General features: G+C 41.3%; 9 protein-coding genes and 2 long non-coding RNA genes across 12 annotated transcripts; 5 read left to right on the forward strand and 6 right to left on the reverse strand.

The window, feature by feature from the left end:
- Positions 1-318: 318 nt before the first annotated feature.
- Positions 319-6,515, reverse strand: LOC125005060 (transcriptional repressor CTCF-like). The gene is made up of 13 exons (XM_047580016.1): positions 6,347-6,515; positions 4,932-5,198; positions 4,651-4,833; positions 4,179-4,551; positions 3,902-4,072; positions 3,648-3,781; positions 3,420-3,540; positions 3,185-3,334; positions 2,884-3,044; positions 2,612-2,794; positions 2,369-2,510; positions 1,871-2,017; positions 319-1,755 (listed from the first exon to the last, which is right to left on the reverse strand). The coding sequence occupies exons 2-13, from the start codon at positions 5,175-5,177 to the stop codon at positions 1,505-1,507; spliced, it is 2,262 nt and encodes a 753-aa protein (XP_047435972.1). The 5' UTR covers positions 5,178-5,198; positions 6,347-6,515; the 3' UTR covers positions 319-1,504.
- LOC125005059 (serine-rich adhesin for platelets-like) lies at positions 5,216-13,237 on the forward strand. The gene is made up of 9 exons (XM_047580015.1): positions 5,216-5,830; positions 8,201-8,484; positions 9,401-9,504; positions 9,614-10,088; positions 10,170-10,262; positions 10,341-10,377; positions 10,648-10,719; positions 10,803-12,200; positions 12,300-13,237. Exons 2-9 carry the CDS (start codon positions 8,386-8,388, stop codon positions 12,560-12,562), a joined length of 2,541 nt encoding a protein of 846 aa, XP_047435971.1. The 5' UTR covers positions 5,216-5,830; positions 8,201-8,385; the 3' UTR covers positions 12,563-13,237.
- An 846-nt stretch (positions 13,238-14,083) lies between these two features.
- On the forward strand, positions 14,084-17,272 carry nudt21 (nudix hydrolase 21). The gene is made up of 7 exons (XM_047581741.1): positions 14,084-14,371; positions 15,199-15,399; positions 15,482-15,545; positions 15,632-15,721; positions 16,063-16,138; positions 16,252-16,366; positions 16,852-17,272. Exons 1-7 carry the CDS (start codon positions 14,250-14,252, stop codon positions 16,871-16,873), a joined length of 690 nt encoding a protein of 229 aa, XP_047437697.1. The 5' UTR covers positions 14,084-14,249; the 3' UTR covers positions 16,874-17,272.
- Positions 17,273-18,269: 997 nt separating this feature from the next.
- On the forward strand, positions 18,270-23,944 carry ogfod1 (2-oxoglutarate and iron-dependent oxygenase domain containing 1). Of its 2 annotated transcripts, none has more exons than XM_047581297.1 (14): positions 18,270-18,389; positions 18,870-19,105; positions 19,739-19,884; positions 19,973-20,019; positions 21,693-21,793; positions 21,906-22,022; positions 22,109-22,200; positions 22,291-22,419; positions 22,708-22,821; positions 22,899-22,978; positions 23,076-23,335; positions 23,410-23,538; positions 23,612-23,670; positions 23,769-23,944. In XM_047581297.1, the coding sequence occupies exons 2-14, from the start codon at positions 18,937-18,939 to the stop codon at positions 23,928-23,930; spliced, it is 1,605 nt and encodes a 534-aa protein (XP_047437253.1). In that variant the 5' UTR covers positions 18,270-18,389; positions 18,870-18,936; the 3' UTR covers positions 23,931-23,944. The 2 variants fall into 2 exon arrangements, with proteins under 2 accessions (XP_047437253.1, XP_047437255.1); XM_047581299.1 differs by lacking the exon at positions 18,270-18,389 and adding an exon at positions 18,475-18,479.
- A 1,095-nt stretch (positions 23,945-25,039) lies between these two features.
- Positions 25,040-34,152, forward strand: tradd (tnfrsf1a-associated via death domain). The gene is made up of 5 exons (XM_047581300.1): positions 25,040-25,147; positions 29,901-30,054; positions 30,156-30,436; positions 31,416-31,563; positions 32,752-34,152. Exons 2-5 carry the CDS (start codon positions 29,904-29,906, stop codon positions 33,048-33,050), a joined length of 879 nt encoding a protein of 292 aa, XP_047437256.1. The 5' UTR covers positions 25,040-25,147; positions 29,901-29,903; the 3' UTR covers positions 33,051-34,152.
- LOC125005747 lies at positions 26,233-27,519 on the reverse strand. Its single transcript, XR_007112480.1, has 2 exons — positions 27,093-27,519; positions 26,233-26,878 (listed from the first exon to the last, which is right to left on the reverse strand). It is a non-coding gene; the product is annotated as an uncharacterized LOC125005747 (long non-coding RNA).
- Positions 34,153-35,349: 1,197 nt separating the features above from the next.
- gnao1b (guanine nucleotide binding protein (G protein), alpha activating activity polypeptide O, b) lies at positions 35,350-41,934 on the forward strand. Its single transcript, XM_047580035.1, has 8 exons — positions 35,350-35,912; positions 36,061-36,103; positions 38,422-38,563; positions 38,752-38,912; positions 39,028-39,156; positions 39,247-39,376; positions 39,965-40,118; positions 40,218-41,934. Exons 1-8 carry the CDS (start codon positions 35,795-35,797, stop codon positions 40,403-40,405), a joined length of 1,065 nt encoding a protein of 354 aa, XP_047435991.1. The 5' UTR covers positions 35,350-35,794; the 3' UTR covers positions 40,406-41,934.
- Positions 41,935-42,325: 391 nt separating this feature from the next.
- cog4 (component of oligomeric golgi complex 4) lies at positions 42,326-50,845 on the reverse strand. The gene is made up of 19 exons (XM_047580034.1): positions 50,673-50,845; positions 48,979-49,061; positions 48,756-48,870; positions 48,060-48,234; positions 47,723-47,916; positions 47,072-47,177; positions 46,831-46,988; positions 46,697-46,755; positions 46,485-46,609; positions 46,266-46,384; positions 45,619-45,785; positions 45,350-45,515; positions 44,905-44,967; positions 44,682-44,795; positions 44,216-44,308; positions 44,053-44,136; positions 43,851-43,952; positions 43,425-43,553; positions 42,326-42,926 (listed from the first exon to the last, which is right to left on the reverse strand). The coding sequence occupies exons 1-19, from the start codon at positions 50,805-50,807 to the stop codon at positions 42,792-42,794; spliced, it is 2,322 nt and encodes a 773-aa protein (XP_047435990.1). The 5' UTR covers positions 50,808-50,845; the 3' UTR covers positions 42,326-42,791.
- Positions 50,846-52,691: 1,846 nt separating this feature from the next.
- Positions 52,692-55,684, reverse strand: LOC125005942 (101 kDa malaria antigen). Its single transcript, XM_047581610.1, has 3 exons — positions 55,171-55,684; positions 53,816-54,214; positions 52,692-53,631 (listed from the first exon to the last, which is right to left on the reverse strand). Exons 1-3 carry the CDS (start codon positions 55,415-55,417, stop codon positions 53,297-53,299), a joined length of 981 nt encoding a protein of 326 aa, XP_047437566.1. The 5' UTR covers positions 55,418-55,684; the 3' UTR covers positions 52,692-53,296.
- Positions 55,685-60,777: 5,093 nt separating this feature from the next.
- Positions 60,778-64,870, reverse strand: LOC125005691 (ubiquitin carboxyl-terminal hydrolase 37-like). The gene is made up of 18 exons (XM_047581217.1): positions 64,694-64,870; positions 64,425-64,539; positions 64,269-64,315; positions 64,059-64,115; positions 63,805-63,936; positions 63,577-63,700; positions 63,336-63,487; positions 63,123-63,222; positions 62,897-62,973; positions 62,671-62,779; positions 62,500-62,557; positions 62,273-62,430; positions 61,908-62,170; positions 61,778-61,832; positions 61,622-61,682; positions 61,153-61,277; positions 60,977-61,048; positions 60,778-60,874 (listed from the first exon to the last, which is right to left on the reverse strand). Exons 5-13 carry the CDS (start codon positions 63,846-63,848, stop codon positions 62,165-62,167), a joined length of 828 nt encoding a protein of 275 aa, XP_047437173.1. The 5' UTR covers positions 63,849-63,936; positions 64,059-64,115; positions 64,269-64,315; positions 64,425-64,539; positions 64,694-64,870; the 3' UTR covers positions 60,778-60,874; positions 60,977-61,048; positions 61,153-61,277; positions 61,622-61,682; positions 61,778-61,832; positions 61,908-62,164.
- A 125-nt stretch (positions 64,871-64,995) lies between these two features.
- LOC125004972 lies at positions 64,996-65,777 on the reverse strand. The gene is made up of 4 exons (XR_007112401.1): positions 65,640-65,777; positions 65,395-65,447; positions 65,181-65,262; positions 64,996-65,054 (listed from the first exon to the last, which is right to left on the reverse strand). It is a non-coding gene; the product is annotated as an uncharacterized LOC125004972 (long non-coding RNA).
- Positions 65,778-67,361: the final 1,584 nt, after the last annotated feature.

The raw sequence follows: 67,361 nt of genomic DNA on the forward strand, positions 1-67,361 counted from the left end.
TGCTTTTTAGATTCCCAAAACAAGAACTAACCCTGTGAATATTTCACCTATCGTAACATCAAAGAAATGTGTGTAGTGTCTCGGTTGAATCCCTGGAGTCTGTAGTTTGTGTGGAAGAAGTTCATGTAAGAGACTGAAGTGGAGCCTGGGCTTGAATTTAAATCCCACTGAAAGGTAAATCAGAATAAATGTCTAAAATTAAAAATGCCATATTGTAAAATACTGTGTCTTGCCAGTGTGAAAAACATCAAGACGTTCAATGGTGAACAAGGCCCATGAAACGCTCCTTAGAAACACAAATGAAGATAGAACATGATATAAAGTTCTCCATTTAATAAAATATATTTGCAAGCAAAATACACCGACATGTCTGTATTATCACTCGGATGTTTCTCAGCCAATTTTTTAACAATGATTCAAGCAAACTTTTTTTTTTTTTGTAACTGTACCACAACATGTTAATTGCTCAGCTGAACCAGATTTATTTTAGAAGTTCATCATTATTACAGTTTCAGAAACCTAGTCAACCTCATATGCACTTGTTTTTTTTTTTCTCCCCCAAATTGGTTGTACAGTCATACATCTGTTCCCATCTGCCACACAGTTATTAAAAGGTCATCCAAGCTGCTACGTAGCATTGCCAAAAATGGTACAAAAGGAAAACATCAACCCAAAAATGGAATGGCTACACAAGAAAGCAAAACAACGGTCGTTCTTTGCACTGATCAGTGACAATGTTTAGTACATACACATTCATCTACAGGTGTTACAGGAGCATAAGCAGTCTATCGAGCTTTTAAAAACTAGAATATGCTTAAAAAGGGATTTACTAACCATGGAAGAAAACAAAAATAATATTCAAAATATTTTTCAACTCAAAGTGGCTGCGATTACTGGCAGTATCATCTTCCAAAAGTTGCCTTTTTTTTGCGCTATTGCTGCACTCGAGTAAAATCCCAAAATGCCAATTTCAAACTGAAAGGTACTCAGAGCTCTTCAGTGGAAAAACACAAGTGGAATTTATTGTACTAAAAGTCCTGTAATAAAGTACACACACACTACTTGTGGCCTACAATCATCGGACCTACAACTTTAACCCATTGCTATATAACAAATAAAACAGAATAGAAAAAAAAATATATTTTTTTTTGCAGAAATGTAGGCCGAACAGATTTTATAATGTAGATGAACAAGCACAATTGTTTTCCGCCAAATTACCAAGCTACCAACACCGAAGGCAACACATGAAAAAAACATTACTGCTGTTAATTACAGCCACCCCAAACTCAAATGTATGGAAATCTGTATTTGGTAGGTAAATCCTTATTAAAATTTTTCCCACTCATCCAAGTCTTTTATCAATACATGATTTAAAAGCAAATCTTAAATTACAACAGTGATGTTTGTTCCTGTGCAGGATGCAAGTGTTTATCCTAAATGCAAAGAATTAAAATAAAGATTTAATCAAGGTTCTGGATGTTCGCAGGTTCAACCCTCACATCCATCACCGGTCCATCATGCTGAGGATCATCTCAGGGGTCAGGTCTCCATTAGCAGAGGCCTCAGGTGGTGCGGCTGCTGCACCTTCCTGGGACAGCTCCCCCATCTGACCGGACGACTTCCCTCCTCCAACCACCACCTGCTCTGCGATGTCCTCGTTACCGTCATCGTCTTGTTCAGCTCCGACCACCTTCTTAACAATGATGTCATCCACCTCTCCAGTGGCCTCGTCCTCCACACGGATGATAGCAGCCGCTGTCAATGAGAGCTTCAGGTTAGACTCTAGTGGTAGATACGTAGGCCTATAGGAGAAGTTGGCATCTCTCTTCAACTCTGACTAAACCATCTCTTAGTAAGTAATCTCGCTTACTGTCAACTTTGTTCTTTGGGGGCCGACCGCGTTTCCTCTTGACTGGTGGCTCCACTGGGGCTGGGATAGGGACCACCGGTGCAGCCTGCTCCACCTCAATCTCAGTTAGCAGTTCATCCTCCTCCTCTGCCTCATCCAGGTCGGCCTCTACACAACACGAGGGGAAATAAGAGTATAAGAATTACGTCATCATGTAAACAGGCTGTTTCACATTAGAATGTTGCTATAAATGGCAACATGAACATGAATCATCCTGAAAGACGATTAGATTCAACTTGTCATCGTGGAGACATTTCTGTTGCTGATGATGACTCCTGTTGGCTAAAAACATCCTATAGAACATTTAGAGCAGCACACTCTGGTGGTAGATCTAGATGATAAACTTGAAACAGACGACTTCAAAGCACCATGAAGACGTTTCATTTTTTAAAAGATAAATCCCCATCTGACATTTGTGGAACAAATGCCGTGGCATACATTGTGATACACTCAAATTACCCGTGTCATCATCATCGTCATCGTCCCTCCTGGACTGCATCTTCCTCTTCCTGCCACGACGGCTCTTCCTGGGTGTGGGAGTTCCATTTTCCTCTACAACAACTTCACCCGTGCAGTTGTCAGAATGGCGCAGCATGGTATTCTGTGAACGCACACGCACACACAAACATTAGTCACAGGCCTGTGGCACACTGTTCAAATAAAAACAAAAATGGGCGCGCTAAAATCTGAGCACAGCCGTACCCTGCGAGTGAATGTCTTGCTACATTTGTCGCAGACAAAGGCAGTGGGGACGAAGTTTGGATCATGGTAGCGTTTGAAGTGCATGTCCAAAAGTTGTTTCTGCCTGAACGTTTTGTCACATTGGCTGCAGGAAAATGGCTTCTCTCCTGTGTGTGTACGCTTGTGCATGATCATGTGGCGCTCCTGTAGGGAAACATATCAGAGTTATTCAACAGTAAGTAAGGGCTTAAATTAATAAACAGCAATATGTACATGGTTTACGTAACACAAACCTGTCTGCAGCAGTAGTCACACTGGTCGCACTTGAAACGTTTCTCATTTTTGTGGGTCTTCTGGTGTTGGATGAGAGCGTAACGCTCATGAAACACAGCATCGCAGTAACGACATTTCTTCCCCGTCTCGATAAACGAGTGCTGCTTTCGCAAGTGAACACCTAGGACAGATACAGACATCGGTTAGATAAACGCTATGAACCAACTTAAGCTTTCAAAATCATAAGTTACGTGGAAATATTCCATAACCATAAACTCTAAAAGTACACATGAAATGTCTCCATAATGACTCTGCACGTACCAAGGTCACTCTTGCGTGCAATGACGGTGTCACAGTGTGGGCAATGGTACTTAGCCACATTCTCTGTATGTTTCTGGAGAATGTGCATCTTCATGGTGCCGCTCTGTGTGAAACGAGCGTGGCAGATGTAGCACTCATATGGCTTCTCACCTGCAACAGAAGAAGATACTGTGATCAAGGTGCTCTTTTTAAACGGATACAAACCATTTTGATCACAACAAAACAAGAATCTTACCAGAGTGAGTTCTCATGTGTCTCTTCAGTTTGTATGTGTCTCTGCTTGCATAGCTGCAAAGACTGCACTGGAAGGGCCGCTCCCCTGTATGAGAGCGGATGTGCCTTTTCAATTTGCTCACCTGGGAAAAGATACAACAACCACAGAATAAGAACTTGCCCTTCACCATAAAAGGGAGAATGACAGATTCAACTGGCACTTGACCAAAGTCGACATCGTATTACTTGCCTCCACACTGGAATAGTCACACATGGAGCACTTGAAAGGCTTCTCGTGTGTGTGTTTGTAGCGACGATGACGCACCAACTCGCCACTGGTCACAAATGCCATGTCACAATCAGTACATTTATGCGGCCGGGTGCCTAAAAAAAAATTAAGAAAACAGTCATAAATCATGCATTATCTCCCCTCTATGGAATTACTCTGAGGAGGACGGGGGGACAATCTCCATTTTCAGTCTTTGTATTCTTACACTTAGGTACCTGTGTGTGTATTGAGGTGGTTTCTCAGCAATGTGACGGTCCTGAAAGCTCTTCCACACAAGTGACATTTATGTGGTCTCTCATCGGTGTGGCTCTTCATGTGTCGGTCCAGGTTAGAGCGCCTAGGACAGGTGTAGCTACACAGCTCACACTGGAAAGTCTTCTTTACACCTGGACACCACACAGGTAGATATTATAAGCATGGCAGATGTACATAGTATAAGATCCTCTACAATTTTCCATCTTTTTTTCCCTTGCACACCAAATGAAAACAAACCTTTTTTCTTGATCTTGGTGGGCTTTGGGGGCTTCATGTTACCCACAACTTTCTCTGCATTCACCTCCGACAGCAGTCCCTCCTGCTGCTCTTCCTCAAAGTCGTACACAGAAACATCCATGTCACGGTTTCCATCCGCATAGCGCAGGCGACTCTTCTTTCCTTTCTTCCCTTTACGGATGGAGGTGATGGGCTGGTAGTCTGGGTCCTTGGTCCACTCTGGATCCTCCTGCTGAGGTACAGCTGTTTCCACTTCTGCTGCCTCTTCATCCTCCTCGTCCTCCCCCCTTGTCCCTTGGAGCTCCTCATGGGCAGCCTGTAGCTCCTCCTGTTCTACAGTCTCCACTTCACCATTGGCGCCCACTTTAACCACCTAAAAAAACAAACAACAAAAAAAAAAAAACAATTCAGCATTACCTGACAAGACTCAACATACTTAGTTGGTTTGTAGCTGATTAGAGGCGTTTCTCACCTGGAAGCCCTCAGGCAAGGGAAGGGTGTGACAGATAACTGGCTCTGCGTCCTTGTTAGCCGTTGATGCCTCAACATAAGTGGCCTGGAGCCCCTCCACAGTTGCTGTTGTAACCGGTACTTGCACTAACTGGAGCTGGCCAAGACCTAATGCAGCACCTGCCTGCTCCTCCATGTTCACCACCTACAATGAACATCGCATCATTAACTTGATAAACCACCACAAGCATTTCCATGCAGGCCAATTACTGGCTGCTTCGGTGTAACTTGAGTCGTACAAACCTGGAGAGTGATGATCTGACCCTCGTCTCCACCGGTGACGGTCACTGTGCCACCTCCATCCAACACCTCTGTCTTCATTTGCAGCAGGGTTGGATCGAGAGCATCCATCACCATCATTTCCATGTTGCCGGCCACCTCACCCTGTGCCCCTTGAATCATGGCCTCGCCTCCCTCTGGCAGGACCTTTCCTTCAGAAGCCAGGGCAGCAGCCTGAGCCGCCTCCATGGAAACAACCTCGCCCTCCATGGCAATGGGCCACGCAATGCGCTAAACAGAGCAGACAGGAGTAATTAATAATTAGTGTTGGCGTAGTTATTTCAAACACCCAGGGAATATTATAACATTAAAATATCAGTCGAGCACGGATGAGTATTTCAACTGTTAACAGTCAAACACATGTAACCGTATCCAACATAACGACATTTAATGGTGCTAAATGGAAGAAACTCCAACATTACTATTATTAGTCCGACATTATAATCTTATGAAATAAAAATAATTGAGGACGCCCATTTTTTCCCCACTTAACTGCCCTGCACAGGATTTAAACCAATCCCAACATTACGTATACACATCTCAACTTACACACGTTTACACGGTTGGTCCCGGTAAGTTGCGGCGGTTGCTAGTTTGTACCTGCGGTAACCACGGTAGTACACACGTTTTAAATTCACCGGGCTCAGCCATGTTGAATGTAACGACGCCTGGCGTAATGCTACGACAAAGCCAGTGTTTGCTGAGTGTGAGGCAGGTAAAGTAACACCTGAACTCAATATGCAACTTAACGACGTGGTGAAGTCCCCCATGCTTTGTCCCGCACCGGGGACCGAGAGGCCGACTTTTGAAATGTCCGTAAAACGTCTTCCTGTGCGGCTCATCGCTGATGAGACACTGATGAGGTTTGTCTGTTTGCCAACTAGAGAAGTCGATCACGCAACGCTTCTCACTCACTTGTTCCCCAATTTATACACATATCCTTTTAATCGTTTTGTTGTTTTCGGCTCCTGATGCGCGAGTATAAAAAAATAACACACGATTTAGTCGATATAAACTACTTAAACACTGTCTCATATTAGTTGGTTAACTCGGGAGGCGCGAGTACGTCTGAAAACAGGAAACAAAGGGCACGATAAGATGGACGTCAGGCCTAAACAAACTTAAAACAGAAATAGCGGTAGAAACAACCATCCCTGTACAAATACACCAAAATATCGACCAAAAGCACCAAATTGTTCAACTGAAACATGGAGTTACAGTTTATAGACGGATTTAGTGCAGTTTGGATAACGATAGAGGGAGACAAACACCCCCCGCCAGCCGCCTGGCCGGTAAGCCCTACCGTGACACCTAGAGGCCGACGACGGCTCCTACAAAAACGTTTCCGTGTTTGGGGGCAAAGAAGCAGCTTAACTTACTCCTTGTAGCTTCTTTTCCCGTTATATTCACTTTGAAGTTCAGCGTCTGTGGTTGCACCGTTCAGTCCCGCTCCAGACGGCCGTGTGAGCTCTGCGCCGAGCTAATAAATTTCTCCCGCTTTAGAAGAGTGGGCCCAACACAAAATGGCGGCCCATGAGCACTGACGCGCCTGCGCACACCCAACACCCGGGGGAGAAAAGGGGAGGGGTCGAGCTGAGGCGGTGGGTGATGGGCGCCAGATTTGAATTCAGACGTGGGCGTGGCGACCGGAAAGATGACGGTGATCAGAAACATTATTCACTATTTTTTGATAGTACTATCAGTGTAGATCAGTTCTGTCCTCGATAGGTACTTAAACATTTATTCACTTCAGTCACTGCAGAGTTGACACTACGGCGAACATTTTGAGGGTTAAAGCAGTTCATAAAATCAGCCACAGGAGGGCAGTATGAATGTTGTAGAGATGAGCCTCAAATCTAACACACACGCACACAAAGACAAAGTCGTGATTGATCAATGCAGCTCAAACGAGATGTAAACTCGATTGATTTGAACGGATTAAACTGGCGACAGGGGCAAATTCGCTGTTAGGCCTATATTAACATGCTGGCGGGGTATTAAATGTTTTTGTCTTTCCCATACTACTGTTGTATCCTCATGTGCTTTGTGATGATTCATTTATACAGATTAAAGTAGCAATATGCATATGTTAACCTCTTAATTTACAAAAAAAAAAAAAAGATTTGAAAGAATTATTTGACTCTGTTCATGGCTCAGATTGATTCAAGTCTGGCCATCCTTTCAGCAGTGAAAGAAGTATTCAGATCCTACGCCATCCGTAAATATGCTTCAGTTAAGTAAAAGTACAGAAAGATTAGTGGGAAAACATACTTGTAAAAGTGCAAATAGATTGCCTGTGTGAGGATATATATTAGACTATATTTAATGAGTCCTATTATACCATGAAAACAGTTGCAATCTTTAGTGACTGCAAAAATATGCAACATCTAGTTAACATCAACATATAATCGAATTTCAAAAACTTGTCACTTGTGGTCCAATTCTCTTGATTCCAATAACCTGCTGTAGATAGACTATAGCAGGTAGTCTACGTCTGCACCTGGGCACCCAAAGAGCTGATGTCATATCACTCCATGTGTGGAAAGTCTGACATGGATTGGTAAGTGGAAAACAAGTTATTTCTGGATTGTTGTGATAGGTCGAGTGTCAACTGTGCAGAGAGAAAACAGTCCCTGTGACTGTGAAATATGTAAATACCCTATAAACAGAGAGAAAACTAGTTTCCGCACAGAAACTGTCCAGTTACATATCTCGCCTGGTTTGAATATCAAATATTCAAACCACAATTCCCAGAAAAGGGACATGGGTCCTCGGGGAATTATCAGTGTAATTAGGATACATAGAATGGGTGCTTGTGGGTGTGGACATTATTTATGGAACCTGAACAAGTCTTACAGCTCATTATCACAGCCTCTAACAATCCTCTCAGGACTGCTTAGGACAGTTTCCTCATGTATAAATTGTGAGACAAGTCTAGGTTTTTAACTCTAGTGTGTATTTTTGTAAATATTACAATGAGTAAAGAAACTACTAGGTCAGCCTGTCATTTACAGCCTTTTTTTTTCCGCATTTAAAATAAATTATTAATTTGTTACATAACCAACAGAACATTTTGTCCATTCAGTGTTTTCAGATGCACTGCACTGGTATGGACTCTATACCTATCACGTCCTAAGATGCAAGGATGAAACAAATGTCCACGGTGACTGTGTCCCTGTCTTCGTGCCTCTTCTTGTTTTATCACCATCTTTTTTCTCATGGTTTTCCTCTAGGAGAAGGGAGGGGGCAGAGAAAGGCGAGGTTCTGTTGTCAGATCTGTCAGTCCAGGCGCCCAGGCCCCTCCCACCTCAGTATAGAGGCATTACATACTGCTGGTGCTGGTGCTCTTAGCAACGGTGCCTCAGCAACAGAGCCACGGCAACAGAGCTCCACGGCAACAGCGTGCCGTGTCTCCCCAATGGAGCTGCCATTGGGCGGACCAGCGCTCAGGCACTACACCCAGAGCAGACCGAGACCTCACCGACAAAAACTGAACTATCGTCCCAGCAGACCGCAGGTACTATGAGGGAGGATCAGAGAGGTTCTGTGAAAATGGAGAGTGGCGGAAAGGTGGTGTGTGTGAGGAGAGAAAATGGACGGGAGGGAGAGAGAAGAGATGTGAGAGGGTAGAGAGGGGAGAGGCAGGGGGAAGGGAAGGATGCAGAGGGAGTGCTGTAAAAGATGCCTGGTCCCTGCTCAAATAAGGCAGTCCTGTTTTACCGGTCACCGGCTGCTTGAAGACTCTATTTTCTGTCTGTGAGAGCGTGTAGACCGCATACGAGAGCGGATGGTAGTTTGCTCTGAATGTCTTTTAATGCTCTCTCTGGAAAAGGCTAACGGTGCTAATTTTTTTTTTTTTTTACAGGATTGCATGAAAATGTGTGTGATCATCCATTTTCCACTGAGCTGATCATGTTGTCACAGAGCTTTTAGGCTGGAGACATATAGTCACTCCCTTGGAGACAAACGGCCTAGGAGACAAAATTCAAGCTATTCCCCTGACAGGGTATCATGTAACGGTGACTTCTGCTAAAATTGTGTTCTGCAGTCAACCCCCTTGACTTTCATTGTTACTTGTGGCCACAGATGTTAATATGATCAACATGATGCAACTCTGTATAGCTATCGTATTACCTACATTGGCAAAATGAGTTATCACGCTCTCATTCCGCATGTAAAATCCTGTGACGCCCCCCCATTGTACGTTACTGAGCAACTGACTCCCAGGAGGCCTGGTCCGTAGCATAAATGGATGAGAGATTCAAACCAAAATACACCTATAGAGGCAGGGGGAGCACTAGTGCAAGAGTGTGTGGGTTTTTAGTGGTGATGGTTATGTAATTTAAAGTTACATATGATGCAAGTTGCTTTTCATCATCAGTTTGTTTGATGTTTGGTGCAAAATGTTGTCTTTGTCTGTGTGCGGTAACCAGGAAACGATAATTGAGAGTGAAAATGAAGTCCTTGAGCTCATGGGGCGAGTGGATGAAGGAGTTGAGGAGTTCTTCACTAAAAGAGTACTTCCTACTGAGACACTGTGAGTATGAGAGGTGACAGATGAGCCCAGTGCCAAGTTCACTGTTTAATGAGACTCATACAGTACAGATGAATAGCTGTAGATCTGATACATATGATTCTTTGTATAGGAAACAACAAGATGACGAAGCTATCACAGTACACGAAGTGGCTCCTGCCAGCTCAGTCCCTTGTCCACCCCCGACCAAAACGCTCAGGAGGAAGCTTGGAGATTTCTTCACACTCAAAAAGAGGCGAGGTTTGAAATCAGAGACAAGCCATGAGGGCCGGACCAAAAAGGCCTCCATCGCTGATCTCATTCGCCCTCTCAGGGAGGTCGCCAGATCAGAGAAAGAGAAAGAGAAAGATAGGGAGCGGGTGAAGGAGCAGGACAAGGAAAATGAGAAGGATAAAGTAAAGGAACATCCCAGTGCTGTGTCTGGAGAGGCAGCTGTTCAGGAGACACCTGTCTCTGGTGGCGCTCCACCGCTCAGAGGCGAAGCAGTGCCTCCCCGCCGAGCTCTCAGAGAGGGGAAATCCCAGTCACTCATTTTACTGTCTGGATCAGCAGCGGCAGGGACCACCAATGCCCGAAACACTGCAAAGGTGAGCAGTACTTTACTTTCATTTCATTAATACAGTTTTTTCTTTTTTTTTTTTGAACACTCATTCACCTCCTGATTTCAGAAACAATTGGAAGGCCAACACAGCTTTGAACAGAAGCTCCATCTCATGCTTCAACGTATTGGGGTTTCCAAACAACAGCCAGGAGAGACGCAGGTGTGTGAATGTGTGTCTCTGAATTTATATGTATACATTAGGAGTCACAGTGTTAAAATATCCCTTTTGTTCTTGTAGAATCAAGAAGGAGAGATGAAAAAGGCAGAGTCTGAAGGTATGTCCTTTTGTCTGTGTGATGTTTAATACGATTAGAGGCTTCTCTGCTCCAGATTAGTGTTAATTAAACAAAATGAATCTTTCAAGTTGAGTGTCAAATGGAGAGGCTTCTTGACATGGATCGGTTTTCCATTAAAAAGATTAAATATCTCCGACGCAGTGCTGATGAGATAAGCAGGATTATTCGGCTCTTTCCTTCTACTGTAGAAATGTAATAGAGAATTAATTCCTCTGGTAAAATATGGTGTAAATTATCTTTGTGCTTCAGGAACCATCATTGACAGTAAACCTGAGCCCCCTCCCACTTTCTCCAAACCTCGAACAATGTCTGCGTCATCAGGTGAGACGTAAACACTGATTTTCTGTTCTTTCACAAGTACACACTTGAAATAAGCTAAGTCATTTCCATATGTTTTTCCTCAGACACAAGGCATCAAATTCGGGCCAGTGTTTCAGCACACGAGGCAGCTGGGAAACCTGCCTTGCTGCCAAAGCCGGTTATCAAACCAGGTCCACCCCTAACAACATCTGGCCGCAACACACCTGAGAATGAGCTAGCCCAAATACAGGAAGCGGAGACAAACACGCCCACTAAACCCGGCCCGGCTCCGGCTCCAGCTCCATCGACTCCTACCGCTCCTGCCCTCACTGCTACTACCGCTCCCACTGAACCGACAATCTCTGACTCAACTAATTTTACAGTTTCCCCTTCAAGTACTGTAACTCCCTCTGACACAGATATATGCACTGACTCTGTTAACCCTACTACAGCAGCTACAACACCCACTAGTGGTACAGTGCTTGACAGTAAAGCCTCGATTCCCGACACTAGTGCTTCTACCACTGAAATACCCACCTCTACTTTCCAGACAACACTTACAAGCACCACTGCACCCACAGAGGCCCCCACCTCTGTCTCAGATACCCCCACCTCCTCAGAGTCCATTACTCCAAGCCTCTCTGTCACTTCCAGCTCAGCAACAATAACCAGTCCTTCCATTACCACTTCAGAAACAGTTTCTGCTCCTAGCATCGAAGGCTCAGTTTCCAAAACAACAACAGATCTGTCAGCTAAATCGACTTTGCCAGAGCAGAATAGTAGTCTCTCAGTTGATGCTGCTCCTGCTGCTGGTAGTGATGCAGCTATTTCTGTCACCACCGCAGCTTTTTCCCCCTCCACCAGCACAACAGATGTGCCACCAGGCATATCTGCCACCATAGGTTCAGTTTCTACTGGTGACTCAACATCCAGTAGCTCTGTAACATTAGTTTCATCTGTCACTGACACTACATGTCCTCCTCGTAACTCGCATGACATAATCACAACTGCAGCTTCTCATGATGCCCCCATTACCACTTCCTCCACCATGATCTCTACCGCCCTTCCTCCCCCCACCACCGCTGCTGAAACCATCGATCCGGCATCCAGCGCCGACTCTGTCTCTACACCTGCCATTATACACCCCGCCTCCGCTAACGCGGACGACATGTCTGTTCCCTCCACTTCTTCCAGTAAAACAAACCCCACAGGCACCTTTTCCACTGCCACTAGTTTAAACCGTGCAGATACCACTTCTACCACTAGCTCAGCAGCTGCTATCAGCTCCCCACACGCAACTGACCCAGACCCACCTCCTTCTAGCAATGTCAGCATTACCGTCACACCACCCGTCTCTGACCTGCCTGCCACCGATAACTCAGGTGCTGCTTCTCATCATGTGACCAGTTCAGCACCGTCTAAGGATACTCCAGGCTCTGGCAACGACTTGCATACATCTTCCGAACAGCAATCTGGTAAAGAACCCGCGAAAAAAGACACTGGTAAGATTTAAGCTCTATGAATATGTGATGCATGCTTATATGTATTCTTTGGATCCATGTGTATGTTGAATGGTGTCTTTTGTGATTTCCCCCCAACAGGAGATGAGGAGATGGAGATGGTTCAAAAGAGCAAGATAACCGAGATGGATGAGAAGGAGGGGGCTGATGACAGTAAGAAGAGCAACAGCGAGAAACCAACGCTGGTCAACAAACAGCTGACAGGAAAAGAAGGGCAGGAAGTGACAGCTGAGGTTGTCACACTGGCTGAGCCTGCATCAGGAAAAGAGGGTGAGCGGAGCACAACTGAGCGAGAGGTAGAGCGTCAGAAGCAAGAAGAAACTAAAGCAGTGAGTGATAAGTAAAAATGAAGAAATGGCTAAATACGGGACCAACTACTGTGACGGCGGAAAGAGAGGCCACAGTAAAGGATAAACGGGACGGGACGATCTATGGCACTTCCTACAGGGACCACCACATCACAGCAGCACACCACAAAGGGTGGACCACTGGACCAAAGAACTCAGATCCCCTTGGTGTGACGTAAACAACAAATCCAGCAGTGTCTTTGTCCTTTTTTAACTTCTGTTTGAAATTTTGAATTGCACGTATGATTATATGTACCATAAGACAACTACTGTGGTAAAAGACACCATGTTTACAATAGATGGATAAAAGACATAGTTATGACTATTAAATGGAATATTCAGTTGACCGAGTCATTTCCTGGGCTTGAATACATTATTGCATAATTTGTTTTTTGTTTGTGGCCGGAAGATCTAAACACGCACGTGTTCGCTTTTACTGGAGATTTCAGCTTTTACATAGAGGAAGACAGAGATGTTATTGAAAGCTCTGGAAAAAGACAGTAAGGAAGTTATGAGTTAAGAAATCTAACAACTATATCTGAGGTCAGGTTTTAGGCTGATGTTTGTATGTTTGTGGGGTAACAATGTGAATGTACATATTTATTCTTTTATATATTATTTATTCATTTGTAAGAGGCCATGAACAATATTAAACATAAATGTTAACATTTATATTCCTCATTAAGTCATGTCTCAAAAGAGAGTCAAAACACAAGACGAAACGCCTTTCATAACTGACATCACAACAACTAGGACAGCATGGAAATAACATTTCTACATTTCATTTCTATTGATCTAATGGCATGAAAGTGTCCAGAGTTTTATTTTTATTATCAAGAAAACATAATAGAAACTTAATTTCTTGGCCCATGCTGATAAATACAGCGATTTAACAGCATACAGGGCTTCATCCACTATACACAGCAGAGTGCACCTCCTTTACACAATTCTCAGTTTGTCACAACTTGGTTTTTGAGAAAAAAAAATGTTTATCGGAAACTAGAGTGATATTCCTAATGGACTACACGTTGATCTTGCACATATTCCTTATAACTTATGAATGAATGGGTAGCGATTTATTGTACATTAGACAGTCAGGTCAGATGACACTCTCTTAATGCAATAAAAGGTCTACCACAGTGGAGGAGTGGAAACAAACAGTTGAAGCACAGAGAGCTTTGGTTTGTTTTTGTTTACTACACAAAGCCACTAACCAGACTATTGTACTGGTGTCAGTCATAAGATAAGGGATATGATATATAACACAGAAATCAAATGGACACATTTCATCCTTATATAGTTATATGTACACTTAAACAGGGTCTCTATTTTTTCTTATCTCTGGCAAAACAGACAACCATGACATGTTTTTAGTTAGTGAAACATTTACCGCTATGCATTGATCCTGTTTTTTCCTGTGTAGGCCTATAGTTTAAACTGGTTTCCATTACACTGTAGCAGTCTGCTTATAGTTCGTCATCCGGACCGACAGGCGTCGCTGGCGAACATGTCGCCCACAGAAATCGTATTTTACCCGGAAGAAGAGGACCGCGGTTGAACGACGGTAGCGAAGTAGTTGTAGAAGGTTTTTCACGGTTTCTTTTGCCATTCAGATAAACCCAATAAACCAGAAAGCAGCTACCCTCAGAGGTGCACTCGCACGTCTTTGAGCAACACGGTAGAGATGTCGGTCGTGCCTCCCAGTCGCTCGTCCACCGGCTGGCCGCGCGGAGGGGCCGCTCAGTTTGGGAACAAATACATGAGCGGGCCCGCTAAGCCTCTCACTCTGGAGAGGACCATCAACCTGTGAGTCCGTCAGCATCTGGGCGAAACCATGTAGTGGCTTTTACTGCACACATTTTGATAGATATACCCTAATTAGCTACAACAAGATTAAACCATCTAAGTCGCTGGATTTGTTGATTGTTTTTGATTGGTGCAGCTTGGTGCAGGGCTAGCAGTTACTCTTTACAAGGCATGTTTGACACAATACTTGTTTTAATGTTTGTTTTAATGTTGCTAATCTAAATATGAATAGAGCTTGGAAGATATTTCGTACACATTTTGAATAAATACGTCTGCAGTTAATTATTATTTATGTTCATTCAGTTGATTTAACTATTTTTTGTAGCCAGTCATTGTTTAAATTAATTTAAAAAAATATATATTTACATCAGTTAATGATCAGCAATTAATCTGAAATGTTTGTTTCTTAATAAATGTCCCAGTTGAGTTGTTCCATGAAATGTCTGAACACACTGGGAAACTCAAAATCATTGTGCTTGATATTTCTCACTTGGTTGTTTTTTTACTTTTGTAAACCTCAAAATTCAACCACACAAAAAATGGAAAACCAGGGCATTTTCAGGTGTTAGAAACTTTGTTTACTGGAAATTGTATAGCTATATTTAATCTATGATATTTGGTTAATGTACAGAAATAATTGTATAGTAAAGACCCATCAAAAGTAATTTTAAAAATACATTTTGTCTGTTGTAGCCTTAGATCATTTTGCATTTTATTACTATCACTCTGTTGTGTATCACATCTTCACATTTTATAACATAATGCATTAACAACACTGGTCCTCTCTGGTTGTGCTTCATGGGTTTATGTGTATGTTTTTGTTTCAGATACCCTCTGACCAACTACACATTCGGCACCAAGGAGCCTCTGTATGAGAAAGACAGCTCAGTGGCCGCCAGGTTTCAGCGGATGCGGGAAGAGTTTGATAAGATGGGCATGAGGAGGACTGTGGAGGGCGTTCTCATTGTCCACGAACACCGACTACCTCACGTGTTACTTCTGCAGCTGGGCACTACTTTCTTTAAACTGTGAGTCACTTTGTTCTTTGTACTTTGTAAGAACCATTAGAGGTGGTTTTTAGTTTCTGTACTGACTGCTTCTCTGTTGTAGGCCGGGTGGAGAGTTGAGTCCTGGAGAAGATGAGGTGGAGGGTCTGAAACGTCTGATGACTGAGGTAGCTACATCACAACATAGTTGGAGCTTCTCTTAATAAATGCTGATTGTGGTCTTTATATTGTATTATTTTTAATTGGTTGCCAGATCCTCGGACGACAGGATGGGGTGAAGCAAGACTGGGTTATTGACGACTGTATTGGCAACTGGTGGCGCCCCAACTTTGAGCCACCACAGGTTAGTACACATAAAAGACTGGAGCGATGAATAAACCTTTTAAGACAGATTTATTTGGTGTGGATGGCGCTCACATCCACACCTAGAATCACCAGTCAACTCTAACAAACATATCTTTGTACTGAGGGATGAGGGTGGGACACCTGTAGAAAAAAACGTACCAAAAGAAAACTGCACTGTACAAATCGGTTGCAGAACACAGCATTTTGCTAATTGTTGACATATTCTTCACAAATCCCTCCAGTTGGAGACTTGTTAGTTCTTACCTTCTTACAGTCCAGGCATAAGATCTGTGTTTCTGCGTGTTTGTGTGATTTAATATGAATTCTTTTCTCTTGCAGTACCCATATATTCCTGCCCACATCACCAAACCTAAGGAGCATAAGAAGCTGTTTCTGGTTCAGCTGCAGGAAAAAGGTTGGTGTTTAACGTGTTTAGTATAATATTACTTTATTTTGAAGTTTATCATGTCAAAAAACAGTAGGCGGACTTCTTGTTTTGAAATCTGTGATGGATCCTTGTTTCTACAGCGCTGTTTGCCGTTCCCAAGAACTATAAACTGGTGGCCGCACCACTGTTTGAATTATATGACAATGCTCCCGGATATGGACCGATCATCTCCAGTCTACCACAGCTATTGAGCAGGTAAAGTTGAAGTATTTTGCATGTGTTTGGTTATTGTGTAGAACTGAATTATAAACTTTTTTGCTGTTTATTGTCGTCCCCATGAAACGGCTTGTGGAGTACAGTTTGCTTGAGCATGTTAATGTTTTTGTAAAATGAAGAGTTGGGTAGATCTGTAAATTCCTATGCTGCTGGTTAAGGACAGACGTAGGGAGAGCGAGTGAGATGCAAATTTGTTGAGGCATTAGCCACTGGATGCAAAATTATTAAGGAAATTACATACTAAAATAACATTTTATCCAAATAACATCAGTTGGTACAAAACGCAATAAAGAAAATGACGTGGCAGCGGTGGAATGAACCTTTAAAGCAGGAAATGGCACTAGAAAGATTCCTGCAGGAACACTCAAGTACATGGAAATTTAAAAAGTTGAAAATGTCTGCTTTCAAAATGGTTGTTTTATTACACAAACGTGTTTATTAAAAGTAGTGCCTTCTTTTTACAGGTTCAACTTTATCTACAACTAACTTGTGTGAACGAAGTACATCTGGCTGTCTCTGTGAGTGCAGCCCTGTCGGATGTGGGGGGAAAAAAGACTTCCAACCTCTGGCTCAACTTTCACAAACAAAATGCTTGTCATGTCAGGTATATTGACAGAACAGAGGGGTGTTTATACTGTTGTTAGAAGAAAAAGAAAATGTGATGTCTTTTTTTTTTTTTTTTTTTTATCTTGAGAAACTTGCTTGACTTTGTAGTATGCAAGTCTGTATCCCAGTGTGTTGAGTATGATTTTATGTCATTTCAGTGGAGCCGATGTTTGATTAAACAAACTACAACATTGAGTTTCATGTTGTTTTAACCTGTAACAATGACGTATTTTTCTTTTTAATAAACTGTCTTTTCGGTATGTTTTTATAAAATTTAAAGAGCAGGTGAGTGTTATTGATTGAGTGTCAAATTCATACAAATATATTACTCTTTTGCATGGAGGCTGCACTATGAGAGGTACACACTGCCACACACTTTGCAATTCAGCACATTCAAAGTCGTGTAAAAGTGTAAAATAAATACTGGCTACTTCATGATGTCATTTAAAAGCTTTAGTTCAAGTAGGAATAAAGTAAAAGTAAGATCTAAATTTGAGACACATGTCATAGTGCCCAAAGTAAAACAATTGCAATTCATGCTTTAAGGCTTTGTGGAAAATCCTTTGAAATCACTGGCTGCCTGACAACTTCAAGGACAGCTCTGCCTTTAGTGTGTGTTCAGCGCATAGGATACTGAGATCAGATTGGCTCAACTAATCGAGGATGTTACACTTCTTCACCTTTTGACAGCTGTTTGGTTTTGGATTTTTGTTTTGAACTGTTCCAGTAAATGATCAGATGTCGCAAAATGTGCCTGTATTTTTCCAGTATCTATATTTATCTATATTATTTAATTTAATTCTCCAACATTGGTGCAAACATGTCAGTTGAAGAAAGAAATTACATGTTCAGATGCACCACTGCAAAACTGCTTACAGATTATTAATAGAATACCATTCATTGTAAGTAATATGAAAATATACCTTAATGTGTTTTATGTGGTTCATTGAGTACACTAGTGAAAATGAACACACTGTAGTATAACAGTCCTGCACAAAATCTTGGCTTTAAGTGACAGAGTTGTTGATTCAACTTAATTTTGGAAGCTGTGGTTAGTAATATTACGGAAATGTATTTTGTTTTAAGGCCACTTGGTTATATTATTTTGACAACGCCGTTGCAGGCTGAGTTAAATAAACATTTTGTGTAGTAGTGTAGAAAAATGTTTTGGCAAGCGAGTGTATATTCCTACCTAACAGGCATAAAATCCGAATCAAATATACTCTCACTGTGAATTTAGACTTACATTTAGCATACGCAGTGGGTTTCGTTAGTTTTACCAGCGTGTACTTGGGGCGGAAAGAGTCGTTTCTCAATTACGTCATTTTTCCGCGACGCCCTGGCAGCTGAGCTACACGCGCGTGAACGGTGTGTGTTGTGAGCTCTACGGTCTATGGTAATGAAGTCTTCTAAACTGTCTATGGCTGTCAACTCTTTTCTGTGCGGTATATGGTAGTGAACTCTTCTCCTCTGTATACGGTCTATGGTTGCGAACTCTTCCCTATACTGTGTGACGGCCGCACTTCCACCTCTGTGCTTTATCTTTGCCCTGTAAATAGTACTGTGGAATATGAAATATTAAATTTATATTCGTATGCCTGTACATACTGTTTCTGTTTAATATGCCTGCTGTGCTGTGAGCCCTTGCACCGAAATTTAATTTTGATCACAATCTAAATGACAAAGTCTATGTTAGTGAACTCTACTATGTAAGGTCTATTTTTTTCTGAACTATTCTCGATACAGTCTGTGGTTGTGAACTCTTCTATATACAGTCTATGGTTGTAAACTCTTCTATATACAGTCTATGGTTGTGAACTATTCTATATACAGTCTATGGTTGTGAACTCTTCTTTCTTGGTGTTGTGTCTTTAAGTTGTCAACAGTGTTTGAAGGGTCTCCATGAAGTTTACCCATTGTTGAGACAGCGGCTAGTTTGTGTGATGGCATCCAAACGAGCGCAGACGGAAAGCAGCAACACAGACAAGAAGAAGAAGAAGAAGAAGGAGAAGGGATGCGAAGAAACAGCGGAAATTTGTTCGGCTGTTGAGGAGGAGCAGGTGAAGAGAGCCGTGAAGGAGGCATGGAGCAGCAGGACTCAGTACAGCCTGGGTGAGTGACTGTTTAAGATGTGTGTAGAGATATTAGTAACAACTTTTTACAAGTGCATTCACCCATACATTCACAAGATGCTTCTGCAATTATTTATTATGATAAATTAGTATTTAGATTAGACACCTTATGCTTGTGTAGATTAGGATAGGAATTTATTTAAAACTTACTTTACATTTCTATTTAATGCAGCCAGTATTGCATATTTATATAATTATCTTTAATGGTCCCTCTAGGAAATTCCCTCTTTGCATTAATCCAATTAATTTAATATAACAGTGTGAGATCTTTTGTCAGACCTATCCTCAAATGAACAGAGTGGACACAGCCTGTCATTATGATGCTACAGTTCATTATTGAATACATCCACAGATTTTAAAATTAAAACTGTATCAGTATAGAGAGGTAAAAGTAAATCTCTGACAGCAGATGAACAGTAGTCACATTTATTTTTGATGGAAGATCATTCACTGTTTATTAAGTGAAAATAATATTTAGGCTTTTTCTTAATTATCCATTTTAGGTTTTAAAATTGCAGCTTCTCTGTGGTTTGTTTGTTGAGAGTTTGTTGTCCTTTATATTTAAAAAATGACACTGGATCAACTCCCTTTTCTCTGTATATTTGTTGTGCAGGGGATCTAGAGTTGGACTGCCACCCTTTCCCTCACTGCATCATCAAGAACTTCCTCCGCAGCAAATCCTTTGTTGAAAACCTACAGAGAGAGCTGCTGGGACTCAACTTCCATGAGAAGTCAAACGATCTGTACAAATTTAAACAGGTGTTTATTAACCTGATCTTCATGTTGATTTATTCCACCAGCTATGTGTTAATGATTTTTTGTTGTTGTTGTTGTTGTTCTTGTACAGTCAGATGACTTGAAGAAGAGAACGGAGCCACATATCGCAGGTCTGAGGTAACTAACAGCATGTTTTGTATTATACTGCTGCTCTGGAATACAAGTCATTTGAATTGAACTAGTTTATTCTGTGTGATGGCAAATAAGCTGCAAAAACTGCTAAAATTACTCCATTTCAATTCACATTTATTTTTTGTGTGTTGGGACTTGACCCACATGTATTGACTAATTAATCTCTACTGCTCTACCATCTGATTCACTGTTAATCCTTGATACCAGGCATACCAACCTTTTCATGTTTGAAGCGCAGTTTTACATTAATCAATATTTGCCATCTGACAGATTAACCTACCGTTCATTAAATTATGAGCCGCCGCCAGGGTCCTGGTACCGTGCATCCTGAATCACTGACATTATTTACTGAGACACCATCTGTGGAGACATCGCTGCACATGTGATTTTCATACTTGAAAAAAGTCTGTTTGCAGGCCATTCTGATTTTGTTGCTGTTTACCACCCAATCAACAAATAGAAACAGCTTTTAGACCTACTGCAATACTTTTTGCCCAGATTTTATTTTATAAAATGGTGAACCATCAGGCATCAGGAACTGTCAGACTTTTACATTGGATATATATCCTAATTGCTTCTTATATTGTGTGTATCCATGGTGTTCATCATCACTCATTTGATACACCTATTTTCAGAATTTTGCGTTTATTTATTCCTGCTTTACTTAGCTCTTGGGGCTTTGTGTTCGTATGAAAGCTGTAGATAAATAAATTTCACATTAATAACCACTCACCCTGAGGAAACGGTCACAGTTGACAGTTTTTATTTTATTTCAAATCATAGCTCATTTCAGTGTTTGTAATATTTGTCATCACTGGTTTAAATCTTGTTTTTTTATGTGAGCACTGTAAGCATTAAATAATGGCAGCTACTATTTGGAGTTTATTTATCAAGTCCACCAGGTGGAGACAGAGATTACATCAGTCTCCTAATTAGTATGTTTCCTTCATTTAGTGGTGAGGACTCTATCAGCATTGACATTTAGGATGACTATAGGACTGGAGACTAAACCTGAAAGACAATTCTGCTGCACACAATCACCTGTGAGTTCACAATTGCCCTTGTTAAAGCAGAAAGGCGGCCTCCTCTTCAGTATGATTACAGCTCAAGTCGTCGCAGCCTTGTAAATGTTGGAGCTTTCCGACAAATGAGTTGAAACAAGCTGTTACTGAGAGCTACCAGACCTGCCAAGAGGTCCAGTGTTCGAGCCAAGTCCTGGAAGAATGAACATCTCAGTGTATAAATCAAGCCTCTGAAACATATTTATAGCAAAAGATAGCAAAATTATATACAAACATTTCCTTTATTGGGAGGTAATGTGTAGATATTTTTTTTTACTGCAGTCATGACAAGCTGTGTTTATAGTGGAAGAATGGTAACGTGTAATTTCTCTTAAATACTCATTTGTAAATGTGGTGCCACACCTATTGAAAGAAGGCATACAGCCCTGGGGAATTAATACTGTGATTACATACACAATAACAGCCTCCCCTTGTGATCATCTATTATTTATGTCACAACAAAATGTCACGGTGTGCTTTCGGGGTAGCCGAACAGTCTATCTGTGTGGCGAGGGTTGCCAAATTTCTCATTTCATATGACGTTAAAGGTTACTGTCACTGCTCACAGTAAACATGTTTCTGTGTGACCACTTTTAGGACCGCACTCTTTGGGCCTTTCCGCTCCTGGCTCGGGGACGTGTTGGGGGTTGAGCTGGAGTCCACAGTTGACATTTCTTGTGCCAGATATGAACACACAGGTGAGATTAGTCTGAAAACATAAAGGCAGCTGACAGGCTGATATATTTTAGGCCCTCTTGAATGTTATTTGAATTCTCTCCCTTTATATATCACAGCCTGTCTTCTCTCTAGATGTTCTCTTGTGTCATGACGACGAATTGGAGGGGAGACGTGTTGCTTTCATTTTGTATCTTGTGCCACCGTGGCAGAGCAGTGACGGGGGAACCCTCGATCTTTACACAACAGACGGTCGGTATCCCACTTTGTGTATTTATGTGCCTGTGTATTCTTGCACTGTTATGCATCTGAGGTGTGTTGTTCATCTTTGTCATCAGGTAATTTCCAACCACAGAGTATCGTGAAGTCGCTTGTACCGTCTTGGAACACACTCGTCCTCTTTGAAGTTTCTCCAGTCTCTTTTCACCAAGTAAGGAAAAAAAACTCTGGGTTTTAATAGTGTTAAACCAAAGAAGATGCTGCATTTGAAAATCTAGATAATATATTTTTTCTCTTGTAGGTATCAGAAGTTTTATCACAGGACAAATGTCGTCTGTCTCTGAGCGGCTGGTTTCATGGACCTTCCTTGGAACGTCCTCCCCGCCACATAGAGCCACCCGTCCCAAGGAGTCCACACATACCGAGAGATGTGAGTGTTGTCTTTGGTGAAATAGGTCAAAAATGTTTTTTTTTGTTGGAACTACAGAACAAGACCAATATGCAACATGAGCTGGAACCTGACTTTGTCCAAACCTCTTCAGTATATATCATATTCATAGTGTAAAAATGTGTTTTAGTTTCATTGGTGGTCGTAGGTGGTAAGCTAATTGCCTTCCACACATCTTCCCGTCTATGTGTGTTTCCCAGTGTCAGACTATTCCTCTAATGACAGCCTACATTCCTGCTTACTGACTTGCTGTGTCTGTTTTCACTACAGGAGACAGTGCTGCTTGAGTGGATTAATCCAGTGTACTTGGACATTTCCTACCAAGAGCAGATCCAGGAGGAGTTTGAAGAGAGCTCTGAAATTCAGCTCAAAGGTTTTCTCAAGGTAAATTCTTACACATTTTTTTTGGCTGCCTTCCCCATGTCCACCTTTGCTTGTCAACTGATGGCGTTTGTCTTCAGGAAGAAAAGTTCAGGGAGGTGAGTGAAGCTCTTCGACTCACCCAGATTGAGTGGACAAAGCGAGGGCCACCCAATAAGAGGTGGGTGGATCATTTAACTTTGTGTTTTTTATGGTGGGCTGCATGGTGTATTCAAAATCTTTCAATTCATCTCTTCAATCCGTCTGTGTTCTTTCAGGTACTACGACGTGGCTTCTCAGGACACCCTGCCTCAGTGTGTGAGTACATGTTGGGAGCTGCTTCATTCAGAAGCGTTCTTCCTGCTTCTCTCCAACTTCACTGGGTTGCGACTGCACTACCTGTGTCCTGCCGATGACGACGACGACGATGATGATGAGAATAATGAGAAGGAAAAAAAGGAGAAAGAAGATGCTCAGGATGGAAAAGCCACTGGGTCTTCATCCGGCTCAACGTCAGCAAGTGCAAGTAAAGAGAAAGGTGTGTGTCATTGTGAGCTTTTCTCTTCGGTCAGAGCTGTGTTTGTATATTTTGACATTGTGTAAATTCTTTAGAGCTGAGCACACCTGTATGCAGCGGTGAAGTGCGGAGATGGTCTCACGGCGACTATACACTGTTGCATGATGGCGAGGCAGCGAGGGCAGAGTATGCTCTGGACCTTGTTTTGCCCTTTGGCTGTGGAGGTGAGAGCACACACACACAGACAACGTGTTCATCAGTATTGGATTATTACAAGTCTTTTATTGTCTCTCACAGACTGGCAGTCAGAGTTTGGGGGCTACACATGTTACGTTGCTAATGAAGAGGACGAAGAAGTGAGTACTGGTTAATGTGTACAGTGAAGTGTAACAGTACATATAAAGGCAATACTTCAGGGCTTATTCTTATTGCTTTGTTTCCACATTCTTCACAGCTTCTCACTGTGTATCCAGAGGACAATTCCCTTGCCTTGGTCTACAGAGACAAAGAAACCCTCAAATTTGTCAAACACGTCAACCACAGAAGTCCCTCTGAGTCTGCTGGCAGTTCGACGTCCAGGGGGTTTTATGACCTTTCCTTTGTTTACTATGAATAAATATATAAAATATATGCATTTTTGTGAGTTACTTGGCATATCTTGTTTAAAGACACACAGAATCAGAAATTGAACCAACAGTGATTTACAAATGACTTTCAGTACAATCTGAGCCTCAGAAGCTGTCAAACGTTTTAGCTGTCATCAGAAAATTGCCCCGTTTCATGAAATGGCAGGAAAAAATAATACCTGTGGTCTGGTTTTAATTGAAATTTGCCAGCAATTGATGGTTAATATATTTAATGCTCTTAAAGTCTGCTGCGGCCTTTCAGTTATATTAAATAGCTAACTTTTAGTGTGTGCTGATTTCCTGGAATGGGAACTACAGCTGACACAAACCTTCAAGGTTTGACTTAGATGGATTTCTTCCATCCATTTTAATGTCAAATAAGAAATTGTGATTGTTTTTAAATATCTCCTTAAGAAAGACAAGTAATGCATTAACTAATAAATAAAAATGAACATTTAAATAAACGTGTGTATTTCATTTGAGATATTTTGTAACTTAATCAATCCATGGCACTTTTAAACCTGTATGTGTTATTTCTTTAAGTCTGCCCAGAAACCTCTGAAAACAATGGCTCTGCTCATTTCAAGATTGCAAAACTCAATGTATGTAAACTTGAAACAACCTAACCTAAAACAAGTTCGTTTAAACCAAAACATGGCCTATTTGTAATCTTTGAGTGAAAAGTTACCCTAAAGATTATATATTTTTATTTGTTTATTTATTTTTTCAGGAAACACGTATTTTTTTCTGTTGCTAATTGTTAATATTTGTCTAATTTTTGCAGGTATCAAATAGGAATATTGTTATGTGGGCTTTAGAATCGACAGAGTTAAATAACCACATCACTTGGTCACCTGACCAAGAAGTGAATTTATGATTTTTAATTTCTATTTTAGCTATGTTAAAACATGATCAGTTTTTACCCCTCTATACAGTGATGGTTAGCCCTCCATCGTAAGGAACGGTATCATGGAAATATCATAAAGCCATGTAAAGACGCCTTGTCCGACATATAAATGGTTACTTTGGAGAAAAAACACACTTCCTTCCCGTCATGATTTTTCCCTCAGGCGGCTTGTTGGTTTCCACCAATCAGGAGGCGCTTTGATTTCAGCTCAGCCAATGGGAGGCGAGGAAGTTCTCACTGTGTCAGTGGGGCGATCCCTCAGTAGGAAGCGTCTTCGAACAATATAACAAAGTTTGTAAGGTAAGTTGTACCGACTTTAAAAAGTTTTTACCTCACATCGAATTAAAAGCACACCACGTTAGAAACCCCGTGTGCCTGCCCCCGTGTCCTTAAGCTCCTCAGTAAAACTCTTTTGGTCGCATTGTGGTCGAAGTTTTACGGCAGTTGTATCTACTGTACGTGAGGTTCAACAACATGAGCTCTCCCACTAACCACCGACGTACTTTATGGCTTCATCCTGTCAACAGAAACGTGCAGTAATTTAAAACGCACGGTTTCCGACTCCGTTTGGTTTAGACAAACTAGTGCTGCGGGGAAATTCTCGATAAAAGTTCCACTTTGCGGCCGGTGACTAGCTAACTTCACCTGTTGTAGCCGAAACTCACTTTACCTGTACATCTAAGTTGCGTAGCAACCACGTCTTTAGTTTCTCGTATGGAGGTTGTAGCTGTGTTCATTGGAATAAATAGTTGACACTGACCTTAAAGTTACACAAAATTATACTATACTATATTACCGTAAACATCTAACACTACTAGCTAAGGCAGCAGACTAAATGTCAATAGTTCATCTTCCTATATTTATACACTTACTTTGCCAGTTCATAAGGTAACTTACACCAGTGAAAACAAATGCATACTATTTATAAAATTGCTGCAGTAAATCTTAATTTCATAAACTTATAAAATTCAGGTGTTCAGAATTTGTTGTAAATATCTGAGAGCTGTTGATTCAGTTGCGTTTTCATTTTTGATTCTGATATTCGCAGTACTTGGGTTTTGACAATCACGTTTTAGACAAGTCTAACAGCACCACAAACTGCATCCTCCAAAATAATCACACAGCGGAACGACCACCTTCCAACATCAACCGAACTTTACACCCTTCATGAAGCTAAGATTTAATTCAGGACTGTTATAATGGTGTTAGCCCTGTGATGGACAGGCTCCTGCCCCCCACCTTCCAAGAATAAGTGGTGATAAGTTATGGATGGATGATAGAACGCATTTGTTTTACCCAGTTAGGTATTAATAGTGTTGGTGTGTTATTGTAAGTACTTACCAACATTTATTATTAGCATTATTGTGAACAAGAAATACACATTGTCACCCAAAACATTTTATTTGAATAGGAAAGACAATGAGAGTTGAATACTGACAGTATTCGGTGTGTAACAACATCTGACACATTTTGCTGCTAGTCAAACTCCATGTTTTATACATTTTCTGTCCTGCAGCCCTGTTTGAGAAATTAAGCAGCCAAACAGTTCATTAAATGTGACAAATTTAAGAGCTTAGAGGGGATTTTAATCTTACTACTCAAACATTTCCCGTTAATGTCTGCTACTTGGAAATGATTTATTAACATTGACCAGTATATTAATTACACGTTTATAAAACGTTAATGAATGTACATCTCCATATGAAGACAGATAACAACAAGAGTAATCAAGCAATAACTTGATTTTTTTAAGGGAACATCAATTTAAGATTATATTTATATGTAAGCTTCTATACAAGTTGCAAGCGCTACCGTCCCTGCGTAGGATTGTTTATTCATCACAAAAGAATATTTACATGCCCGTGTGTTAGTTTTGTACTTTACGTACGTACATTGTAATTGTTCTCTTGTTCATTTCTGTAAACAGATCATTTTCCAACATATCAGCAGTGAGAAGCAAAGTACACACCATCTTTTCATTAGCTACTGTTGAGGAAAACTCTTTCGTGTTGCCTTCTTTCATCTGCAGCTCTGCAAAGGAAAGACATCAAACTCAATTTAAAACAAAAAACTTAATTAAGACTAAGACAACTTTCAGATTTTGGACTTTTTGCTTTTCAGTTTTCAGTTTTATGTAGCTCAATTAGTTTATCATTTCAGCCGACTAAAATGACATATACCAGTGACATCCTGTTGTATTTCGTGACAGTTGGCTCCTTGTCTTTGTTTCATTGTTGCTGCTTACCTCGTCACGTTGTGATTTGGATCTGATTGGTCAAATCAGGCTGCAGTGCCTAAAATTGCTTCAGTGAAGGTCTTTATGTGGCCAGTACGGACAGGATGATGCATTGCACTGACCACTAACTCTTTCCTTTCTTTTCCTTTTCTTGTGACAATTGCTTTACGAAAGATTTGGTGCCCCTCCCTTACGCTGCTCCACGCCCATATTCCACCTCTACAGTTTTTTTTTCACCTGTTCTGCTTCGTTAGACGTCTTCTCAGGACTGCAGGCTGCATGCACTGTACTGACTTCGCTCAACTGACATCTCTCTTGTTACAGCCGGGCACAACAAGCTTCCGCTGATGTATTAACACATGGAGTATGGCAATCTCCTGTAGTTCCCACACTATCTCAGTCATCCAGCTTAACCTGACTTCCGTGTCAGTGATGTGTCAGCATATCAGATAACTCCAGACGTCCACAGACACACTACGTTATTTAAGTAATGAATCGTTACCATAAACAGTCTCTTAAGTTAAGACAAGTCTGATAGCTGGGAGCATCGTCATGTTTATTGTGTGTATTTGGTACAAACTAATACAAGAAGTGCACAAATTAGAAAACAACATATCTTGTATGTTTTCTTTCACAACAAGGAGATTTACTGTAAACACAAGAATGGAAATGTTGTGTTAATGTTTTCTCACTTTACTTTCCAGGATAGCTGTGTGTAATCACTTGTCTCTAGGAAATGATAGAAATAGGGATGAATAATTAGTAAACATTCAGGTTGCCTCTGTGTTTTATGTCCGGTTCTCGATGGGTCGATTAAAACGACAGTTGGCTATCTTTTCAGAGATTGATAATGAGTGAAGATAAATGATCTTGCTTTTTCAAATGAGGGCTTCCTCTTTCCTCGTTTTCCTCTGTCTGTTTTCTGACATTATTTATTGTCTCTTGGTTTTGGACTCGTGGTCGGACAGAATTAGCTTTAAGATGTTTGAGAACATCAGCTGAGACACTATACACAAAATGATTCATCACAAAATAACTCATACAAATACTCTGCTGAGTTTACATCTGGAGCTATAAAACATTAGGTCAGTTTGCATAATCTCCATTTAGTTTCTAAAAAAAAGTTTTTGAACCATGTTCTTGTGTAAGTCAAATATTTTGGTACAAAAATGCCAGACAAGCTGTCCAGGGAATACTAGAGGTGGCCTTTTGGCAGCAAAAGATAAATTATATGTTTTAAGCTCCTGATGATCACTTAATCCTCATACAGCCAGAGAACTAATCTCACACTATACTGAGTACCGGTAGATAGGATAGCATATAATTACATACTGGCTAAATTGTGGACATTCCTGTAGACCCAGTAGCCAAGCATACTGTGTATTAGTGAAATATGAAATATGAGTATATAATCCAGCTCAGAGGATGCTCTCTCTCGTCTCGCAGAGCGCTGCCGCTCAGGGCGCACGGAGACGCCACCAAGAGAGAGCGCGTGTGTTTCCGCAGTGTTTCATCCAAAGTACAGGAGTCAGGGGCTGGACTGGGGGAGGGGAGGAACCAGATTAAACATGTTTTTATGTAATGAGGGTTTCAAAAAGGAGGCTGGGGTAAAAAAGGATAAGGTGTACTAAGGCCACAACAACAATCAGCCACTAGGACAACAGTGGACTTTTTTTTTTTTTTTGCTGTCATGGTTCCAGACAGTGATATGATTTACTTTCCTCATCAGGTGGTGGATGATTACAAACGTTATCTTCTGATTAAAAGCGAGGTAGGACTCACAGTCAGAAGTTCAGTGATAAAACTAAGGCAATATCAGTTACTGATATATTGTCAGGTGATGAATCTCTTCATGTTTTTTGATGAATAGATCAGTCTCTCAGTGTGTAATATTTTAAAATACTGACAAAGATGTGATCACAGTTTAATTGTGGCATGTCTGGATCAGTATTTGGATATAAATATCAGGGCTGATCAATGTATTTTTGAATTTAATTGAAAGGATCAAGCATGTGGGACATGATTTTTGTATTTAAAATCAAGTGTTCAACAACATGAATAAACATGTCCCCTGTGTGGTAGAAGATATTTTTGTTGTATAGTGTCATATTGCAGCTCTAAGCTGAAATATAATTCACTTCAAGAGCCAATATACCATAGCCAATATATTTTCTTTACTGTTATTAGTATTTTGGTCCTGGCTCATCTGTCAGTTAAAATCCATTGAGTTTAGGACTAAGATAATACAAGATGAGATGAGACAAACCTTATTAATCACTCGGAGAGGAATTTATTTATTTACAAAACATGCAAAAATAAACATTTGCCAGGGTCAGTAAGCCACCTTCTCGTTGCCACTCATGTAATCTTAATAGTGTCAGTACATTGTTAGTCCCATAGAAATCACTGCCAATAGGTCCCTCAAGACTCCATAAACACTAGCTGAATGGCACAATAAAAGTTTGAATATTTGGCCTCCGGGATTTTTCATAATCATAAACATAAATCAGTGTTTAGGAGAAATGGTCTATATGTATTATCCCCTGTAACCACCACTTTCCTACAGTAGCCCAGAACAGACAAACCAAATACTCGCCCTAGATATAGCAAGATTTTACACTTTAATGCTCTTTTTCTTTGCACTATAACTCCAGATATTCTGTCTTTACCAGCTGTCAGTGTTGCCACGTATGTGTTATAAAGCACTGTCCTAGATGCACAAGTGGAGATGAGAGTTTTACAGTAGTTTTAAGCAAACACCTCACTGGTTTCATGTGCTTTAAAGGAATCTTACTGTGAGTCTCACAATCTGTTCAGACAATGGCTGACAAGGCAGTGGATGGAGGGCCGTGGACGGGATGTGCGGTCATGTTCCTGCAGTCGCTCTGTCCTGGCGTGGACCTGCTTTCTCTCTACAAAAACCAACAAGGAAAATTCATTGTTTTCAAAGTCATCAAACTGACACTTATAGGTGAACACTCTTATCTTTTGTGCATGTCTGTACACTAATTAAAAGAGAAGAAATCTTTTTCTAGGATGTCAAATTCATTAACCAGTGTTTTCCGTGGTCAGATTCTGTAGGAGGTCTGGGGGGTTATGAGATCCTAAAGGTGCACGACGCTGATCCCTTCCTGGGGGTGGAGGTGAAATTTGTGGATGTGGCAGCATGTCAGCAGTTCCTGGAGAGCTACTACTCTGGAGCGGTGCGTCAGTCTCTCTCCCAGCACGCCTCCCGTCTCCTTGCTCTGCCCCAAGAGTTCACCGTAGAAACTAAGCTCAAAGCCGGCACACACAACCTGGATCTCTATCTGGATAAGCTGGAGCTTTGCCTGCAGCACATCCACCTTTCACAGGTATGCTCGCTTTCTTTGTCTTTGGTGGTTTTAAATGGAGGAGCAGAATGTCAAATTTTCAAATACTTGCTCCTTGGCTCGACAATCAGAGCGAATGTTTCACATCGTTCTATTTGCCTGGGGATTTATTTTTGATCTGACCAATCGCTGTCAAATCTGGTCCGAGTCATTTTCAGTTTTCGCATTAATCAGAGAAATAAGTGTTTTTCATTCTGGAAACTGACTGTACGATTTATACAGTGGATCTCATGTACGCTGTGTTTCGTGAGCGTAGCTGGTACCTAGCAATATTGGAATACAATGTCCCCGTTCTTTATCCCTCCTATTAAGTCTTTGATTGATCCGTTGTTTCTCTGTCTGGTGAAAGCAGCCTCACTGAACCCAACACTAACGCCATTTAGCTGTTATGCCGCGCTGCGGTCTAAGCTTTAAGTTCTGAACAAGCTGTGTAAAATATGTTTTCGCTCACTACTGGCACGTGTTGCTGTCTGCGCTTGCAGCACTGAACCATCGATTCAAGTCGAAATGAGCGGTGTGTCTGTTTTTAAGGTAAACGGACACTGTGATGGTTCTGTTTGTTGACCCACTCGACATAACTGAGACGTGAATGGCCGTCCACAAGTCTCGATCCAGACCAGTTTTACTGGTTTGATTATCAGCAGCTGAATTTAAGTTTTGTGTCACAAATGTACAGTTTGTTCTGACTGCTAAACCTGATCGTTTATTAGACAGCCACAGATATAGCTCAGACAAATACCAGTCACAAACTATGTGTACATATATCTTTATGTAAAGGGGTGTTTTTAAAGAGACACAAGGGAATGACTTTGGTGAACTTCTCATTGAGTCAAATCTACCATCCTACAGAGGCATTCTAAATATTCAAAGGCTTTTTACTGAGTTATATTGTCCAGTATCATTTTCTGTTCTTAAAGTACATTTTATTCCATTTAAGTTATCCTTGTCTTTGCGTTGTCAGCCCGAGCGCCTGCGCGATGAGGAGATAGATCACCTGGAGCAGCAGCTGCAGACTCAGGCCCTCGGCCCTGCCCCGCCGTCCTGCACCATCACACAGGAAGAGTCTCCTGTTCCCAGCAACTGCTTTAAGTTTCAGAACAGAGTGTATGGTGAGTCAAGAAAGCCGTGTTTATCTCTCAGTCGCGTGTAGTGTTTTTTCACAAATTTTGTTGCAGACTTTTGACTGAAAGAACTAATAGCCAGTGTATGGGAAGAGATTAGTTTCAGTAGATAATGTATCTTAATGGACTTCATAGTGGGTCAGCCTAACTTAAAAAAAATAAATAATAACGAGGTGGTGGCTTATCTATAAGGGACTTATTTGATTGTAAAGCTATGAAACAAAACAGAACTGCCTACACATGAAATAAAAAAATAAAATACATGAGCACGCATTAACCTGTTTTCCTGGGATGAGACAAGGATATGTGATTTAGATTTTTAAACAGCTAAGGACAGACAGAGACTACTAAAAATCTGTCGTTGTTGAAAACACCTACTATGCAAATATTAAAGCTGCACTAATCATTATCTTCATGTTAATCATGAATAAGATTTATATATATAGTGTGGAGAGAGGCACATCGTGGCAGCTGTGACTGCATTTTCTCTCAGCTCCTTAAGCTGATTGCCTTGGTTTTCTGCCCTGCAGTTACTGCCTTCCTCTTCACTTAGTCATCACCTTCTGATCTGGTCTGATCATATCTTTTTTCATCTCATCTAATTTGATATCTTTTCCTGTCTTCTCCAGTTTTATCCCATCTTTTCTTATCTTATTTCTCTTGTCTTGTCATCTCTGCTCAGCTTACACTGTATTTTATCTCATCTCTTCTTGTCTCTGTTCTCTTGTCTCATGTCTCCTCTCGTCCTTTTCGTCTCTTCTCTTCTCTTCTCCTCTCGTCCTTTTCGTCTCTTCTCTTCTCTTCTCTTCTCTTCTCTTCTCTTCTCTTCTCTTCTCTTCTCTTCTCTTCTCTTCTCTTCTCTTCTCTTCTCAGATGTTAGGCTTTTAGTAGATGTTGAAGACCTAAACAAAGCTGAAATTTCAAATTGTTAATGTTGCTCCATACCTTTCTGTGTCCAAGTAGCAACATGCTAACATATAATGATATCACAGTAATATAATCGCTTTGCCCATATGGCCTGAATCTTATTGATATTGCTTTAAAGACATTAAAATAATGAAAAGTTACATACATCTGTTTATAAACACAGTTTATGTAATACAATGTAATCACAATTACTGTAAGTACAGTTTAAACTAATGCCTTTCCTCCATCATTCATCCTTTGGCCCGCCAGAGGACCGGATGCTGACAGCGGCAGATGTTCAGAGCTTTTCTAATGGAGTGGGTCGTCAGTGGAGGCACGTTGGGAGGGCCCTTGGGAAGAGCTGTCGTGCTCTGAAGGGTCCCGCCATAGACAACCTGGCCTACGAGTATGAGAGAGAAGGGCTGTATGAGCAAGCCTATCAGCTGCTCAGCCGCTTCATCCAGGCGGAAGGGAGGGCGGCCAAGCTGAGCCGACTGGTCAAAGCACTGGAGGACTGCAAACTCACCAGCCTGGCTGAAAATATTCTGGACGTGCAGCCACAAGAGTAACTCTGTGTACGGGTCGTGAAAACTGAAGGGGGCAGTTCCTCTCTGCATGAAGAGTGGTGACTTTGTCCTGTCTGCTTTTATACACAGTGTGTTTCTCCTTGATTGTCATCCTCACATTTAAAATCATTCCCAAGTGTGTGTGTGTGTGTGTGCGGGTGTGCATGTGCGTGTGAGGTTGTATGTGCATGTTTCCGATAGTTTGTGTGAACATATGTTAACATCTGTGAGAATCGACTCATATATTAAATTAATCGGTTATTGGTGATTAGTATTGATAATTGGTTTTCATTAGGTGAAATAAACTGTCATCACTGTTAAAAGTATGCTGTAATAAGTTATGTGCACTGTTTAAACTGTTGTCATCTTATACCTCTTGAATGTCTTCTTTATTTCAATTTGCAGATGGAACCTGTCAGGTCTCGTTTCTAATGAGTGTTCAGTTATTGATTTTTTTTTTTTCTACAAAATGAGTGCATACAAATTAAATGACTGTACAAACAAAATAGGCTTCATGTTTGTGCTTGATGCATTAGTATAATTAAAACTGAAAACATCACTTTGTCAAAATTCCCTCAGGTATAATTTGGTGTTAATCCTCCCTCCCTCTCCACTGAATACACGTGCACATGCTCATATGATTGAATGCTGATTACCGATGTTGCCGGTGAATGTGTGTGTATGTGTGTGTGGCTGCTTGAGTCACGTTGTGGGAGCTTCAGGGCAAGAGGCAGCGAGCCTAGATGAGGTGTGTGTGGAGGTTTTATCTTGACTGTCAAAGAGGAGATCCACTGAATGCTGAGCCCATTCAGAGTCCACTGTGAAAGCCCAACCCTCCCCTTTTTACTCCACTTGACCATCCATCCAGATGTGATGTGTGGATTAGAAGCTTTTATCACTCACAAAACACTTATTTCTGCTTTATGGTATGGCCACAACCCCCACATAGACATGCACAGTTTTAATAAACACACATCTCTTTACGTGTGACCAGAGCTGTAACTAATGCCATTAAAAGTGAGGTTATTGCTGCATGTTTCTAACATAAAGAGTATTTTATGTGCACAATATTGCAATCCTAAGAAATAAAATTACATACATGTTTTGTGTGCTACAGTGTGACATTTGAATCAGTATTTAGACCATACTGCAGGGGAATTAAATACATTTATTTTTTCCTTTTTGTATTTAGAGTTGGTGCTTAGGTCATAATTTCTCATGTGGGTGGGGTTTTCCTGAACTCTGTGACCCTAGCTTTCATTGTAAAGTCAACGACAAGATGATGTCTTTGATTGCATATTTCAAGGTCTGCAGAAGTGATTGCCTTTATTGCGCTATTTGTATTACTCATTTACATTTATTTGACACCTTTAGTAGCAAACTTGAAGAAGATGAGTGTTAAACAAATGGTCATCTCATGAAATGTGGCACACTACTTCAGATGAAACTGCCCATCTGCATGTCAGTAATTATAGCCCACTCATTGAAAACACAATGCATGTTGCTGATATGAGATTTCTATTCATATCCAGGTATAGGCTTATGTTTGTGGTCTGAGGATAACTAAGATACATTTACTCAAATGCAATTCATTTTTTCATACTTCTCTTTCCCTGGAATTTTTACATACAGAATAAAAACAAACAGAAAAGATTTTGAATGGAGGACCTTTATTTGTAATGTTAGATAATTATTATTACTAATTTAAATTCGTGGTGGGATCTATCACCACGTACACCCAGTAGTATTGTAGGCTACATTATTATGGAAGTTTAATGGTTCTATTGCTGTTAAGCTCGTTATTTAAGTTATTATTACAGCTGCCGAGGCTATGAATACAGTTGGTTGCTACATGTTATGACACGACACTACGCTAGCTATTTTTACACTGAATATGTATTAGTTATTTATATAGGGTTGTATTCTTGCAGTCGTAGTTCTTTCACTTTTGCTGTTCGCTTAGTTGTAGGCTACGGCAGCTCTTCAAAGGGTGATCATCCTGCTCTGTTTTATGTAATTGTTCACCTGGTGTTCCGTGTCTACCACTGCGTGCGTTTGGGGCCTACGTTGTCACGATTGAACGTCTCGCAGGCCGTGGAGAATACGTGGTGTCCGCGTTAGATCAGTGTAAATTTTCGACAGCAGCACTGTTTCTGCCGATGTGTCGCGAGAGCAGACGGCGGCGTGGGCCATTTAAACGGCTCTTTCATTTGAATAATCTTTCCGAGGACGTGATTAGAGCTCGGCTCTGACGTCAGACAGATTGCCTGCTGTAGGTGAGTCTCGCGCAACCTCCTCTTCCTCTCGCGCCCTGCCGTCGTGAAGAGATACACGATGAAATCGCTCGCGCTCGTTGTCATCATCATCACCAGCGCCGCCCTGTAGAGAGAGAGAGAGAGAGCGAGCGAGAGAGAGATAGAGAGAGAGGGAGGGAGAGAAAGAAACCGAGAGAGAGAGAAAGAGAGAGAGACCCCCTCCCCACCTAACAACAACCCCAACCCTGCAGGCTCGAGCACAACGACCCCACCCCCCAACCCCCTCTGAGAGAGGGGACGGAGCGACAGACACACAGTCACGGAGAAAGCACCGTTTCGGGATCCCGGCTCTGTCTCGCCCTCAATCCGGGCCTAATGCTGTAGCAGACAGCGCAGGAGGAGAGAGCGAGCGAGAGACAACGCACTGACTGAGAGTCGGCGAGGGACAGGGCGGACCGGGGAGAAGACGGGATTGCTCATTCTCCTGGAAACATGGGATGTACACTGAGCGCCGAGGAGCGCGCAGCTCTGGACCGGAGCAAGGCCATCGAGAAAAACCTGAAAGAGGACGGGATGGTCGCCGCCAAGGACGTCAAACTGCTCCTGCTCGGTAAGAGAAGAGCCTCTCCGACCGCGGGGCTGCTGCGCCTCGGCGCGGCTCGGTTTGCTGCTCTAGTGGTGGGGCTGCATGGGGCGGAGGTGCTCTCCGTGGTACTGATTTCACTGCCGGCTCTCACTCTGCCCTCCGTTCTTTACAGGCGGCGGAGAGTCCGGGAAAAGCACCATCGTCAAACAGATGAAGTAAGTCTCTCTTTTTAGGCTCGTTCCGATCATCTCAGGCACAGTCAGAGTGAAAGGCCCGAGATTGCGCCTCCCCTATCTGTGCTAAGGCAGGTTGAGCCGCCATGTTTCGAGAGGCCGTAGCCCCGGAGGAGTGCCGGTGACTCGAGCACCTCCTGCAGACAGACAATGAGGCTGCGGAGGCCGCACCGGTGCGTCCCATGGTGCTGTTCACCGCCCGGGTGCTGAAATGTAGTTAACGAGGCTTTTGCTTGACTACAGGGAGTGTGCGACTGGGGATGTGTGGGTGTTGTTCCTATGCGTGTGTGTGTGTGTGTGTGTGTGTGTGTGTGTGTGCATCTGTGTGTGTGTGTGTGTGTGTGTGTGTGAATTACAGTGAGGTCACTACAGCTCCATTAGTGAATACCTCTGCTTTTAATCTTAATGGCTTTAAGTGCCCGATATCGCCGGGAGTACTTTGCCTATAAAGCGGATTTACGCAGAAATATGGCTTCTAAAACCGCATCTAAACCTTCCCTGTCTAAGCTAAATCACCCTTTGACGTTTTAAATCACTGTTGTTGTTTCCTCTAAACCTCTTAGTTACGTTTCTCGATGTTTCGGTTCTCAAAATGCTCGTCGCCGTGTATTTCGTCCTGAGAACCATCTCTCCCAGTGTCTCTTTCCTGCACTGCACTGACTGCGCCCTGCCTCCATGCCCTGCTTCCTCCTCTTTCCTTCACCTCATTACCCTCCCTCTGGTCTCTGGTTGCCCATAACTCACTGCTCGGTCCTGAACTCAAGACTCTGGGCCAAATAGTGTTTACAAACACTTTCAGGGCTTGCTTTAGCCTAAGTAACCAGCAGATGGATGGGTTTTACTACACACAGTGGGTCATAAAGTTGAGGTATTGGAGGGTACATCTCGTGCTCTGCTGTGATTTGTCTGCTCATCATCATCATCATCATCATCATCATCATCACTTACTGTGCAGGTTAGTATGACGGCTGAGAGTGTGAAACTGTACCTAATGCAGGTTCACTTGCTCTTTGTAAAGGAGCGGCAGGCGCTAAAAGGCCACAGTGAAAATGTGACCTACATAATAACAGAGGAGCTGAAAAGATGCACACAGTAGATTTGGTTTGTAGATTATATGAATTAAACAAGAAGCAGCTTCATTGATTGCTGATGGAGTACTAACCCACTGAGCCACAGCTGCACAAATGTCAGCGATGACTCCGGATTAGTCCGCTGAATTCCTGACTCTCATTCCCAACTAATCATCTAAAGAAATGTATTTTTTACGCTTTAGTAAACCAATTCATTTAACAATATGCAGATTAATCGTTAATATGTGTATTTGTAAACTAGCCTTAAATGTATATTATTGTAAACTTCTATCTTGTGAGGTTAATTTATTAAACATTTATTATATATTAAACTCACAATATTTAAAAATTAAACAACCTCACACTTAAACCATTGGCCTAGTTTTTTTTTTAGAGCTGGAATGATTAATTGATTAATCATTTTGTTGGTTAGTTGTTAATGCCTCAACAGCTCGAAAAATATGATATTGTATAGACAAAAACAATGAATCATTAGTTGCCACCTTCAATCATTTACTGATCTTTCCTTTGTGAAACTCCTCTCCTCTTCTATTCTGTTCCCTAAATGTTTCTCTGAAGGCTTTCGTTCGTAAAATTGTTGTGGTGGAGGTTCAGGTTAATCTGCCATAAAACCTGTATTCATAATGTGTACTGATGGGATGCACACATAAAAAACATCATTCCTTTTTTTATTTTCCTCATTAAAATGTTAATCAAATCAAAACATCAAGTTGAAATGTGATTACAGGACGATTTTAAAACACAAGTGACACTTTATAGATTCAGTCAGGGCGAGGATGTGCCGATAAATAAATCAACGTTGACCTGATTATAAGGACTTTAACTATGTTGAGCACTGTGTAGTGTGATTGATTAGTGCTCTGACTGATTCCACTCCATTACCCACAATAAATTATAAATGGCTTAGAATATCACATTACTACCCAATTACAGACCACATGTGATCAATTTCGCCCCATTATACAGTGACACACGTGGAGATGGATTCACAGCATAGAGCACAGAAACTTGAACAGTTAAATGTGTGCGTTTGGTTTGACGCCTAAAAATAAGACAGGGATCGTCTCACATCCACAGAAGGCCGTGACATAAGGAGCTTTTATTGTGAAAAGACAGTTGAGTAGGGCTGGAGGAACATATGGACATGTGTGACTTTTCCTGTGTAGTCCAGGGTTTTGTCCCTGTGCTCATATCTCGGTACGCCTGCAGGATTATCCATGAAGATGGCTTTTCTGGGGATGATGTGAAGCAGTATAAGCCTGTGGTCTACAGCAACACCATCCAGAGCTTGGCTGCCATTCTCCGAGCCATGGACTCACTGGGGATTGAGTTTGGAGACAAAGACCGAAAGGTTAGTCTTTTACCCTCCGGCTGAAATACTGACCTGCAGAAAACTGAGGTTTTATTTATGTAACCTCAAGTTGTAGAAGAAGGAAAGAATATATTTAAAAAAAAAATGGATCCAGAAGAAGGATTTATAACGTGAAAAATAAAGGCACAGGTGTAATTCTGTAGCTCTTATGAAATGTGTTCTTCCAGGCCGATGCTAAGCTGGTTTGCGATGTCGTGAGCCGCATGGAGGACACAGAGCCGTACTCTGCAGAGCTTCTCACTGCTATGAAGCGTGTCTGGTCCGACGCTGGAACTCAGGAGTGCTTCAACCGTGCCCGTGAATACCAGCTTAACGACTCCGCTCAATAGTGAGTAGAGCAGAAAGATCACAGAAAGCGCCCATTTTCCAAAAAAAAAAAAAAAAGAAAGAAAGAAAAAAACACCAGCCCTCTATAATCCCTTATCCGTCCCTGTTGTCATCAGCTACCTGGACAGTCTAGACCGGATCGGGGCGGCAGACTACCAGCCCACAGAGCAGGACATCCTGAGAACCCGAGTGAAGACCACTGGCATTGTTGAAACCCACTTCACCTTCAAAAATCTCCATTTCAGGTAGTTCATAATGACTTGGCCTTTGCTGCCTGAGATGAGGTTCAGGGATTACAGCGCTGTGTCTAGACTGACGTTTTGCCTCGTTTCCAGGCTGTTTGATGTCGGAGGTCAGAGGTCAGAGAGGAAGAAGTGGATCCACTGCTTTGAGGATGTGACGGCCATTATCTTCTGTGTTGCTCTGAGTGGATACGACCAGGTGCTCCATGAAGATGAAACAACCGTAAGTGTATCTGAGTTACTCCGATCTGAATCCCTCTGAGCACAGTTCATGTCTTTACTGTCACTTAAAGGCAAGATGCAAAAAGAAAGACAACTATAATAGACACACAGACTGATTGTGGCAAAACTTATATCGTGTTTATGTCTTAATATTATAGTTTCATAGAAATTGTTGAGGGATTTGTTCACTACACAATCTTTTAATGTATGATAATTTTACAATCTGTACAAGACCCCTCCATCCTTGGGCCTTTAAATAAAGGCCTTTCACTCCAGGAAAAAAATAGAACAAACCATTTATTTATCGTTATTTTGTTACTTTCTTCTTCATATTCAGAATAAATTGCACATGAGTGTACGTAATATTAGCCAGATGAGAGGCTGGTTTAACAAGAAAACCATTAATCCTAGAAAATGTTTATTTGCTCTGTTTAACGAAATGAAACCTTTGAAAGATAAACTGTTAAAATCATAATTGTGTCTGTTGCAACTTCTTGATTAAGCAATGCTTCAAACTGCAGACTGGAGGTTGTTCACAAAGCGATTTAAAGTGTGTATTACGCTGACCTCGCTGCTGTCCCTCCTGCAGAACCGCATGCATGAATCGCTCATGCTCTTTGACTCCATCTGTAACAACAAGTTCTTCATCGACACCTCCATCATCCTCTTCCTCAACAAGAAGGATCTGTTTGGTGAGAAGATCAAGAAGTCACCACTGACGATCTGTTTTCCAGAATACACAGGTGAGTACTGCACCTTCAACACTCTGCATCAGAGCTGCTTCTTCTACTTCTTTCGTCTCTCATGCTCCTCTTGTCTTTTTTCTCTCCGTTTGTCTCCAGGTGCTAATACTTACGACGATGCTACTGCATATATTCAGGTTCAGTTTGAGAGTAAGAACCGCTCTCCCAACAAGGAGATCTACTGTCACCTGACCTGTGCCACAGACACAGGAAACATCCAGGTAGTGTTTGATGCCGTCACTGACATCATTATTGCAAACAACCTTAGAGGGTGTGGCTTATACTGAGGCCTGGCCAAGCACAGAGGTTGTCATGGAGTGTATGAGGTGTTGATAATGATAATTTTGATGATACTTAAACACATAAATACGTAATTCTACACGTCCAAATGGACCCAAAGAGCTGCCGTCAGACACCACACTGGATTATTACCATGATTTGTTCCCCTCTTCTTATTTTGATTTCAATATACAAACCCAAGTTTTGTCTTTAAAAAAATGTGTTTTTTCGACTGAATGTTTCATGTTTTGTTGATGGCCATGTCAACAACTGAGAAGGTCGGAAGCACCAGGGGCTTATTCAGCCGGAGCCTTGTTTCGCAAAATTCAGACATGTAATGCGAGGAGTTTGCAGTGCCGTTCTTAAACACAACTTGGAATATTGTCCCATTCTTTGTGGCACTTTTACGCGCAAAGCCTCGAGCCATTTCTATCTCTACTGAATACGGCCTCTGGTGCTCCCTCGAAGAGCTGCTGTGTGTATGAGGGTGGAGAGGATGACGACGATGTCGGGGAGGCGCTGTACTCGTGGCTAAGGGTCGCGGATGGAAAGAAGGAGGCTATTTTAACTTTCCTTCAGTCCCACACACGACTGACTGACTGACTGGCCTGCAGGTCTGTTCTACTTCACGTTCTCTTTTAACTTTTAAACATAATGAAAGAGAGGATTCTCCTGTGCGGAGTGGCTGCCCATTGCCATTGGCCTCCTGTAGCGAGAGAATATACCTGTCAGCCCGTGATATCTAAAAAAAAAAAAACAACAAAAAAAAACACGTCATATCGGTGCCAACCATCTGACAGATAGGAGAATAGGATCAGAAATCATAGCTCATACTTTCAACTATATTATTTAAGTATATGACATTTTATTATCAATGAATGATTTATTTATTTAAGCCTCATGCCCTACATGCCTCCTCCTACCTCCTGAAATCCCGTGCCACATATTTATTTCCTGTCATGAAAAGCTGGGGTGCACCGATGCCCGTCTACGGTTCAGAGGGTAAAAATCCGCCCTCCAATGACATCTTGTTCTCTGTGTGGTGCTTGACCCTTCGTTGTGAATCTGCGTAGAAATAGAAGACTGCACAAGGAGAACAATATCATTTGAGGCAGCCTCTGTCTGGGGAGTAAAGGTTGTTTATTTATTTTATTTTATTTAATTTTTTTTAACCCTTTTCTCCCCTGGTCAGTGAACAGGGAACCATAAACCCCCTCCCTTTGTCTGTCACGTTTCTCTTTTGGTAGAGAAAAAGTACAGCTCTCCATTTTCACCTGTGCACCCAGAAATTCATCTTTCCGTCCCTGTATACTCTTTACCTGTCACATATCAGTCCTCATATCTTATCTCGATTTTCACCTTAAAAGCACCGTACTGTATATATATATTATGATTATACCAGATTTTTTTTTTACTGTGAATGTTTTTGTGCTGCACCCCATCCTATTCAGTAGTTTATTGGTTGCTCTCATGTGGAATGTTTGTGCTGAGCCAATCGAATGTTGTGTTTACATTAAAGCCACACTTTTCCTAACTACTCCCGCGTCCGTGCTCTGAGTCTGATTACACTGCAAGGCAACAGGCTGGACGACAAACAGGGTAAACGAATGTTTAAACACACTCTGACCTGCTTTAACCTGTGTGGAGAATTAAGGCTAGACCAGGAAATTAGGCTGAACGTTATGAGAGTGGGCCACGTTTAATGCTCCATTGCCTGGTGAACACAGCTTTGTATTTAGTGTCAGAAATACGTACAAAAGATTGGGAACAGGTCTTGCATGGCAATAGGCCAGCACTTGGTGAATTGTGGCGGATGGCAGGGATCAGAGGTGTTGCAGCGCAGCTCTCAATTTATTAGGTTAAAAGTGTTCCATCCTCGCAGACAAGGAGCTATTCATATATTGAATGACTACGCTGGATCAGCTGTCTGACCTGCTTCTGTCAGTTTAATGGGTATGATGTTCATTACTGCTCTGTTTCACTGAAAGCCGCAGAGCTCCGCTCCTCAGTCCCAGCATGTCCTCGTTTCTCAGTCAGTCACAGGTAAAAAAAAAAAGGTTGGAACTCCCGCTGTGACACAATTACACATTTACACTTTTAATTACATATTGGAGAGAATAGTGTCATATTTTACTGTTAATTCATATACAAGAGTCCACAATCACTGCCCTAAGAGCTCAGCTGTAATTGATACAGACTGACATCAGCTGGCTGAGCAGCAGAAGGTCTGAAAACACCACTGAAGAGAAATCAGCACTCGTTGTTTCAGATAAAAAGAAACCCTCAGCCTTGGCCACATCTGCGCAGAAACATGGAGAAAGCCTTGAGGGGAAAAACATCACAAGGTGGGTAGAGAGCAGGAGTCGCCAACAACCAAGCGTACAAGATCTTCAGTTACAGCCGCAGCCTCTTGATATCTTCACTTCTGAAATCGATGCGCAGCGCTAGAACTTGGCGCACCTCTGCCGGGGTCAGCCGCCACGTCAAGGGGCCTGAATTAGGGCCCCAGTAATCCAGGATCTCAGTAACCTGCAGTAGAAATAGGTAAAAGTAAGTCTTTGCAATGTAAAGATTAGTTGAGATTACTTATTTAAGTCCAGGTAGCAACACTTAACTCACACATTTCATGAGGAAAATGTACAATGACTCTGACACTTTTATAAATGATATACTGATGGATTAATGTGTAAACAGTGTTATAGCTTAGTCATTTATTTATATTAGATTTATAGACTTTTAGAGTTGTCATCCCAGGTCCGACATAAACTGACTACAGGTATATGTAGTTAAGCAGGCCCTATTGTACTGCTATAGTCATAGTTTAATTACAGTAACTAGTAGCTAAAGCAGTCGAATAAATGTACTGCAGTAGAAAGTACAACGCTCAAAGTGGAAGAGCAGCAGTAGTAAAGTAGCATGAAATGTTTGATTACATATAACTAGCTTCCATCTACCATTGGTCTAAATGGGTAAAAGATGTGTGTCCTGTATGCATGTATCTATGTGTGGGTATAAAACATGAGTTACCCGCTCCAGGTTGAGGATGGTGGCCATCTGCGTGAGTCGAGCAAATTTATCCCTGATGGTCCAGGTGGTCACAGTGGTGAGATACGCCACAAGAGAACGAAGCTCTTTATCAAACTGCAGCCCTCCAAGCTACGACAAAACGATCAGCATGGTGAAAAACAGTGTGTGTGTGTGTGTGTGTGTACACATTATGAATACAGCAATAATGTCTTCAGGCCTTTGGTTAGTACTATACAGTACACTGGATGGATGCAGAATAAGAATTCATTTGGGGGAAGAGGCTAACGGGCTAAAAGGAAGCGCCCTCCCCTACAGGCCTTTCTGGACTTATTAATAAATCACAGCTTGAGTCTTTTCTTCATGTGTATCAGTGATGTGATGCACAGAGAGCCCGCTGCCACCTGGTGGTTAAACTCTGCTCCTCACCCTGCTGAATGAGCATTTGAGGACCGTCTTCTCCATTTCAATGGATATCAAGCTGGTCATCAGGCTGGTCAGCGTGTCGTAGATGACAGGAGAGAGGGCCGTCTGGTAAGGGAGGGGAATGATCATTAGGAGACAAGAAAAATGTGAAAGACGAGTGATTTAATCAGCAAATATAACGTCACAAATTAAAAAGTGTGGATACCTTAAACTCTGCCATGAGTTGCTCCAAATTAACAATGAGCTGCTGCACCCAGGGGTCATTAGCTTCATAGTCATTAAATTCCTCCTGTGAGGAACGGCAAGAGTTACAGCAACATGTTTCATGACCTCTGAGTTATGTTTGCGCAGAAATGTGACACTGTTACCTCTTCGATGTTATGCGAGATGGAAAGGAAGCTGCTGATCCACGGTTTGACCTGAGGCTTTATGGCTGTTGTGTTTAACTCAGTCAGACCCTCCTGTGAAACAGAATCAGATTTTCTGTGCTCAGAGGACGCTGTTTACAACAAATGGTTACTGAAAACACCTGACTCCTACCTTGTTAAAAAAAAATCAGAGTACAAAGTTGTTTTTTTCCTTCCTCTCCATACAACAACAAGGTTTAACAGATCTCATTAAAGCTCAGCTGTAATCTCCTGTGACTTTAACAAGCAATTTTCCTCCACTGTGCACACTGGTCTGTCATGCTAACAACAGTTACCCATTCCCTCGCTCCTACTCCTAATTAATAAACTCACAGCTGAGAAACACAGACCAGTGTGTGTGTGTGTGTGTGTGTGTGTGTGTGTGTGTGTGTGTGTGTGTGTGTGTGCGTGCACGTGTGTGTCCAACCTGTAAGAGATCCTTGAACTTTGTGGATGTGCTGACAAGGTCGGACAAACAGCTTTCGATCTTGGCTTGTTCACCAGAACCTGCGCCTTGACTGAACAACTTGGAGCAGTCGTTCTACCAAGAAAAAAAAGAAAAAAAACGTTTTGTTTTACAGAAACAGAACTAGAAATAACACAGTGAACAGGTGAGAGGCAGAGAGCCTCTGCAGGGATGTGAAACTCACCTCTAGGTTCCTCTTCAGAGTTGTGATATTCTCACTACACACCTCGACATTATTCAGAGTCACCTGGGGTGAAAAAACGGAGTGAGATTAAGTCAGTCGTTCCTTAAAAATAGAATCTGCTGAAGACGATGCATTTTGACTTCTGGAGTCCAACAGGGAACTACAAACCTTTATGAGCTTTTTGATTTGAGTCTGCCATTGGACAAACGTGTTAAAAGGTTTTTGGAGTAGTGCTTCCTTTAGCAAAGAGCCTTTTTAATAATTAAAGCACTACTTAGCGCTCTTAAATCGGAGGAGCTTATTCACATATTTGATGCCTCCTTTAAATTCTTGCTGCCTTTTGCTTAAAAAGACTTGCACAATATATGCAAATGCTTCATTTTTGTTACAGGAAAAGACCTGTGAGTGAAGAAGGGATGTGTGAGTTTCTTTCTGTGTGTCTTACCAGAAATGCAGCCTTAGCGTTTTCGGTACTCTCAATGCCCAACGTGTTGAACTTGCCCTGCTGTAAGCTGCTCTGCATCAGGCTGACCGCGCTGCTCACACCACGCTGGATGTCCTGCAGCGTTGTGGCTGGGAAGCCCTGACGCAGCTTATTGTACAGCACCTCCCTGACAGGTGGAAACAGACGGACAGAGCAGGGAGGATCACATGTAGCCGTCTGATGTGTATAAAACATTCAACAAATCAACAAGACAGAGAAAAAGTGAGCACCTGAAGTCAGACTCCAGCACAGAGTTTGCGTGGTTGATCATGGCACAGAGGCAGTCGATGCTGGAGCTGGACAATGCTCTGCTGATGCACTTTTTTACAATGTAGAAACAGTCATCCACCATGCTGCTGGTCAGCTGACCCTTTTCATATGTGTCCATAGCAACAGCCTGCAAGACAAAAAACAATGAATAAATATATCTAATACAGGAAGTATCACATTATTTCAGCTTGTTATACACATACCAGAAATATCTGTGTTAACTGTTAATTGTAACAGTTTCTGTTCATTTTTATATTTATATTTTTATATTAGCATTTATCAAATGCATTTTGTCAAATAAGATTCAAACGAACCAGAGACATATAGTCTTTTTCACAGTCAACCCATGGAGGCTACATTACCCACAATGCAACTGGAACCACCAAGAGTTCACTCTGTGATTCAAGTGCATTATGTTAGTAGTTTCTAATTAAAGCAGAGACAAGTAGAGATCAGCTAAGCTCACTTTCTTCTAATGGTACCCGACCAAAGAATGCAGGCAGCTCTCCGCACCTACAAAAATATTTAAACAACTTTTTTCACATATACATATGGTACCGCAGCCACATGTAAGTCTTCTACAGAAATAACACGATATAAAGCTGACCTTGTTGACGGACTCCCTCATGTAGTACTCCTCCATAGGAACGTAGTAGCCAATCAGCTCCTGCATGGTTCTGCTCAGCTGACAGTGTTTGAGCAGCTTCTCCATGTTCTGCTGATGCTCTGGGTTTTCAAAAATGGGAGGATAAAAAACAAACATTTTCTACACCTCATTTCAAACGTGCATCAGTTTATGTAAAATTATACTTTAATATAGAAATACCCTGTGTGATGCTCTGGGCATCTCCAACTTCAAAGTCTGCCATCATGCGACGCCGTAAGAAGCGCAGGTAGAGCTCCGCCCTCGCGTTCATCAGAGTTACCTCTGACAGCACAGGGTCCAGCTCTCTGTTCATGTAAGACAGAGGTGTAAACAAAAACAAGTAAAGGCAAACAAAGCGGGGTGCAGCATGTTGCTCAGACTAGCACACACACCTTGGTTCAATCCTCTCGCCTGGCATGCTCTTCATCATGCTGCTCTGGACAATCTGAAACTAGAGGACAGACTCAAGAGTCACAGCAGGTACAAACAAAACGACCACATTATGCAGCTCAGACATTGTGCACACCTTGCTGTGGTATCCTCTCTGCTGGATGAACTTGTCGACTATCTTCTGGGCCTGACGGTCACATTCCTGCTGCAGGTGAGTGATCAGTGTGTACAGGTGGCCTGGACCGTAATACGTCTCTACTATAGGCTGATGAGTCTCAACAACACGAGCAATACCTGTGAACACACACAAGCATACGGGAGGAGTCCATGAATATCCAAGGGCAAGTGTACATGTAAATGTACGGGCTTTTTCTCACCTTCAAGGAGCAGTGTTAGAGTGTCTGCGAATATCAGCAGAGCCCTCTTCTCACCCAGATCTCCTCCTGTAGCTAACAACAGGTTCTCCTCAGCTTTGGAGGCAAGCTGCATGAGCAGGAGACACAAATAAGGCATGATTGGACTAAAAAATAACAATAAGAAACATAATGACAAAAGCAAAGGTTTTAAACATTAGAAAGTATGTAACTATAATTTTACTATGAAGTCTATAGAAATTCTAAAGCTGTATGTGGACACAAAGACTGAGGTTCCTCAGATGGTCACCTGAGGTCCAAATGTGTGTCAACCTGTTGTTTTGGTCTCTATATCTAATTTTCCTTTTCTCGACAACTGTGTGGGGAATTAACTTTTATTAAATTAAATTATTTTAATTGTATCAAGGCTTAACCTCTTGCATAGATTAGGTGGGGCAGCTTTGAGTACAGGTGGATGCCATTTCAGATTACACCCTTGAGTAAACCTCATCAAAACAGTTCATTTACACACGGCCTAATTTCCCACAAATCAGAGTACAAATCAGGCAGGCAATCAAACAGAAATTACCAAAAACAGAAAACCTTTGTAATAATTTGAAAACAAGAACAAGTAACACCTTACACCCATCTCCCAGCATTGCTCTTGTTACTGACCTGACTGCAGAGGTATTGACCAAAGCGGGCGAGTCCCTGTTGGTGGAGGCCCAACAGAGGAAAGATCTTGAAAAACCTTTCCACCTGCGCAAGATCCACGGCTGCTACAGCTTCATCGAGCTTCTCAGAAACGATGACCTTCAGTTTTTGCTCTGCCTCCTGCAGCATGACCAGACTGGCGTCCACGGCACTGCCTGTGAAGACGTGACGGTGGGTTGAAGCGCTGAAGCATTATCTTTATCACTACATTCTTTACAGGATGTGACAAACTCAATGGGGAATTATACAAAATCATCAAAGAAGATCTCGGTATAGTGAAAGGGTCAAGAGTTCGTACTTTCTTCTCCCTGCCTGCTGAGCTCAATAACCGACTGGTCCAGAGAAAGGTATCGATGAATATGAGCAGCAGCCTGTTCATAGTCTTCATTACGTAGAGCTGTCTGCACGCCGTCTGTACAGAATTTCAGATCGAGGATGTCATCTGCACGCTGTATGACATTATACAGCCGCGTCTGCATAAAAAAGAATAAATAAATAAATTAAAAAATCAAATGGGATTCATACTCAGACACGAAAGCATGTGGTTCAGATAAACTTCATCCTGGACCACAAAATTATTGTTACTGAAATACAACATTTACATTACCTGAGAGCTAAAATAAACCTCTAAAATCTTTTTTTCAACAATAGTAATTGTTAAGTGTTGCAGTGTTTTGCATGGGATCATATTAGATAATACCGTTAAATTAAATTCACTTCTACGTATGAAGCGTCAATAACAATCCAAATTGTCTCAAGGCGCTTTACAAAACCCAGAGCCTGAACCCCCTAGAGCAAACACTAAGCGACCATGGCAAGAAAACACTCCCTCTCAACACGAAGGAACAACGTCTAGAGGCAGCTGGGCAGAGAGGCGAAAGAGAGGGGAGCCTTTGAACATAAAGGTTTTTTTTGTGGGCTGATCACATTACATCCCTGGTGATCATGAACAGATACTGTATATGCGACAGAAGGAGTGAGAATGTGCACGTACCTTTGCCAGGTCCAGCTGTCTTACTTTGCGGCTGACGTTTTCAGCCAGACTGCAGGTAAAATTGATCATGCCCGACAGCTGACTGGCATCCCCTCCGATCAACTGCAGATTGGGTCTGAAAGGCAAACACAAATCATTTTCGACAAGATGATTGCAGATTCATATTTAGAGATCTTAGATCACCAGCTGCTCTTCAAGCTGCACTGATCTACGGAGACTGTACCCCATCCTCTGCAGCGCCAGCATCTTGGTGTGAATAGTCCCCTCCTGGCCAACCAGTCTGTCCAGCTCAACTTCCACCTCCTTCTACATTAAACACAGAACAAAACATGTAAGGACATCGTACATATGTACTATGAAGAAGATCACAGTATATTTTTACATTTGAACACTTTGGTTTCTCTCTGAGGTTTCCATCAGTTTTTATATTGTATTTTCCATGAGTATGACAAACCTATCCAATATAGATAAAGTCCTCCAACACAGTGGTTCTCAAACTTTTTGGGGTCCTGGGCCCCGTGCACATTTTTGATCTACGCTGAGGACCCCCACAACCCACTCTGGAGGGGGTGGGAGTTCTTTGTGTAACTGCGGCTTTCAAGTGCGAACCTGAACATGCAAGTTAATGAGTTTTCTACAACACCTTCTGCAGATGTTTCACAATAAGAGCATTAATAAGAAATGAACAGTGTATGCCCACTGTAACAGCAGGGGTCTCATAATGTGAAACAGATGCAGATCGTGTTAAGTTATTAACAGCATCATGCAGAAACTTTGAGCAATGCAACTGGGAGCGAGATCTCTTAATAAAATACAGTAAATTACACGTGTGAAACAGATGTAATTAGAGAAAAAAAAGTCATGTTACCCTCTGTAGTTTAGGTAGATAAAGGTCTCATTTCACATTCACATTTGAGTAAAATAATCCTATGTCCATACATGTCATATGATCTTTTACAAAGGATATTTTATTTGCAATTACACCACGGACCACTAGAGGTCCACGCACCCTGTTCTAACACATCTCTTCATAAAAGTCTCAAAATATTATCAACAGGATTATCCTAGTCCTGGATAAAATAAATAAATAAATAAAGCAATAAAATAAAAGTATTTCTGAGCAACATTTCTAGGTTTTGGCAGGACCACTATGTAATCCATTTGTAATTTTCCCACCAATTAATAATCTTTCAAGTCACTGTGCATGTATGGCATATATGCCAAAATAATATGGGTTAATGTGCGGCCTGCAGAACATTTCAGAGTTTTTTTATTCATTCATTGGATTGCCCTGATACATACTAAGCTATAGAATATTTTATAATTTGGCATCACTGTTATGCTTTAGTATTATTATTATTATATTATTAATACGATGCAAGGGATATTTTCACATAGGTCAATGGGGAGGTGAGGGTAACTGAAAATCAGAGACCTTGACTTCAACTCCTTAAAATCAAACACAAATATTTTAGAAAAGCAGGGGTCGTTAAATAATAATCATAATCATGAATTTTAATATTATCATTTCAGAGTTCAGAATTATAATCTAGCCACCATGAATGAACTCTCGGGCCTTTTATTTTACCCAATGTGTCCTCACTAAATGTGGAGTAGCACACTTTATCCAGAAACACGAGTTAAACAGGATGGCTGTGATCACACGATATGAAGTGCTGTTGCAGTGTTGTAGACAAAAACACCTGTACACCACCATGTCTAGGAAATACAGAACAGTAGCAATGTATCGGCGTGAAAAGAAAACGAATTATTATGACTGATAGTGTTAATTGATCCACAGTTTACTACAGTGAGGGTCTTTCTCTCGACAGTGTTTTGAGACGGCAGCGTAGCGGAAGTTTACGTGGATGAAGCAGCCACAAACAAACCGCTGTAAACGCTGATGTTTATACGAACCTCCTCGGCGCAGAGCTGCTGGTAAACTCTCTCCAGGTCCTCCAGCTCCGTCAGCGCGGAGATAGTCTCCATACTCACAGAGGACAAGGAGCCGGAGTCGCATCTTCTCGCTGCCACGGATCCACTGTCAGCCATCTTCCGACACCCGGAACAGGACCAGGACGCAAGAGCTGACGTCACCAGGGCTCATTTGCGCCCTGGGTTTAGTCTTCCAGGCTTCACTACTTCTCAGGTTAGCCTACTTCTCGAGTTCGTATTAAAACGATAGATAAGTTTATAACGTTGCCCTCTGTAACATACATCCATGCATTATATGTCGTAGGTGGTGGTCCTTGCTACATGGAGTGGCAGTCGGTAAATAGTACCTGACAAGTTCTACTCTGGGAAATAAAACAACTACAAGCACTGCGCATGCGCTTTGTCTATCGTATGAATCCACATCCGATCAGCCACAACATTAAAACCACTGCCGGGAGTAGTAAATAACATTGAGCGTCTTGTGACAATTCAGTGTTCTGCAGTGAAATGTTTGCACCTGGTATTCATGTGGATGTTACTTAGACATGTACCACCCATCTAGACCAGACCAGGCACCCTCACCCCAAAGCAATGACATTAACACACACAAAAAAAGTTTAGAAACAAACAAACAAAAACAAAACAAAACAGAAAAACAGCACAAGGTGTTGGCCTAGTTTCCAAACTCACTAGATCCCCAAACTGATCAGGTATCTGCAGGGTGATGCACAGAGGCGCCTCCCCTCAACTTATAGGACCGCTACACAATATTAGAAAGGTGGTCATAATGTTGTGCCTGATTGGTGTATACTACAAGAATAAGTTCACTATTTTAACTGAGCCATGAACTCTGAAACAGGCTTTCATACTGTCTCCATTACTGTTGTGCAAAATGCCATTTAAAAATGATATATAAATAAAATATAAAAATATTAAAACATGCAGTTTTTCCTGCTTTTTTTTACTTGTACCTTGGATGTTGGTTCTCATTGTTTCAATTAATTCATGTGTTTTAATATTTTTTTGCTTCGTGACATGTCTGTGTACATGCTTTATAAATAAAGTACAGTACCAGACTTTACTAATCTCTATGAGAAGTTCATAAAAATAAATATTCCCCGTCAGGGAATCAAACCCGTCTTCTGCGTGACAGGTGGAGATACTGTCCACTATACTAAGGATTAGCATGATCATGCCGACCCAGAGTTTCAATAATGTAATTCAAATTACATGGAGTGCATGTTCCAAAAATGTCTACTGCAGGTTAACCAGGAAACACTGTCTTGTATATGCCAACTGTAGAAGTACAACTCAGCCTGCAAGTTTTGTTCCCAATCACTTCCACTGGAGCAACTTTAGAAAGGAATCCATATATGGTCATCATGAATGACAGGAATGGTCACAGCAACCAAAACCTGTTGCAGATTTCTTAACAGCAGTGACTATTGTCTGAAAACAGACAATGCACGTAGCTGTACTTCCCTTTTTACCAGTTTATGCATTTTAAGATACAGGCTCTAATCAAAGTAATCTAACATATCCATCATCTATCTATACCTGCCTAAACCACCAGGGGTTCTGGTTTTTCGTAAATATTCATTATTTAAATATCAAATAACATTAAATAATCCAAGATCTTAAAATTAGTTGAAGGGCATGTATTGTTCCAGTTTGTAGTTGTGCACAAACATTCAACTAAACACAAGATCACAAATTGATCACTTTTACTTTCACCCTTATTTATTTAACACTGAAGGTGAATAATATATATATATTTATGGTGTTCAATTCATCAAATATTCTTTTAAGGTAGTATTTGCCTTTTGTATTCCCTACTAACAACATTCAAGTCATGTAGGGTTAATAATAATTCATTATCACACTGGACTTTATAAACTGCATTTATAATCAATAAAAGTATAACAAAGTTAATTTTTTTTACTAATTCTGATTTAAGTATTCGTGATGTGTTGATTTAATAAAAACAAGAGCACAACATGCGATTTTCAAACATTAATTCTTAGAAATTTTGCCAACAGTGGGAATATGGAACATATTCATAAAAATGAGAGAACTTTCCTAAATATATATTGGTCGACACTTTACACTTTAAGGGTACGTTGTCATCAAACATTTGGCTTCAACAACAAGGTCAAAAAATAAAAGCATGACATTCTAAAAGGTCTTTGTATGAAAAATGAATTCTGATTATTCAAGCCCTATCTATATATTTTCTTGTCTTAACAGTGATAGCAATATGGCGGCTTCTACTATATATCAGTTTCTACTGTATTTGACACACAGTTCATTAATCTAAATGACCAGACAAACAGAGGCTGTTTACTATACACATTTGACAGGTGCTTATTGTGCCAATGAGCAAATGCACTGAGGGGGCGTGGCATGAGACAAGAGATTTCAGGGCATCATCTGAATCAATCATCAGAAACAAAATCCACTGTTTAACTACAGGCTTTTACACCGTCCTGTATTTGACCTGAAGCATTTGGAGAAAGGTTAAAAATCAGTGATGACGGTACCCATAAAAAAACAAGAACTGAAGGAGTCCTGCTGCTACACTGTATTGATGAACAGAACTCGGAGGCTCACTGTGCTCTTGAAAACAATAAAAGTTCTTCTTTTTCTTGCTCAAGCTCCTTCCATTTATTTTGTAGCTCTTCTTTCTCCTTCTGCAGCTCTTCTTTCTCCTTCTGCAACTCTTCTCTCTGTCTCTCTAAGTCCTTTGCTTCCTCCTGCTGTGCTTTCCTCAATGACTCGATTTCCTCCCTCTCTGCAGCTGCTTCTCTGGCATTGGCTGCACGGAGTTTCTCGAGCAGCTCCCTCTGATGCTGCAGTGTCAGGGCCTCCTCCTTCTGTGTCCTCCTCAGAGCATCTATCAGCTCCCTCTCCCTCCTGAACACACGCCTTTCGTCGTCACATGCTAAGAAAAGAAGAAGGACACTGTTTATCTTGGATACAGCTGGATTTTGAAATGTGTGAAATGTAACAGGCCTACCACTAGGTGTGCCATTCATGTACATGTTACAATTGTGTTCACCATCGGAAATAATTTTGAGAGATGTAGTTACTATTCACACAGTAAAACTGGGTTACAAAGTGCTTACCTTGAAAACTTTTCTGCTCTGTTGCATGAAAGGTCCCCTGAGTGCCATTATTAGTACTTGAGTCCTGTGTTGAGTTCAAAGGTGTTTCGTGCGCCTCGTTTGCCTCTAAATCAGAGAAGACCTTCGGGTGTCTCTTTGACATGTGTCGACGCAGGTTGCTGGTGCTGCCATATTTAAAACATTGCACCTTCTTCATGCAAATACCGCATTGAGCAGCATTCAAACTGTCCAAACGCTGAAAGTGCCTCCAAATCAAACTCCGTCTGTGCTGTGTTCGTTTCACAGGGGGGTTATCACTCGCCTCTTTGCGTGCTGTTTGTTCTACTGGCTTGACAGAATACTTTTTTTCAGTCACTGTGGCAATGCCGCCAGAGTCTCCGTCCTCCAGTGTCACATTAACTGGACAGGAAGAAAACAAATTAATATTCAATAATCATTTTTACGCAACACAATTTCACAGGGTGAAGGTGATGGAGAGGTGTAATTAAGAACACTAATAATGCTAGGGATGGGTACCTAGGCAGCAGAATATAATAAAGAACATTTAAAACTTTACTGCCCTGACATTAAAGTCTAAATCAAAACTTTTTTACTTATAGGAAAATCAGAAAGCAATTGTTAATGTTTGTAGTAATGTACACTTCTACACATATTTGCCAGTTCCTTAATTACACTTGTGAAAACAAACGCAGTCTAATATAATTTTCTTGCACCAAATCTCCTGTTATGACTGTTATAGTGATCAGTTTATGTTGAAACAGAGTCAGAAAGGTGGTGAATCATTTGTGTGATCACTCCGGAGGATGTAGTTTGTGGTGCTGTTAAACTGGAATAAATTAAACAGTGGAATATAATTATAACACAATATAATTCCGTAGTATTACAAACCACAGCCTCCACAATGAAAACACAGTTGAATCCACAGCTCTCTCTGTTGTTTTAAACAAATGCTTAATAACACAACCTTAATAATGTTAAGATTTAGTGCAGGATACATTATACTTCATTTAGTATACAGAGTAAACAAAAAGAACAGTATATGTCACATCCGGGTATTTTAGCAGTCCCATGATGCATTGCTGCAATTTGTTAATGGCGATAACGGCACTTTGAAGGAGCCAGTGTTGTGAAGATTTGCGTTACCATGTCGAAAACAACCCCCACCCACCCACCACCCCCCTCTCACACACACACACACACACACACACACACACAGACACACACAAACCCGTAGCTAAGTCTGAACCGCAGAGCTACAAGGGGAATGATGAGTCTAGAGTTCAGCTTTAAAACAAAACGCACAGCTGTGAGAGAGGAGAGTGACTTGTATGGTGGGCGGTGCAGAGAGTACGTACCGAAGGCGAACGACGTGTTGGCGGCGGCGACATTAGCTTCGTCCTTCTCCTGGTCCGCATCGGGGGAACACTGTCTCTGCTCGGCCTCCTGCACGTTTGGGTGCCGAGCCCTCAGGTGGCGGCGAAGATTAAAGGTTGACCCCGCTTTGATTGATATGTTTGATTTGCAAATATTGCACTCCGCTCTCTCGAAACCTTTATCAACAAAATGCATCCAAACGCTGCTGCGTTTTCTTGTTGGGCTCATGTCGTCAGCCCAGCTACACCAGCCGCCTCACCGGATGATGTTGACCGCGTGTTTAGGACTTCTTCGCTTTCTCTTCCGCTCTCCACGAAAACATCAACTACCCTTAAGCAAGCAACCCACTTTAGCCGCTCCAGAGTTCTGGTTCCTCTTCATGTAGCACACAGTGTAGTTGGTTTAATGCAGACCAGTTGTTTGGGAACGACTCTATCGATGATACCGACCCACCAAGAGCCTGGGTGTGTGGCATTCAGGCACATTGGTAAATTGTAGATTCATCTATCGAGCCCCTGCGCGGGACGCATTTAAGGGAAATCTGTAAATTGTTGTCATGTAAAATTACCTGGGTTACAAACGCTCCGCCTTTGACGGCATGGTTATGCCATATGTTTCACTATAGTCACGCTTATGGCTAGTTATGTAAGTGGTTTAGCCTGTTGGTTTGGAAAGCAAATCCACAACAGACTACAGCCGGTCGGTTCCTGAATCACCCGTGTTAATGATTCAGTCTTCTTAATGAATCAGGAATCACTGGTCCCAGTCCAGATCCCATGGGTCCTCTGGCTGGCCCCTGATGACTACACAAGGCTAGTTGTTGATTAGTTAATTCCAAGCGGATTTAACATTTAAAAGCAAAAGTTTGACTATCCAGAATTAACATTGTAGATATCAGCAATGTCTTTCTGACTAGTCGTAATTACATTCTGAATAGTTGGATTTTTCATTCAAGATATCTGTAACGTAATTGTGACTAGTCAAAAGGACATATAGAGATATCATTTTTGACTAGGCACAACTGAATTACAGATATCTGAAATGATGACATCACTGAAAATGTCACTCAACTCGCCACACATCTTAAATGACAATTGCAGATATCTGTACTTCAGTTGTGACTAGGCAGAATTAACATTAAAGATATCGCAAACGTCATGCATTAGATATCCAGAAATACGTCACTTCTCCTCCACGCCGTAATCAAAGAAGAAGAAGTCAGTTCAGAAAGTAGTATGTAGTATAAAGTAGCATGGCGTTGGCTGTAATTGAGAAAGCCACAAGAAAATGAGGAGGCCAGTAATGCATTCTCTGCATTCCTCCCTGCCAGCTCCTGCCTTGCACGGGCTGCAGCATTGAATATTTGACTAAGAACATCAACATTGGCCTCTGGCTCTGGCTGCTCTGCCATCTTGCTCACCACAAGTGCAATGTTTATCAACAACGCGCTCCCGCCTGAAGTGGTAGGCGGGGCCTTCTGCAACGTCATTTCACCTAGTCAAAACTCTAATTCAAGATATCTGTAATTACATTCTGACTAGGCGGAATGAAAGTTACAGATATGTCCAATTTCAGATATCGCTAATCAAACTTCGGTTCAAGATATCTAAAACTTGATAATGGATATCTACAATTAAATTACGACTATTCCTAATTCCAGTTTGAGGTATCTACAACGTCATTTTGACTAGTCATAATTCCAGTTTGAGATATCTACAACATCATTTCGCCTAGTCAAAACTTAATTCAAAATATCTAAAAAGGAACATGTAGATATCTTTAATTGACCTCAATTAAACTGGAATAATGACTAGTGAGAATCAAATTTTAGATATCTCAAACTGGAATTACTACTAGTCGTAATTCAGTTACAGATATCCGCAATTCACAGAGCGGCTATCTGCAACTCAGTTGTAGATATCTGTCATGACAAACCCCATACACATGAATGGCAAAAGTGTCGTCATTTGTACTAGGAGGAATATAGTTGTGGATATATGAAATGACAATTATGAATAGGAAAAATTGGAGTTGCGGATATATGAAATGCTCTTTTTGACTAGGCAAAACTGAATTACAGATATCTGCAACACATATCCAGTCTGGCTTTTAAAGGTTAAAATGGCTTGTCATAATTAGTTAGTTTAGCGCACTCATGAAAAGACAGCGGTCTCAGACCAAACCATAGTTATAGTTTTATTATTATTATTATTATTATTATTATTATTATTATTATTATTATTATTATTATTATTAATATCATTATTACATAACAGAAAAAAATGCTTACAGGCTACTTTAGGACTGTACACATTAGGAGTAGTCTGTAAAATAAGTGGTGTAGCATCTTGGTCTGGAAACTGAAGCAAACACTGACGTGCTGCATTATTTCTAGTGGCCAGCAACTCCCTTTGGATGCAAAAAATAGATAAAATTCTAGCAGATCAAATTATATCAAATGACGACAATCTCGATTTATTGGAGCAGTAATCATTTTCCAAATACCAAGCTGGAGGCTTCAGAACTACCTGTCTTGTATCTGTGATCACATGCTGTATCAACCACCACTGGAAAGAAATTGTCAAACTGTGGGAAACAACAAAGTGATATTTGAGCAGGATGCTAAGAACACTGTCTCTTACTAATAGACTCTATGTATGCATCACTTCCACCTTGGGCATAAGGATTGTCAGACATTTCATTAGCAAAACATTAACAAAACATTAGCAATTTTATTTTTGGCATGACATGAAGGTTGTTTTTTTTTTCTTCAATTAACAGATTTCATTAACAGTATACACAACAAATCATGTCACACACCACAAACAGTAGAAAAAAAAAATATATATATAGACAGCAGCCTAGCGAGAAGGTATATATATATTATGAAATGTGTATATATTAATATATTACCACTATGTATATATATATATATATATAGTCTATTGCAGGGCTAACACAGAGACAAACAACAACCATTTACACTCACACCTGCAGCCAATTTAGAATCACCAATTAGCCTATTGTTTGTCTTCAGGAGAGAAGCAGGGTACAACCTGGACAGGTTTGCAGTAACAAACAGAAACAAACAACAAACATTCACACTCACACCTACAGCCAATTTAGAATCACTAACAAGCATGTCCCTGGAGCATTGGAGGAAACCAGAGTATCTGGAGAAACCCCACATAGACACAAAGAGAATAAGCAAATTCCACCAAGTCGGACTCAAACCTGGACCTTCTCGCTGGGAAGCATCAGTGCTAACCACCACACCACAGCTCATTGGTCAAATATTCTACCTGGGCCCAGAGAGTCTTGTTTTCACTTTGCTCTGATTGTAGGTTTGCAGAGAGCTGAGAAATGTGTTCCTTCTGAAAGAAACTGGTCTCTTCTACTCTTTGGAGTTGATCATTCATCTCCTTGGCATCTTTGAGTTGGGCTGCCAGGTTCTTTGTTTTGTCAAATTGTTGTTGAACTGTGATTCTCAATGTTTGCTCTTCTTCCAGATGCTTTTCTCTCTGTTTGTGGAACAGATTTTTTTTGGTCCTCAGAGTGGACATTTGCTTTTTCAAGCTTGTCTGTTAAATCATCTACATGGATACAGACTGGTTTTCTTTCTCCTTTGATTCCACTTTTGCAGAAAGCTGAGAGACCTGTTCTTCCTGCAAGAAAATGGTCAGTTTTTATAGTGTAGGTCAAAGTGTCTGTACCAGATGCTAAGTGCTTCAGGGTTACAGGTCCAGTGCAGTAAGCTACAGTGGAGGCTGTTTCTGCAAATAGATTTTGGCAAAATAAATTCTGGGTCTGTTAAGACTCTAAGAATTGAAAAACAAAGAAGCTGCTGCTGCCGTTAGAAGTAGACAACCCGTATTTTTTCTCGTTCTTAGTTTGAGATAAGGAGCCACGACATGTAAACACCTGATACATGTGCTTCACGGCCAGAACCACTTCTCGGGTTTGAGAGTCTGTGCTCCAAAACAGAACTGTTTCTTCAGTCTGTGAGGTGACTGATGCAATGACAGCTGCTCTGAATAATATTAATGGTGCTGTTCCAGAAAAGTTTTGTGAGTTAAAGTTTTCAGTACCAAATTAACTTTGTGTTTCTCATTCAGAGCTAGTGAAAGAGCAGAGGGATGACCCATCCTTGAAGATGACCTAGTTTTGCCTGTGTCTCAGGTGGAAAAAACTAAGCAGGGGTACTTCCTCCAAGATGACCTCTTGCTTACAGTGTGGGCTCCTCATGGAGAAGCATTCAATGGCGATCAGGTTGTGCAAATTGTACTTTCATCAGAGTTTAGGACATCAGTCCTCCAAAAAGCTCATGACAATGTTAAGGGACATGGGCGTTTTGCCACAGACTCATGTCTTTCTGTGGAAAACCACAGCAGATCAACCTGGACATTACTGAGACCCAATTTAAAGCTACAGTGCAGAACATTTGTCTTGTGTCTGAAATTGAGAATACTAAACTTAAATCATAATTCATTACTCAGAACCATCTGGAAGTCCTCCTCAAGGGGCTTGTTTAAGTAAAGTTTGATATCTCTGTTAATGTGACTACCAGTGGAGCAGGCCCCATCATTACACCAAACAAATAGTGTATTTTTCCTGAAATTTCTAGATAAACAACAATTGTCAACATTCAAATAATTAAATCAGTTCCAAACAATAAAATTGTCCAATTGAAAAGAAGTCTTTATTTTTTATTCTTTGTACATACAGACCATCCCCAGAGAGCAAGCCAGAAAATCTAGTACAGTGAACATCTGTCTAACCGTTAAAGATGTAAAAGTAAATTGAATTTAATAAATATATTTTTTCTCCAGCTCCTTCTGACCATCGGTGTGTCCTTCTCTAGGGGGGTGATGGTGGTGGAGGTGGGTTGTGGTGTCCTCCAGATAGTGCTTCTCTCCATCTACCTAACACTCACCTTCTTGGTCTGGTGTCCTCACCCTCCACATTCACAAACTGCAAAGTGATGACAGAGAAGATCAACAACTTGCTTATAGAAAAGGACACGTCAGTCGGCTCGTACGAACAGTCGTCTGGATGTAGAGCGTCAGCGATGTAGTGCCCTACAAGAAGAGAGATCCTTGTTAATGTCTGAAGCATCTTAATCTTAACTCTTGTGTAAAAAGTCACTGTGTGGTTTTTCTACCTCCTTGTGCAGTGCCAAAGTGGTTGATGGCGCTGACCAGACTGTAGCAGCCGCCACCCTGAGAAGAAGCTGCTCCTCTGGACTCAATGATCCTGGCTCTCTTTTTGTGGTTCGTGGTGCATTCAGGTCCCGGAGTCTACAGTGATGATGGAGAGAATTAACAACTTACCGCTCTGTCCCTGTGGTTGCTCCTCTGGACATGATGATGCCAGGAATAAAGGCACTCTTTTTTTTAGGGGATCCTGGTGCATTCAGGTCCCTGCCCCTAAAATCTGTACTGAAGACAAGAAAAGGGTTAGTACATACATATCCCTCCTATTATCCTTGGGGTCAATTTGACCCAATCAATGTTCATCATTCAAAAAAGCAGCAAAGGGTTATTTATGTAGTAAACAAATTAACAAAGTGCCTGACACAAAAGTTTGGTCAACAAGTTTATGTAAATCATTTTCTTGAGGGTAAAATGTGACACAGGGAGGGATCCTAAAGCTCTTCCAGTCTCCAGGATTCATCCAGTTCTAGACCTGAGAAGGGAGAAGACAACAGAGTAAACACTGTGTCTGTCTTTAAATCTCTTTCTCTCCTTCTGAACCTCAGTTCAGGATGTGATGGTGTCGCATATTCACGTGCGTCTTATAGAAAAGGACGTATGCCGACTCCTTCCTTTCTTTGTATACAGATGAGCCGACTATAGCCATCTATAGAAAGAAAACAGAATGCAGACGTTTTTGCTGTTACATGTGTTTGTTCATTTTGTTTTCTGGGTTTTGAGTTAAATATGAGTGTGAAATGGTTGTTGTACCTCAGTAGCTGAGCTCCAGACCGGCACCATAGATCTGATCCCAGCAAAGAGATCTTTCCTCAGGGACAGGAGGCTCTGCGGGCTGGAGTCAAGGTAGCACAACTCTTGTCATCAAGTTCTGTTTTCTTGGTGCAGAGAGATCAAAAACAGTCAGTAAAACACATCAAGGAGCTGAATGTTGTTTAGATCAGTCACCTGCCGGGGAAAGATTTGACACAAACACACTATATGATGCTGTTTGGAGGTTTGTGTGTGACAACACATCTAGATTTTAAATTATAATCAGCTGAGAAACACATCAAATCTCATCAGGTCACAAGTCAACTGTAATAACTGAACTAACTGGACCTTTCAAGCTTTGGGAGTCTAAGCGTGAGAATTAGAAGACTGTTATGAGAACATGAATGATACTAAAATGACAACATGACTGCAGAAACTATTAAAAGGTATTCAGTATGCAGTTTCTTACCTTTACAATGGGGCCGGTGGTCCCTCCTCCTCAGCTTTCTTCTTTTTCTGCAGAGTAAAAACTAAATCAACAATATAAGAAAACAATGTCAACTATGAAAAATAAATAAATCTAAATGAACGAATGTGAAGCTGTGACTCGTTCTGTCAAACATACCTCAAAGATGCTGAAGAGACTCTTCCTCTGTTTCCTCTCTGGTTTTTGTCCTTCTCTAAATAATAAATGAATCAATCAACTTGGAGAGTGACAGAAGATTTAGAGGAGCAGTATTGTATGTATTCATTACATGTTAAAGAAGTCCTTGATGATTTTCTCTATGGTGGCGTGGACGTTGACGTCAGACAGTATCAGGTCATCGATAGTCAGACAGCAGTCCCCCAGATCTGGGTCTGACTCTCGATTGATAAACGACACGTCCCTGCCCCTAGAATCTGTACCCGAAGACAACAGAGGGTTAGTACATACTTAACCTTGTCCCTGTGGTTGTTAATACATGATCAGAGGGATCCTGATGCTCTTCCAGTCTCCAGTATTCATCCAGTTCTAGACCTGAGAAGGAAGAAGACAACAGAGTAAACACTGTGTCTGTCTTTAAATCTATTTCTCTCCTTCTGAACCTCAGTTCAGGATGTGATGGTGTCGCATACTCACGTGTCTCTTATAGAAAAGGACGTATGCCGACTCCTTCCTTTCTTTGCATACAGATGAGCCGACTGTCTCAGTGACCTTTGAGTCGTTCAGTGTGAGCCAGCGGTCAGTCGGCTCGTACGGACAGTCGTCTGGATGTAGAGCATCAGCGATGTAGTGCCCTACAAGAAGAGAGATGCTTGTTAATGTCTGAAGCTCTTGTGTAAAAAGTCACTGTGTGGTTCTCTTACCTCCTTGTGCGGTGCCAAAGTGGTTGATGGTGCTGACCAGACTGTAGCAGCCGCCACCCTGAGAAGAAGCCAATGACAGTTACATTGAAGAACACACATTAAAACAGACGTTTGCTTTAACATCATTCTGACATTTCTGGAGGTTGTCTGGTAAGTTCTGCGTTTCCTTACTTGATTAGAGGACACCACCATGTCCCTCTGGACCTGGACGGGGTCATCCACCTTCTCCAGGGTGAACGTTGGAGTGAAGCGAAAACGCTTCAGATGCATGATGAGGACTCTGTAGCAAAAGATATGAACAAGAAAAAATTAAGACAATGCCAGGATATTATGAATTAGTCAGGGTCAGTGGACCCATGTGCGGCAAGTTTATTTTAAAATGAAGAGTGTTTCTTACCCTGGCAGGGTGTCTAGTGTGGACTTCAGGGTGGAAATCCTCCCTCCACATTGGCAGGTGAACTCAAAAGCTTCCTCCTACAGGACATCACAGAAGAACAGGATGTGTGTTAGAAACTGTTGAACTCAATAACACCACATGCCCACACACAAACAGAAGAGGTGTGTAGTTCACCAGATCAAAGGTCAGTGATGATGTGACTGAATGAGGACTGGTTGGTTCTTACCTCTTGGTAGGCCTCCAACATTTCCTCAGTGGTCCCTCCAGGAATCACATCCAGAGAAATGTTGGTGAACTTCTCCCGTCTTGTGTTCTGGGCTCCGCATCTGCACATTAAATGAAAAATATGTTTAAAATACAAACACAAATGCATCTACCTCACTCATCTGACTCTCTGACAGAGTAAACACGTGCATGGTGTTAAACTGTGTAGTCGTACGTCTGGCATGTCCTGGTGTTCTCCATCCAGAACACCAGGTTCTCTTCCACAGGGCAGGTGTATGTTGTCCCTGAGCCTGCTGCCGCCTCCTTCAAGAGAGGACACAGACCCTGAATCTGGTCCAGGACGGATGTCAGGAACTCATGAGCATCCTGAATGAAAAGAAACACACAGAGGAGTTTATACAATGAGCACACCATCATGAGGAGATGAGATGACAAAAGAGGTTCAGGTGACTCACCTTCTGTTCATCATCCCTGAACTCCATAGCCTGGCCCGACACTGTGTCCTTAAACAAGCGCAGGAGACGGCGTTTATCTTTAGAGGCTGTGGACGCGTGCTTCTCCTGGAGCTGGATCAGTTGTCTATAGAAAGAAAACAGAATACAGATGTTTTTGCTGTTACATGTGTTTGTTCATTTTGTTTTCTGGGTTTAAATTTAAATGTGAGTGTGACATGGTGGTTGTACCTCAGCAGCTGAGCTCCAGGGACTGAGCTCCAGACCGGCTCCATAGATCTGATGCCAGCAAAGAGGTCTTTCAGGGACAGGAGACTCTGCAGGCTAGAGTTAAGATAGCACGTCTGTCCGATGTTTGGAAATCTGTCATGAGAAATAAAACCAGTCAGTCACTTCTTCACTGACTAATCACAGAACGGAGCTCATATTCTCTAACAGTGATTAGATAAAGTCTTGTCTTGCTATGGTTCTTGTGATCTACTGACCCAAAGTTGACAATGGTCCTCTTTGCACGACTCTTGGCATTTTGTTTAGTTTTCTTGCTGCAGAGAGATAAAAAACAGTCAGTAAACAACAGTCAGTAAAACACATCAAGGGGCTGAACATGGTTTAGATCAGTTACCTGCAGGGAAAAGATTTGACACAAACACAATGATACTAAAATGACTGTAGAAACTCAGTATGCAGTTTCTTACCTTTTGGATGGTGTTGGTGGTTTCTCCTCCTCAGCTTTCTTCTTTCTCTGCAGAGTAGAAACAATATCAACAATATCAAAAAACAATGTCGACTAGGAAAAATAAATACATCTAAAAGAACGAATGTGAAGCTGTGACTGGTTCTGTCAAACATACCTCAAAGATGCTGAAGAGACTCTTCCTCTGTTTTCTCTCTGGTTTTTGTCCTTCTCCAGTCTCAGCTGTCTGTGCTGGGACCGGAGCTGTGGTGGCAGCAACTGTTACTGGGACACTGGTGATGAAAAAAATGAATGAAGAAAGTATATATGTAGATTATTATCTGATACTTGATCATCTTTAATCTAGAATAAATGATAAATGAAACGATCAACTTGGAGAGTGACAGAAGATTTAGAGAAGCAGTATGGAGGTAGTTGTTTCATTACGTGTTAAAGAAGTCCTTGACGACTTTCTCTATGGTGGTGTGGAGGGTGATGTCGGACGATATCGGGTCGTCAATAGTCAGACAGCACTCCTCCAGATCTGGCACCACCTCTTTCTGTTGGGATGAGGAGCTGCATCCCTGCTTGCGGTCTTCTTCCTTTATTTCTTCTTTGACGACGCTGCTAGTGGAAGAAGAAGCAGGCCGTCACAGAGATAATGATGATGAGATGAGAAGTTCAGATGAACAAGCAACAGTTGGTGACTTTCACAGGAACAGTAAACAGCCTTAAATTAGTTTCATTACCTTTCTTGAGGTGTCCTCTGTCTTTCAGGGTCGGGAGCCGGAGCGACCAGATTCTTTCTCTGTTGGAAGAAAGACAAATGTTCATTGTTCAATTAAGCAAAGACAGAACGATGGCCTTCATGGTGTTCTCATTTAGTCACGGCTGTTAAATATCTGGTTCCTATGGCTCCTTGTGTGACACATACCTTGCAGCATTTCAAAAGCCGTCGCCACCAAGGTGTTTTCTTGGCCAGTCTGGTTGGCGTTTGGCCGTCTGACGAGGGGTTGCTAGTGATGAAGAGAAACATGGTTAGGTCTCCTCCTGCGCTTCACTCTCATGTGAACATGAATGATGCTAAAATTATTATTATTTTTTAATGTAAATCAGCTCTGTAGACATGTCCAAATATATTTCCTCACCTCTGAGAGCTGGAGAGCGTCTCATCTGCCACCACCTCCTGCTCACGGGTTTTCTGTCCAGGACAAAGATTAATCACATGAACATTGACATAAAAGTAAAATGTCTTTACAGCTGATGAAGTCACACTTATACACACACACAGAGATGGTTGACAAAGTTCACAGAAATCATATATTATACAGTTTAGGTCACACTGAAAACGCAAAACCTTTGGAAGAATGTGCAGCAAGTCTGTGAAACAAACCTTTGTCGATCGCAGGCGAAACATTTTTGGTTCTCTCGGTCTGTACTGATATCTTGAAATGTTGAAATCTCTTGAAATCTAGAAAACTCTGGAAATCGTGAAATTTCTCCAAATCTTGAAATCTGTTTGGTTCGGTAGCTGAACTAAAACTGACTGAAAATGTTGCTTCCAGGGAAACAGTAAACAGTCACAGAATGTTGACCTCTGTGATGTAATAATGTAGATTCTGATTAGAATGTACAGTGATGCTGCACCCTGACACCTAAACATGGCTTTATTCACATCTATCATAAATATATCGTTATCATAAACTGTGGTAATTTAGGATTACAGTGAGCTAAATCAATCCCAAAATATCATGACAGTATATATATCTGTTCAGTGAATTAATAAATAAAAATCAATGTGACAATATGGGAGATGTACTGAAAACGTCTGATATTTATTTGTTTTAAAAAGTGCAGTGTTAAAACACAACTTAAGATAAGATAAAATAAACCTTTCATTTATCCCACAGTGATTGACAGGTCTTTGTTTACCGTATTTAATTCCTTAATCACAGCCTGGGTCACAAAATAAATCTTCTCTATGACATACTGGAGGTACCACTTCCCACACAGTGGTCCCAAATATGACAATGTAGAGCTTTTCAATTACTTTAACATTTTTTTTTCTTCACAGCACCTCATCTGATATTATTTTTAAAAACTGTCATGTACTGTCTATACAGTCATGTGCTTGTGTTAAATGCCGAATTATCAGATGACCACCAGAGGGAGACAATTATCGCACTTATTCAGACCTCTATCTGTCAACAGACTGCCCATGAATATTACTCGACAGTCATTATTCATTAGGTCACTTTTCACCAGTGAAATTTAATGTTACATCGGAACTAACATATTTACAACATGAAATATGATGGTTTCATACAGTAAATCCTCTGAAAACACAACGACAGATGAGTGAACTGTTTAAAATACTCAACTTGTTAATACTCCTTTAATAAGTAATTAAGTATATATAAGTATATTCAATATTTTGTTTTCCAATTGTATGTATCTATTATTTTACAAACTATGACCATTGAAACAAACTAAATGAATGGCTTACATCACTGAATTTTAGAAAATAATTGAACAAAACATGTCAGTGTTATTGTATGGAGGTCCAAATCTGCCATAATTAAAAATAAATTAATCACTCATTACCTAAATATATATACCATAAATAAATAAATCAACCCGGCCACCTCTTAATCCTCCAGAGCTATCTCAGTCCCAACCATAGAGCCCAACCCAACTGAGATCCCTTTCAAAGAGGTTGAGGCCACTCTCCCTCTTGCTTTTGCATCACAAGAGGAGGCACATTTTTTTTTTTGATAGGACATTTTTCTATACATTTTTTTCTTCTTTTTGTTTCTATAAACAGTTCACTGTTTGGCTGCTAGATTTAATATATTTATTATGTTTTCTTGAAAGGTTAGATAATACAGAGATGTGAATCTATGTTAAGACTATAACTTGTTCGTGATGAGTCACACATGTTGCAGTGCTTGTGACTCTTTGTTATTAAGTCAAATCATCAGATCTATCAAACTTTATTTATACAACACTTTACACACATAAAAATACAACCCAAAGTGCTTCACAGAAATTAAAAACACACTCCAACTTCTGTGTGTCAGGGATGGTCCTCCGGATGGATTCCAAAAGTCTTTTC

This window comes from Mugil cephalus, chromosome 3 (assembly GCF_022458985.1).
Source record: "Mugil cephalus isolate CIBA_MC_2020 chromosome 3, CIBA_Mcephalus_1.1, whole genome shotgun sequence".
Classification (NCBI taxonomy): domain Eukaryota; kingdom Metazoa; phylum Chordata; class Actinopteri; order Mugiliformes; family Mugilidae; genus Mugil; species Mugil cephalus.

Bases quoted from the DNA above. Each gene is read 5' to 3' on its own strand.
- tradd (XM_047581300.1), top strand. From the start codon at position 29,904: ATGGCTGACAAGGCAGTGGATGGAGGGCCGTGGACGGGATGTGCGGTC. The intron at 30,437-31,415 runs GTATGCTCGCTT...TTGCGTTGTCAG, and splicing joins AGCACATCCACCTTTCACAG to CCCGAGCGCCTGCGCGATGA. The intron at 31,564-32,751 runs GTGAGTCAAGAA...TTGGCCCGCCAG, and splicing joins GTTTCAGAACAGAGTGTATG to AGGACCGGATGCTGACAGCG.
- ogfod1 (XM_047581297.1), top strand. From the start codon at position 18,937: ATGGCATCCAAACGAGCGCAGACGGAAAGCAGCAACACAGACAAGAAG. The intron at 22,023-22,108 runs GTCGGTATCCCA...CTTTGTCATCAG, and splicing joins CGATCTTTACACAACAGACG to GTAATTTCCAACCACAGAGT. The intron at 22,979-23,075 runs GTGGGTGGATCA...GTGTTCTTTCAG, and splicing joins CGAGGGCCACCCAATAAGAG to GTACTACGACGTGGCTTCTC.
- LOC125005691 (XM_047581217.1), bottom strand. From the start codon at position 63,848: ATGGAGCCGGTCTGGAGCTCAGTCCCTGGAGCTCAGCTGCTGAG. The intron at 62,974-63,122 runs GTAAGAACCAAC...GATGTCCTGTAG, and splicing joins TGTTGGAGGCCTACCAAGAG to GAGGAAGCTTTTGAGTTCAC. The intron at 62,431-62,499 runs GTAAGAGAACCA...CTCTTCTTGTAG, and splicing joins CTTTGGCACCGCACAAGGAG to GGCACTACATCGCTGATGCT.
- gnao1b (XM_047580035.1), top strand. From the start codon at position 35,795: ATGGGATGTACACTGAGCGCCGAGGAGCGCGCAGCTCTGGACCGGAGC. The intron at 39,157-39,246 runs GTAGTTCATAAT...CCTCGTTTCCAG, and splicing joins TTCAAAAATCTCCATTTCAG to GCTGTTTGATGTCGGAGGTC. The intron at 39,377-39,964 runs GTAAGTGTATCT...TCCCTCCTGCAG, and splicing joins TCCATGAAGATGAAACAACC to AACCGCATGCATGAATCGCT.
- LOC125005060 (XM_047580016.1), bottom strand. From the start codon at position 5,177: ATGGAGGGCGAGGTTGTTTCCATGGAGGCGGCTCAGGCTGCTGCCCTG. The intron at 2,795-2,883 runs GTTTGTGTTACG...GTTTCCCTACAG, and splicing joins GTGACTACTGCTGCAGACAG to GAGCGCCACATGATCATGCA. The intron at 1,756-1,870 runs GTAAGCGAGATT...TCTCATTGACAG, and splicing joins CCCAAAGAACAAAGTTGACA to CGGCTGCTATCATCCGTGTG.
- LOC125005942 (XM_047581610.1), bottom strand. From the start codon at position 55,417: ATGAGCCCAACAAGAAAACGCAGCAGCGTTTGGATGCATTTTGTTGAT. The intron at 54,215-55,170 runs GTACGTACTCTC...CTTCCTGTCCAG, and splicing joins CAACACGTCGTTCGCCTTCG to TTAATGTGACACTGGAGGAC. The intron at 53,632-53,815 runs GTAAGCACTTTG...TTCTTTTCTTAG, and splicing joins AGAGCAGAAAAGTTTTCAAG to CATGTGACGACGAAAGGCGT.
- LOC125005059 (XM_047580015.1), top strand. From the start codon at position 8,386: ATGGAGCTGCCATTGGGCGGACCAGCGCTCAGGCACTACACCCAGAGC. The intron at 9,505-9,613 runs GTGAGTATGAGA...TTCTTTGTATAG, and splicing joins GTACTTCCTACTGAGACACT to GAAACAACAAGATGACGAAG. The intron at 12,201-12,299 runs GTAAGATTTAAG...TCCCCCCAACAG, and splicing joins ACCCGCGAAAAAAGACACTG to GAGATGAGGAGATGGAGATG.
- cog4 (XM_047580034.1), bottom strand. From the start codon at position 50,807: ATGGCTGACAGTGGATCCGTGGCAGCGAGAAGATGCGACTCCGGCTCC. The intron at 44,968-45,349 runs GTAAGACACACA...TTTTCACCCCAG, and splicing joins ACGCTAAGGCTGCATTTCTG to GTGACTCTGAATAATGTCGA. The intron at 43,953-44,052 runs GTATCCACACTT...CTCCCTTACCAG, and splicing joins AACTCATGGCAGAGTTTAAG to ACGGCCCTCTCTCCTGTCAT.
- nudt21 (XM_047581741.1), top strand. From the start codon at position 14,250: ATGTCGGTCGTGCCTCCCAGTCGCTCGTCCACCGGCTGGCCGCGCGGA. The intron at 15,400-15,481 runs GTGAGTCACTTT...TCTCTGTTGTAG, and splicing joins GGCACTACTTTCTTTAAACT to GCCGGGTGGAGAGTTGAGTC. The intron at 15,546-15,631 runs GTAGCTACATCA...ATTGGTTGCCAG, and splicing joins TGAAACGTCTGATGACTGAG to ATCCTCGGACGACAGGATGG.